Raw genomic sequence first — 72,089 nt, forward strand, 5'->3', positions numbered from 1 at the left:
TATCTTCAGTTTTCTTACTTGTTTGAGCAATGAGTATGTCTGAAAGCTGATAATGCCTTTCATACATTTAACATCTTCTAAAGCTAACGTATAAGCTTTGAACACACTGTAAAAATAGCCTCAAGGAGTCCCATTTCACAGTAGAATCTGACTGGTTTTACTTAATTCTTGGTTTCATCCACTACTTTGATTCTTGCCTAATATATACATAGCTCCTTCGTCTGTAATGTATTATATCACATATTACAGCTTTCTTTAAATGTTTCCTTGGAATGACAGTGCAAAATTAAGATGTTAATTGAAAAAATGTTCGATGTCTGAGTGCTTAATATCTCTAAAAATCACATCTTCAGTTTTCTTTAGGGAAAATTTATGGATTGAATTTAAAATAGATGCAGATAACAAGAAACCTATAAACATAGTTTAGCCAAGCTCAGTTCTATCACTCGGAAAAAAGTGGTGATTTCCCATCTATGAGATGACCTCAGTGTTAATGATGATAACTACAGAGACCTCATTTATGGAAAAAAAGTCAGATCTTATCACAGAGCATAAAACAAAGATCTTTGTTTCAAGTGCCCTTTCATAAAAATAAAAAATTTACACTGCTTAACTTGCATTTTAATGAAAAAGTCTATTATTTCACATGTTTCATTTTTGGTGTTCTGCAATAAACCTTTTCCATGAGATAAACTCATGACTGGTGTCAATGTCTGCCCATATCTGTCTTAATACCTGTAAGAATTCCAGTCTCCTACTCCAGCCATCACATGACCCAAAAAAACTCTAAATGTTTAATATCTACAGTGAACACATATAATTTCTGCCAGTGTTTGGGAGTTTAAGACCTACTGTGACATTTACAAAAAATACAGGAATAAAAAGTAGTGGGGGTATCAGCAGTTTTCGTTTTTTAAACTCTTTGAAATCCTTCATGATGGAAAGTGAAACAGAGCTTAAAACAATTGTACAAAGCTCCAATAGCTTTTCTCCAAATCGGTTATGTTCTACAAGATTTAAACTAAGTTGACGTGTATTTACCAAAAATTTTAGCTTGCGTTAGATTTTTCTGCTGTTTAGCATTAGTCTGAATCAATTTATACAGAATCTATACCTGTTAGACAAAAACCCAGGTTTTTTTCTTGTCTTACTTTAGATCGGGAAAAAATCTTACTTAGTTTCAAACTTTATTCCGCTCCTGTTAGGTGGAAATAATCACACAACTTATTTCACCCTTTTTCTTCTTATCCTCTGCAGTTTAACAGTGGGGTATGTCAATGTTTATAAATTCCAATGGTTTCTCTAAGCAACTTCCCTCTATTTCAGGTCTCATCTCTGGGAAATGGGAGTGCCTAGGAGAAGACATCACATGCATAGTGGATGGGAAAGATGAGTACAGGGAATCCTGTGCTGCTGACAGCTGCTAAGCTGACACCTTTGTAATATCCAACACGCCTGAGTTTTTACTTACACTTGGATTTGAAACCAGATATGGCTTAGTTGTCTGCTTGCTCAGTTTCCTGAGCATTTGCATCAAAAACTGTGAAAGAGGGTCTGCATACATTAATGATTCAAATTTATTTTGCAGCTACACAGGCCTTGAGCAACAAGCTTCCTGAGGAACAAAAAGCAGGACTTTATATGCGGGGCTGAATAGAAATAGTTATTATTCTCTTCTTGCTTATGCTAGGACCTGCAGAGGACCACTCTGGTCTCTCACTTAAGTTGTATTTGCCTCAGGGGTCTCAGATGGCACCACCAATCAATGTTGACTTATCATGATGATTCAATAAAGTACCGATTACCCCATTGCACTCTTTACACTTATTTTAAATGTTCTCACAAGATTTTGCTACCCGAACAGCAATTGTTTTTCATTTGCACATATTGTTCACACCAATCAGTGTCCCTGTTTTTAAAGAACATAAATATTCAGCCTACAGTTTGAGTTTATCTTCTATTTATTGATTTTAATTTTTCCACTATTATGATGTCATTTAGGTGCAAATCAGATAGGTACATGCTTTTCATTTCTTTAAAATGCAGTTACAGTTTCTGACAATTATTGATAATGAAGAGAATTTTGTACAATGATAATGAAATACATTGGTAAAGACGATCTTTGCTGGAATTATTTTTTAAGATGTGATTAATCTGATTAGGGACATATGAATCTATTCTTACTTCTTCTTTTATAAAACAGAAATAACTTTCCTAGAATTTCACAGCTGTGTAAAATATTAATTTGTTATCTCATTGCTGCCCAAGGAACTTAAACATGCTGAAAAGAACAGTCTGAGGAACACTTTAATGATGTGAGTCTAATGAATGACACTGCTTTTTTCCTAGACGTTACTTTTATATTATGAGTAGAAGATGATAAAAGTGTTGTTTACGTCAAAAGCATGGGAAAAAGACCAAAGTAGTCAGTCTTTGTTCTTTTAACTCAAACATTCCTAATGTTTAATATGTTCCATGTGACTTTGAATAAAACTGAGAAATGTTCAAAGGAATTTCTTCATGACTAGAGGTATGTGTATTTTCTTATCTCGTACAAATAAAGTAGCTCTATCTTTACTAAAATTTCTAACACAATATAGGAATTCGTTACAGAAAACTGGGTCTCTTCCTCATCGAGGAAGTCTCTTGCAGTTCAAGCATTCCCAGACAAAGGCTTGTTCCATCCCCTATAGAGATACCTACACAGAAGATAGTAGCTCCCAGAGTACTAACTGAACAATGGTAACACTGAAGACCCATCCTAAAAGCCTGCCACCTGCCTGCTCTTTGAAAACTTTTGCACAACTTTCTCCATGAGTAAGTGGCTGTCACCCTTCAGCATTCAAGACAGAGTCTTTTTGGGCATCCCAACTCATAGTTTAGTCCCATCACAAATTATTACCAGTCACAAATTATTAAACAGTGTTTGCTGTTTAGTAACACCTGGGAAAGCTTCAAAAATCCTCTAAAATGACTAACCTGGTTTGGAATTCATGAGTTGAAATACCAGTATACTTTCTGACTTTAGACTTTTCCCTCTATCTGATATGAGGTAGTACAAATTGCAGACTTATGTATTACATATGACTATTTCCTTCTGTGTATTTAATGAATTTTTAAATTTAAATTGTATTATCAGATATTATCATAGCAGTAAATGACTTTGTAGAGAAAGAAAATTAAAAGATTGTCACCTATTGCTATTATTCTTCACTGTGTTCTTCAAAGAATACTTTCCAGGACCTTGTAAAGCAGATTTCACAGAATCTTAGAATGAATTAAGCTGGAAGGAACATCTGCAGTCTTCCAGTCCAAACCCTCTGCTCAAGCAGAGTCACGTGGAACTACTTGCCCAGTACCATGTCCAGGCAGCTTTTGAATGCCTTCAAAGATGGAGGGCCCACAATGTTTCTGGGCAAGCTGGTCTAATGCTCAGTCACCCTCACTGTAACACAGTGATGTTCAGAGGGAACCTCCTGTGTTTCAGTTCATGCCCATTGCCTCTTATCAGGTCACAGGGCACCACTGAAAACACTGGCTCTGTCTTCTTTACACCCTCTCTTCCCTTCCCATGCTATGTATGTACATTCATAAGATCCCCCTGCGCCTTCTCTTCTCTAGGCTGAACAGTCGCAGCTCTCTCGGTCTTTCCTTACAGAAGAAATGCTCCAGTCCATTCATCATTTTCATGGCTCTTCACTGGACTCTCACCACTACATCCATGTCTACCTTATATTGAGGAGCCCAGAAATGGACACAGTACTCCAGGTGTGGCCGCATCAGTGCTGAATAAAGTGGAAGGATCACATCCCTCTACCTGCTCGCAATACTTGGTCTCATGCATCCTAGGATCCCACTAGCTTTCTTGACAGCCGGGGCACATTGCTGGCTCTTATTCAGCTTGGCAGTCACTAGGACCCCTAGATCCTTTTCTGCCAAGCTCTTTTCCAGCTGGGTTGTCATATTTACTAGAAAACCTCATTTAATCATTGGTTTGCCAATGATAGTCCAAATTATCACATTGAGGTTCTCATATGAATCTTGCATAAACCACCATGCTGCATGTTAATAAACGGACCAAATATTTTACCCTTTGCAAAAATGCTAAGACTACATCTAGGTTTGAAGCTTCCCAAAGTATATCACAACTGTAGCATAATTTTACTAAAAGTAAGATATGAATTGATCTTCATGAATAATTGCTTCTATTGCAGAGAATCGTTATATCAGATGTCTCTTTGTACGATCATTGTAGGGTTTAATTGAAATTCAAGAATATTTGCACACACAAAAGGACGTCAAATGTACAGTATAAATAAATGTCAGCAGGGTTTGTTGAATAAAACTATTAGAAGCTCAGTGTTCAATTCATGTCAGCTAACTTCAGTCTTTTACACACAAATTAGCTGTGTGTGGCTCTGATTGCAGGAAATGGTGGGAAATAGGTGTTGTTAGAATACGATTCATCTGATCTGTTTTATACATTTATTTTAGAATGAGATACATTGCATTCTGAAAGTACCTGTTTCTTTCTGTTGGCTGTAAAATCAGCCCACAGTTCAGACGCTGACATCCACAGCTAGACATTATAAATCCTAGCCCTGGTGCCTGGTCTGTATTGGCCATCATGTTGAGCTTTAGCAGGTATTTCTGTTCTTTTATGTATAGTGTATCATTCTCTTTCAATTCAACCCTTAAAAGCAAAAATGGTCTGAAGAAATAGGTAATCTTAGCAAAACACACAAAATCAAAACACTTGGATCCTTTCAAACAGAAAAGTGCCCTTCTTTCTGACCTATAATACAGTTTCTAAAATTCAAGCATGCTAGTAGCTCTCAATTGTCAGAGCCTTCGTGCAGAAATTGCTGATCAGTGACACACAGCTACAATTGCCTTTTAGTACCAGCTGAGCTTCCAGACTCAGGCTGAAATACAGCTATGAGAGTACCTTCCAATTTGAAGGGATCAGGGCATTAAAGCAGAGGTGCTCTGGATGAAATCTGTACCACTTCAGCAATCCTATTTCTAGGATATCTCACTGAAGAAGTCTTCATCAAGTGAAGGAGAAAGCCATCCATACATCTGACTTCTTTCCCTTCTCTCCCCTCCCCCCACTCCCTAGACACTGAAGAAGTCTTCATCAAGTGAAGGAGAAAGCCATCCATACATCTGACTTCTTTCCCTTCTCTCCCCTCCCCCCACTCCCTAGACACTCCATGACATGTTTTCGGACAGGTGCATAACAGGCCCTTTCTCTGTCACATTGATTAAATTGTCTCTGACACCATCTCTAAATTCCTGTTCTTTCAATGAGTACCTTTTCTGAAAGATTATACAAAACATGGTTATCAATCCTCTTTTCCTCTCTCCAGTAACAGTAAAAAAACACATATAGAACTTACGTTTATCTAGTTCCACTTTTTCTGACTAGGTTTATCTGTAAAGGCAGATGTAAAAATAATGCTTTCAGTGAAATATTGTGAAAAAGCCTTGCCGAAGTCCATCCAATCATCCAGTCTTAAAATTTATTGAGCTAATAATCTAAATTCTTTACAATATTCCTGCATGTGAGCAGTCTATTGTATGGACTCTTGCTGTCAAAATAACGTCATCACATTTAGAGCACTCCGTGACCACAGAATTCCAAGATCACTCACTCATTTGGAAATGTCCTGATGATCATAACTCCAAAGCACATCACTTTTTATTTCTGAAAAGTTGTAGCTTTTCTTTTTACTGAGTGTCATATTTTGCCATAACAAGCAGTAATTGTAAATACAAGCAAACTTGAGTGCCATATTTAATTTTAAAAGAAATTGATTTTTTCAAAATTTTGAAGTCATGATTAATTTACAGCCTTTTTGACAAGTCTGCCTTCCCCATGAGAATAGCCGTTCTTAGGTATGTGAGGAACACACAGAGATGGGGCAAGAATTGTTAGGTATTTTTAAATGATATGTTTTCTTTCTCTTTATAGAATTGACAAATACAGTGTTTAAATACATTAAATACATTGTCCATGTATGGCTTTATTCTGGAGAACAGTATGTGAACAGTTTGTTCAGTATGAGAAAAAAATCTAGCTTTTCTCAGACTCAGTGAACAGTTTTCCATTTCTTGCAAAATCATTATAGATTTAATATATCTGCAGTAGATGGTTAGTGATAGACTTCAGTCTTCATTAAACTCTAATTCAGTTTTTGCATTACTGAACAGCTTTTCAAATACTGGAATCACATCACTAAATCTGACATATGTTCTCAATCATTCAGGCATTTTTAAACTGAATATTACTTTTTCTCTACTTGATGTAGACATCCAGTGGTACACTCCATTGTAAATATTGTGTTTCTTTATTAGTAGGGCATAATGAAATATATATATCTAAATTAACTTAGTAGTTACTACTACTTATTCTGGGGACAACAGTGAATAATACTGAATTCAGGTTGAGAACTAAACGCTCTTGTATTGCACGTGGCCACATTCTGTGTTGTTTGCAACCTCTGCTTTACAATTTAACATTTCATAGGGTGATGGTTATGGAGATTTTTTTTTTTCTCTTTAATATGATCATACGAAGTTTTCAGATTGGAGTGATATTCAAGCGCTACATGGTCCTTGCTAATTTCATGTCAACATTTTTTCATCCTTTGCATTGATTTCTCTGTCCTGTCAAACAAAAGCTGATTTTCTTCCTTTGAAAGAGTCTTCCCTGCCTATTTCCTTCCCTACTGACCATGTTTTATTCACTGCTGGGAATGACCATGTCACCTATTTTTATCTGCCCACAGGGTCAGACATAATTTTCATTTATTTTAATGCATTCTGCTTTTCCGTAGGCAGTCATTCAGACTTGGCAGGATCACCTATACCCACACATAATATTTCTTCATTTATTTTCTTCAAATTTTCCTAGCTGCAGTGTCCAATAAAAAGACTGGTAATAGCTAGTCCTCTATTCTGCTGAAGTTATGCTCTTTAGCATGACTAGTATTGTCCTGTGTAAGTGTCTATTCTGTTTCTATACATCTACAGTTTCCTATCTTCTGTCAGGTTTGATTTTGTTCTGTGTTTTTTACAATATTTGACACCATTGGTTCCTAGGCAAGACTTCTAAACACAATAATAATAAAATTAATTGATCAATTTATCAATGAGCCCAGTGCCATCCACAGCCTGCCTTAAAACCATAGTATGAAATGTGATTGATGCACTTGCAGTCTTATGGGAGGAAGCAGTATAGATTAAACAGTGAACCAAGAAAGGAACTTTCATATGAAAAATAAAAGACACACTACCTCCAAAATGCTGTAATACATTCTAAAAACCCTAGAAAATGTGAAAAAAAAAATGCAGCTCCAGAAAGGAATTATATTCTGGTCTTTTCCTAGTAGAAAAATCTTCTTTGTTTACTAGCTCAGATTTTTGGGGAGGCCGTGTAACATTTCTTGCATTTCACAATATTTTCTTTAGAGATTACGTTGTTGTTTTCCCTGCATTCAAGTCTATGCCTAGATGAACAGGAAATGTTCTTTATATACACTGAAAAGTTGTGTGAAATGCATGTAAGTAGCTCAATTCATTGAAACAGGATGTTGCTGGTGCTAGGAACTTCGCAAGATTCAACTACAAATAGATATTATTATTAAAAACAAGACTGAAAATTCTGTGAGGTGTTGCTTCTGCTTGAGATTCCAGCAGGCTGGAAGTGTGTTGATGGTGAAATAGCATGCAAAAGGAAAAAAAAATAGGATGATTAGGTTGGTCAACTTCATATCAATCTCAGGAAAAACAAGTACAGAAATTACAGTTAAAAGACGGTGGAATAGAATTATTGGAAGTCCATGTCAATATGATACTCATAAAAGAGGATTTATTTTGTTCCAAAATCTATCAGAAGCATATCAATAAGTTCATTTAAAAAATGCAGATAGATATAAGCAACAAACTATGGGTAAATGTCCTCTCATTTATATCTGACACAAAACCAGTGACAGAAAGATTATTACGTAAAGAAGTCAACTTGCTCTCAAAAACTGAAAATGCATTTACAGTAATCACCCTTCTTAGGAATATTATTCTTAAATCACCCTTCTTAGGAATATTGTTCAGCAAATAGCTCAACATTGTCTAAAGTTATACATGTCTGCCCTCATTAGACACAGATTTGCCCTACATGCTTATTTGATCCTCTTGAGTTCTTTGCTCAGTCATTTTCTTCACAGTTACCACAGAGCCTTCTAGTCACCAGATAATATTACGAACTTTTAAATTATATCAGTGACACATCAGTAAATCTTCCTGCATATTGGAGCCATTAGTGCTCACAGCATTTAGAAGTCGTCTGTGATCCTTGCGTAAAATACACATATATAGTTTTGACCATTAGTAGTGGAATCAGATTTCCTAGTTGATATTTTCTGCAAAGTGAGACCCCCTAGGGTTTAGCTTTAATGTGTCCTGTCTCATTTTTTAAATCTAACTCAGCTAAGGGTTTCTGAGCAACTGGTGACAGTGTCACCATCAAAAATGTTTTATCTTGTGGTGTTTTATTAACTGCCCATAGAATGGGAAGTGAGTCAGCATTTCCTTCGAGTTTGCTCAGGAAGATTTTCTTTAGAAATACAACAAAAGCAGAGCCCTAAAAACACCTATACAATGCTAAGAAATGGACTAACTGTGTAGAGCAGCTAAAACTGTATTCCGAGCTTGTTAGATTTTCATGTATAGATCGGCTACTATGCTGCAGTGGCTAACAGGTTTCTATAAAAGCAACAAGTTTATTCAGGCTAACAAAGTAGTTCATAATATTCAGCAGGGGATAATATGAATATCCTCTACAGTTATCAGGTACATCAGGGTTTTAGATCTGATCTATGACTTGGATGCTATCAAGTATTAGTGAGAATTTTCAAAGTAGTTCATAATATTCAGCAGGGGATAATATGAATATCCTCTACAGTTATCAGGTACATCAGGGTTTTAGATCTGATCTATGACTTGGATGCTATCAAGTATTAGTGAGAATTTTCAGGACTGCTCAGTAATGAAATTCCCAAGGGCTTTCGTTAGAGGTACGGGATTTAGTACTCCTTAACATCAATTCTCAACACATCTCAAATGCAGTCACAACTGGAATGAAACACTGCCCCATTTTCAGAATGCATGGCTCAGTTAGCAGCATCATAAAACAGTCTGCATCTTAAAATGTAGGGAACTTTCCTATTTGACTGAAAGTACTGAGGCACGTTGAATGGGTATAATACAGTTGTTCAGACTAGTGTTGATGAAGGACTTCATCATTTTGTTGCAAAAAAATGTCACTAGAACTTTGATATTCATAAATAATAAAAATGAACTTAAATTTCAAAATGGATCTGCAGATATCTCTTCCAGCAAGTAAAAACTTAGCACTGTGCAGAGGCAAAAGGTAGTGTTAAAGGACAGACTGCCACTGTTCTATCACTGACATTATTACCCACAGCAGCCTCCCCTGCTTTTCCTCATACTTTCTGAGAAAGTTGTGAGACCTGATCTTAGGCAACTGTAAAAATGCAAAATAATATTTTGTATGGTGATATATGGTTTTTAAAAGCAATGAAAAGCACCTCTTTTTCTTCTAATCACGAAGCATTTAACTTGCATCTTTCACTATTTATTTCCAATGTACCAACATCAACTTTTAACTCAGCAACTGCAAACTCTTCCAAAGCTATTGGCGTGATAAAAAATATCACAAAGTTTACTTAAAACCAGAAGATCTTCACCCATTTAACCCATAAAAGTTGAGAGATTTTCATCAAAGCTATCTTATAAAACTTGGCAGGGGTGATTAAACATTCTGTTTCTTACAGCAAGCCATTTGTGGTTGCATATCAGGAATCTCCGTCAGTCATGATGGACCTGGTCTACAGTCCAGCAAAGTCAAAAGAAAGACTGCTATTAATTTTGGTGGGCTCTGAGAAAAGTATTGAACCTGAAGACAGTAGCCATTAGTTAGTTATGCCTTTTCTATCAACAGTTAAGTGGCTTTCCTTGCACTGAGCTTCTGCACCTACTTTGCCAATATGTCATTAATTACTCTTTAAAGATAATTTATAAAGCAATAATGTATTAGTTTGGTATAAGAATTCTCTGCAGAGTTTTGTTATTGGTGAAACTTAAAATATTGATCATTATTATCCTGTGCACTATTTGCATCGCACAGGAGACTGGGTGGCTATCAATGGAATAACACATATTTTACAAAAAATTAATCTTCTGCCAGTACTTTTTGCATTTTCAAGGCCTGGAACAAAATGCTACATGACAGTAAGTAAAGTCCAGCAGCTCTTTCACCTCATAACGTTAGAAGATTGCTTTTCAAGCAAACAACAAAAAAACTTTTCAGCAAAGAGGAAGACAGAGTTTCAGTTTCCTGAAGCACGGAGGACTTAATTCTTAATAAATATAAATCACTGTAGCTTCCTGGACATCAATGGCCTCATCCTAAACAATATGGTTTGTTGCAGCTGTGACAGTTTACTCCAAACAATGATCTGGCCTCTTGTGCCTTCAATTTCATGGTGCTTTATAACGGATAAAATGTTTTAGACAAACACTATCTTCATCCTTGAAGATGTCTCGATCTGAAAGGGCAGGAAAGAGGATAATATAGATCAACAGAGACAGCTAGCTTGTTTGGAATTTGATTAACTTTAGATTTTTTTGGATTACGGCTTTTTTCATTGTTGACTTTTAAATCAGTAACAAAACTCCCTTTGCTTCACTAGCTCACGATATTGCCCCAAAGATACCTACAATAAAAACAAAGCATACAATGTTAGCCCTCTTAATAAGCAGCTCCTCAGAGTGTGGACAGAGAAGAAATTTCCTGAACACTGCGTTGGGGTAGAGTGACAGGTGCATGGCATTGCTGGTGACAGACATCTTAATTTATGTAAACTCAATTTCTGTGTTCAGACACCTCCTGAGGCCTCAGCAGCAGCCATTCTGGGTTCAATGACCATAAGAAAGCATGTTAGACAATTTCCTGTATTAAAGTCCAGAGCTTTACTTTGCCCAGCTGCCATTGCCATGTGCCAATCAAAATAGTATCTTCACTGTAAATGCTCACAAGACAAAGCTAGCTTTAATATGGAGTTTGTCCCTAGGTCTATAGCATACCTTAGTTCCTTCATCTTAGGCTGCTAAAAAAGTCAGATTTCATCAACAGTCACTTAAAAGTAAAATTCATGACTCCAAGCTCATTGTATGTATTGCTCTGTAAATTCAGCAGAAACAAAAAACAAACCTTATTTTCTACTTTCTGGAAGTTCTATCCAATCTTATGCCTTTGTCAGTCAACTGTTTCTCTGAAATACTGCTCTCAAATCTTACATATATCTTCGAGAGGCAATGCGGATATGTATTATTTTGGAGCTATTTCAAACTCTTAGACAAGTGCTACTTATTTTCATTTTACTCCTATCTGCAACACTCTTCCAGGTCCCACTCATTTCTCTGTAGGCAGTCATTTGTCACTTCTATTGCATCATTCTGAAACTGCAGATCTCTTTCTAGGCACTAGACTGTGTTTGGTGAAAGTAATAAAGACTCCAATCACTTACAGAAGTTTCCCTGCTGAAGGTGAACTCTCGAACTACAGACATAGACTAAATTTTCTGCACTTTGTTTTGCAGAAGCCACTGCAGGGCAATTTCATCTTTTAGACATACTTAAGCTCCTTGATATCATCCCAGAAGAAGAAATATGAGAGAATACAGAGAACGTGTTCAGAAATTATTACCATTGTTATGACATGCATTTAAGTATTGTGGCTAAAACTTTTGTTTAGTTGAATGGAACAGTACTTAACACATTTTATGAAGAGGATAAAACTACTTACTCTGCTTTTAACTCTTTATAGCCTATGTGAGAGTAATTATGAAAATTTAGTAATTTAAGAAAAGCAATATCAATTAGTCTAAAATATGATTTGACTTTTTTTTCTTAATCAGGTTATCCAAAACTTTGAAGAAAAATCTTGTCTTTTGCCTTATATGTTTTTCCTATATATGAATTCATAGTTGTTCCAGCTTTCAAGAAAATTAATATAAATTTTCTCCCAATGAGAACAGAATTAGCCTTATTAGAAAAAAAAAGCAGTAGATAGCTGAGAAAAACTTTATTCAGTCTGCTGGATGAAGATGATAATATTATTGCCTATAAGACAGATGACTGGTTAACGCTATTTTAATTATCATTAATCCAGATTTCTATCTTACAGTACAACATAGTACAATACCTACAAGATTTCCTAGAAAAATCAATAATATTGCTCTACATATGAGATGTATCTTCATAAATATGGGACTTTCAAACTCTAAAACAACAAATGGAAGACACAGGGAGGAGACTAAATAATTTAAGGAGTGTGTAGAAACCTCATATATAATCCAAACTATGCAAAAAAGTATTTTTATTTCTATTCTTTCAGAATGGCATTACCAAATACATAAGGTTGCACAAAGTGGAGTTTCGTGCTGACCAGTGGTTTGACTTTCAATTATCTAAAAAGAAGGGAGAGAATATGGACTATGACAATACATAATTGAACTAAGTGGGAATCACTGCTATTTAATGTAACAGTAAGTGTTATTTTTATGGTATTCTATTTGGCAAATAAGCCTATCAAAGGTTAACCTACGCAAATGAGCCAAGTGACAGAATCACAGAATCACAGAATAGCAGGGGTTGGAAAGGACCTCTGGGGATCATGTAATCCAATCACCTTGCCAAAGCAGGGTCACCTACAGCAGGTTGCACTGGACCATGTCCAGGCCAGTTCTGGATTTCTCCAGAGAGAGAGACTCCACAACCCCTCTAGGCAGCCCGTTCCAGTGCTCTGTCACCCCAAAGCTCTTCCTCATGTTCAGGTGGAACTTCCTATGCTTCAGTTTGTGGCTGTTTGCCTCTTGTCCTGTCGCTGGGCACCACTGAAAAGAGTTTGGCCCCATCCTCCTGACACCCACCCTTAAGATATTTATAAGCATTTACAAGATCCCTCTCTCAGTCTTGTCTTCTCCAGGCTAAACAAGCCCAGCTCCCTCAGCCTTTCCTCGTAGGAGAGATGCTCCACTCTCCTAATCATCTTCATATCCCTCTGCTGGACTCTCCCCAGTAGTTCCTTCTCTAGCTTGAACTGGGGAGCCCAGAACTGGACGCAGTACTCCAGATGGAGCCTCAGTAGGGCAGAGTAGAGTCTTCATCGTAAATTGCCAAGCTGCCTCAGGCTCACTGTATTTCTGTCTGCTACTAAAACTAATGGAGCTATGATGATTTGCATTATTGAGACTGTCTTTACCACTACAGCAAACTGGTTACTTAACAGACCATAGGGTCTAAATGTTCATAGGTGCACTTACCAATTCTTGTTGGAACCAACTTTCTAAAGACTGAAATTTGTGCAGCTAGGAGAAATGAGCATTTTATATGCTCCTCATGATTACATACTTTTACGGTTTGGGTGGTAAATATCAGTAAGACCACCTTGTATCAGTTTCACTGCTTGTATTAATCAGAGTAAAATATTTCCAGCAATGAAATTCCAATTGGATTTTGTGTCCAGTTACAAAGACAATTTTATCTGCTTTGCCTCAGTTAATGTCAGTGCTTGTTGCCCTGTCTTTTAGTAATTTTTTTATAAATTCATACTCTTCGGCATCCACGTGTTCTGTTAATGAAACTCCAGCATTCTTTCCTGAAATCTGGATGATTGGTGTAATCTCTGCAGATGTCTACTGATGCCTTGAGACATTAGTTTTGACTGTTCATTGCTAATTGTATGCTAGGAAAGCAATAACATGATGGGCTGTTCTTTTTTTTTTTCCCCGCTGTTTTTCAGGAAAAAAATTATTAGGTGAATTTTGCTGTCCTTTACATTAGTGTTGCTTTTTGCTGTTAGGATGCACCACCTAAAATTAGAAGAAATAGCCTAAACCTCAAAATGTGATGTGCTTATTCAAATGTGCAGAACTCAACAAGCCCATGGCAACTGAAGAGGGGCAAAGAAATGGTTTACCTGAATAGACAGCCTTGTTCCACTATATATTCTCTGAGTTTTGTTGATAAGAATCTGTTTCCTGGCACTAACCTTTAATGACTCTTTAAGTTACTGTTTCACAGGAATGAAAATATGTGAAGCAATATCGTTACAATCATATGTCTTCTCATGTGTTCAGGAATAGAGCTTGTGAATGAATACTGTGTTCTCTTATTCTAAACAAACAGATGTGTGTATTCCAGCTCCAGACTTTCTGCCTACTTGAAAAAGATATTAAAAAACCTTTATCAGTAGGCTGCTGTAGGAAAGATGAGCATTCCATCTGAGCAATATCTTCTGTTCTAGATACAGCGTTTATTTCAGAAAGTGACCTTGGTTACCTGGCCATGTGTGGTATTCATTGCTGTTGTTCAGCCCTGCCTAGTTTGTTGGTCTCAGATACTTATGACAAGAGATGCTGACCTGATCCAGGATGAAAGCATTTGAATGCAAACAACAGCAAATTCTTCAGAAGTCTATGTACATTTTACAGTAAAATCTATGAACCTAAGTGATTGGCAGAGAGAGGGGGTGAGGATGTTACAAATTGTACTGCACTTGACGAAATGATGATTGGAGACTCCCGAGAAGAGAGAGATTGAAAGATTATAATAACTGATAGTAGGAGAAGAATTTCTTGTCTGCCCTGAAAACTCAACTTTCACAACTGGTGTAGTATCCAAACAGTCTGGAAAGGGGAGCAAGCTCTGCCAGAGGTGTTTTCAGAACCCATTGCACCTAAGCACTGAGCACAGGTAGAAGAAATGGGAGGTGACAGTGGTTGGAGATTCCCTCCTGCAGGGAATGGGGCACCTATCTGCTGACGTGGCATTTGTCACAGGTGATTTGTTGATTGCCAGGTGCTCAGATCTGGGATGTTGCAGAGATGCTGCCAAGGTTTGTCTGAGTTTCAGACTAATACCCCTTGATGGACATCCACATGGGTGGCAATGGTGCTGTCAAGGGACAGTTGGACTAAATGAAAAGGTACTGCAAAAATCTGGAGGCAAATCTGACTTCCAGAGGTGAGATTTGACAGCTACCAGTGGGAGCCTGAGTAGTATTCACATACATCCTACAAAAGAAAAGGAAAGGCTTGAGTAGAAAAGAGCACAACTTATAAATTAATCACGGGCTGAAGGGCTGGTGTTACAGCAGCACTTTGGCTTTTATGGTTGTGAGTTCCTCTCTGAGGAATTAAGAGCACTGTCAACAGATGAGGTCTGCTTGACAAAATGGAGTAAGAGCATCTTTGTCAATTGGCATGCCAGCCTAGCAAGAAGGATTTTAAACTAGGTACCAGGAAGGCTGATGATAGCTGTTTGCAACTAATTCAAGAAGCAGAGATCATAGGTGATATTCACAGATGGTCGGAGGAAGGCGGTTTTTGTAAAGGATAAAACAGGCTGAATGGAGACTCACTTCAAATGCCTGCACACAGATGAACACAACCTTGGAAACAAGCAAGAGAAGTTAAAGATCTGCATGTGGTCACAGAGCTATGGTACCACTAAAATCACTGAGACACTATACATTCGTCGAGTTGTCTGATGGTGGGATACAATATGTCCAGAAAAGACAGGCAGGGATGACAAAGAGGAGTTGGTTGCCCTGTATGTGAAAGAAGAGTTCAAATGTATACATTTTAATGGGATGGATTACAGGCTATGTGGAAGCTTTTGACTCAGGCCCAGGGCAATAACGGTGACATCATGGGAGAGTGTATCCACCCAAACAGGGTGAAGAAGGTGGCAAAGCCTTCTTCAGACCACTAGAGGAAGTCTCCAAGTCAAAAATCCTCGTTGCCATGGGGCACTTTAACCTCCCTAATATCTGACAGCAAGGCAGCATGGTCAAGAATATTTCTGTTCAAGATTTCTGAGTATCAGTAGAATATCAGCAATACAGGTGCTTGACAGGCCATCCAGGGCTGGCACACAACTGGATCTGTTATTCACTAGTAAGGAAGAACCGGTTATGGATGTGATAACCAATGGTTGTAGTTACCATAAAACTGTGGAGTCTGAGGTCCTTAGAAGAGAGATGAATGACAGCAGCAGAATACATACCCTGGATTTGAGAAAGGCAGACTTTGGATTATTCACAAAACTACTATGGCAAGTCCCACTGAAGGCAGCATTGAAGGACAAAGAAAATCTGGCAGGTCTTGAGGATAGCTTCATTTAGTCACAAAAGCCATCCCTCTTCATGGAAAAAGGAACAGGCACAGCCAAAGAGCAACATGGCAAAACAGGAAACTCACAACAGCTGTGATGGAAAGGAATGTGAATGGGAGGTGGAAACAGGGACTGGCAACAAAAGAGGAATATAGAAGAAACACTGCCTAGACATTCCAGGATGGTGTTAGGAAAACCAAACCTCAGCAAAGCTGAAAGCTTGTAAGTGACATCCGTAGCAAGAGTAAGAGCTTCTACTCTCACACTAGCAATAAAAGACTGAAAAAGGAAAATGTGTTCATGCTCTGGTGGGTAAAAGACAGGGGACCCTGGAACCTGCACTGCTTGACATTTCTGCCAGTGACCCAGAGGAGAGGACAGAGGGCAAGTATGTCAGATCTACAGCTGAGATCAAAGAGTGGGCAGTCACCACACTGGAGAGCCTGGCTGCAGTCCAGTGGGACCTGGACAGGGGGAGGAAGGGGCTGACAGCACCCCATGAAATTCAGCAAGGATGAGGCCAAGCCCTGCCCTGGGAAGGCTGAGCCTTGCAAGGATGCGGGCTGGGGCCAGCGGGGCCAGGGAGCAGGTCTTAGGTATGGCCATGGACTGTCCTCTCCACCCAGCGCTCGTCAGATCCCAGCATTAGCATAAGTTCAGAGGTGGCCACGAAGATGGTGGGACTGCAGTCTTTGCCCTACAGGAAAAGGCTGTGGGACTGGAGCTGTTTAAGCCAGGAGAAAGGACGACTTTGAGGGTATCCAACAGCAGCCTGCCAATGTAGGCTTTCAAAAACAGAGGATGGGTCTGGCCTAGATGAAGGAACTAAATACAGCCACCTCGAGGACTCCCAGCAGTGGACCTGCAGCATGGAGAGGTTATGTCTTCTCTATCCTTCGAGTTTTCCAAGATCCAGCTGAATACAGACCTGAGCAACCTGTTCTGAATTCAGTGTCAACCCTGCTTTGAGGTTGGACTAATGAGACCACGTCCCTTCCAGACTGAGCAATCCTCTTGTTCTGTGATTTTTCTCCCTTGGACCTTTGCACCTAAGGTCTAGATAGCTACTTCCGGTTCTTTTGTAGTTCTTTAAAACATTCCTGTTCAAATCCCTGCTAATATTAAATTAAACAGTAGGGAATGGGGGAGTGAAGTTAAATTTTATGTATTGAAACATTTTCTTGATTACTTGTAACGTCTCTGTATAAATGGATGTCACTAGTACAAAAGCTAACAGGATATTAGAAGAGCAAGAAAAACAAGCAAGGGTTTGTAAGAAATACAGATGAGGACAAGACCTGAATAGGCAATTTAATCACAAAAGGAGAACAGAAGTAGAGATGAAGGCCTAGTTTTAATCATGCTTGGTACTGTGCTTTATAAACCGCTAACAAAATTGGCTGAGGCTGTAGGCAATACAGAACAAGTGCACTGAGTGCATGTGGCTATCTGAGCACTGCACTTGCATGTGATATTACACTGACATTGACCTGAGGTGAGTCGTACCCTATCCAAAAGTGGAACTAGGTCTGCAGGATTGAGTGGGGGCACCAAAGAGTGGCCAGAAAGGCCTAGGAGTGTTATTGACTGAAAGAGGAAAGACATTATTCAGGGCTCCTGTAGAGACAAGCAGTAATAAATTACCAAAGGCTGCAAGATAGGTGCTTGCAACAGAGAGAAAAAACTCTAGAGCATAAAAATGGAGCTGTTCAAATAGAAAATGAAGGGTGATGTAGTAGAAAGAATCAAAGAGAAAGGGTAGATCTTGAAGAAGACTGGAAAAACAATACTTTTAAAGTGTGTAGGCTAGCATTAAGGCAGAAAGAAAAAAAAAGACAGGCCTCTGATCCAAAAAAACATGATCATAGGATCCAGTACCACTACTGCATGCTGACAGCTTCTTCCTAGTGATGTGGATACATGTAACTAGGAAGTCCTTTGTTTTGGGCTGGCACACATTCATCACTGGACGCTCACCAACATGAAGCGTGAGAAAACTTGGCTTGTCCTGTGAGCAGTCGAACTTCGTTTTTCCATGTTGGTTCATACACATCAAGAGATATTTCTTCAAAAGTATCAAATGAAAAAGTAGAAACTGAGGGAAAAAAAGGAAATAAGCTTTAAAATACTTGGGTTGTCATACTCAGGACCTTGACATTTACTCAAAAATGCATTCAAGTCATTTGGAAATGTACAGTTAGTGCTTTTACCACGTATCTGTACCATCAGTCTCTGTGTGCTTATCAAAAAGCCCTGCTGCTTTGGAAACTCAAAAGTCGGGTTCTTTACTGGTATATTTTTTCAATGTTTCCAAAACAATCTTATTGATTTTGAGGATGTGAGATATTGTTAATTGGTTCCAAAGTTGCCTAGTTTATTTTACATAAAATACTAGATTTCTTTAACTTACTGATATAAAGTGGAATAGTATTATAGTTAAAACTGTAAAATCTATTCAAATGTATTTATTTCTGAAATTTTTTGCCTTTCTTCCCAAAACTGAAATTTGTGTAATTGTTTACTTTTTCAGAAGAATGTTTTTCAAAGAAACAATCTTATCAGAAATCACATTAAAGTTAATGATCCAAGTGGTTGCAGCCATGCCACCTCCTGTAAAAGATACTGCTGGGCTTGCTGTGAAAATGGCACCATAATCAAGATATTTAATATAATCTGTGGCTTAAAATATGGTACTTTTTCAACAGACATGCACATCTGTTTGGGGATTGTTAAAATCCATATCATTAAATTCACTGCTTTAACTAATGTGTTACATGTGATCTCACATACTCTTTATCAATTTCCGTTATCAAACCATGCAACACTACAATGTGATGACACATATAAATAGGTAAACATTGCTACTGAAGGATGCCCAAGCACAGCTCAAGCACACAGCTCAAGAGCAAGCACAGCGCAGAGTCCCAGGTTCTGCCCCGGACCAGCACAGAGCAGCCATCAGGCTTAAAGCACAGTGACACCCTCACAACAATGAAGACACGAGGCTGGAATGTGAAGGTTTCAGGGAGGAGGAAAGGCTGGCTGCTCCCCACGGGAAGGGAGCCAGGAGACAAGGGTGAATTCCAGCCAGCCTGGGCAGACACACGGCTGCTGAGCAGCTGCAATACAGCTCAGGCAGGGGCAGCAGGGACAGCCTCCACTAAAAAGCAGCTCCCCAAGGAAGAAGGGCAGCCCAGGTTTCTGGCTTCTCATCAGTGATAGAGCTGACCTTCAACTTATCCTACTGGGCAAATTAACGCATGCCACTGAGATCCTTAATTCATCCCACTGAGACCCCCATGAGGGGGTAGGTACCCAGGGTGCTGACAGAACGTGGGATCCTACTCATTTTTTTCACAAACATTTCAGAGGTTCTGCCAGCTTTACTGGAGGATCTGGTCTGCTATTTTTGCCTTCTAACATCTTTAGGAGAAGCTCTAAAACTTCAGTTGAACTTTTTTCTTTTAGGAGCGGAGAGGATGAGGAATGGTTAAAATGACTTTGTTTCTTTAACTTTGAATCTGAAAGCCTCACTTAGTCAGAAAAAAAGAAAAAATGTTATTTCATATTTTCCACTATATACATCACAGGTCATGACACATCTCAAGAAATACTAACATTTTCAAGCTGAAGTAAAGGTCTTGCAGGACTATATGATCCAGCAGCATATTCTAGCATACTTATAGAATCATAGAATCATAGAAAGTTTTGGGTCGGAAGGGACCTCTAGAGGTCATTTAGTCCAATCCCCCTGCAGCAAGCAGGGACACCACTAACTAGATCAGGTTGCTCAGAACCCTGTCCAACCTGGTCTTGAATGTTTCCAGGGATGGGGCCTCCACTACCTCTCTGGGCAACCCGGTCCAGTGTTTCACCACCCTCATTGTAAATAATTTCTTCCTTATATCTAGCCTAAACCTACCCTGTTTTAGTTTAAAACCATTACCCCTCGTCCTGTCATTGCTGTCTCTACTAAAAAGATTGTCCCCATCTTTCCTATAGGCTCCCTTTAAGTACTTAAAGGCTGCAATCAGGTCTCCCCGCAGCCTTCTCTTCTCCAGGCTGAACAAGCCCAGCTCTCTCAGCCTGTCCTCATAGGAGAGGTGCTCCAGCCCTCGGATCATTTTCGTAGCCCTCCTTTGGACCCGCTCCAACAGTTCCATGTCCTTCTTGTGCTGAGGGCTCCAGAGCTGAACGCAGTACTCCAGGTGAGGTCTCACCAGAGCAGAGTAGAGGGGCAGAATCACCTCTCTTGACCTGCTGGCCACGCTTCTCTTGATGCAGCCCAGGACACGGTTGGCCCTCTGGGCTGCCAGCGCACATTGCCGGCTCATGTCCAGCCTTTCGTCTATCAGTACCCCCAAGTCCCTCTCAGCAGGGCTACTCTCCACTCTTTCATCCCCCAGTCTGTATTGATACCGGGGATTACCCCAATCCAGGTGTAGGACCTTGCACTTGGCCTTGTTGAACCTCATGAGGTTCACACAAGCCCACCTCTCCAGCTTGTCCAGGTCCCTCTGGATGGCATCCTGTCCTTCTGGTGTATCAACCATACCACTCAGCTTGGTGTCACCTGCAAACTTGCTGAGGGTACACTCGATGTCGCTGTCCATGTCATTGATAAATATATAGAACAGCACCGGTCCCAGTCCGGACCCCTGAGGGACTCAACTCGTCACTGGTCTTCATTCAGACATTGAGCCGTTGACCACTACCCTTTGGCTGCGACCATCCAACCAATTCCTTATCCACTGAACATTCCACCCATCAAATCCATGGCTCTCCAATTTAGAGAGAAGGATGTTGTGAGGGACCGTGTCAAAGGCTTTACAAAAATCCAGATAGATGATGTCCATTGGTTTTCCCTTGTCCACTCTTGTTGTTACACCACCATAGAAAAAGCCACTAGGTTGGTCAGGCAGGATTTGCCCTTGGTGAAGCCATGCTGGCTGTCTCAAATCACCTCCCTGGCCTCCATGTGCCTCAGCATATCTTCTAGGAGGATCTGTTCCATGATCTTCCCAGGCACAGAGGTGAGGCTGACAGATCGGTAGTTACCAGGGTCTTCTTTTCTACCCTTTTTGAAAAGGGGCACAATGTTTCCCTTTATCCAGTCACTGGGGACTTCCCCTGACTGCCATGACTTTTCAAATATCATGGAGAGTGGCTTGGCAACTACATCAGCCAGTTCCCCCAGGACTCTGGGATGCATCTCATCAGGTCCCATGGACTTCTGTACGTTTAGGTTCCTCAGGAGGTCCCGAACCTGATCTTCACTTACAGCTGGAGGGATTTTACCCTCCTGGTCTCCTTCATGCCATCCATTGACTCAGGAGGGGCTTGGATTCTAAATCCTCAGAAGGTTAAGACTGTGATGATCAAGGTTACCACAGTTGTACCTTCATTTCAGACACTCATTTGCCCACTGCCAAATTCATCCACTTGACCACTCTAATAGTCAGTTCAGAAACTTGCAGCATGGTTTCATCACACCAGGGGTAACACAGAAAAAACAGTAATAACACTAAACTACTTCCCATGCAACGCACGTGAGTTTGCCAAAATCCAATTTTTCTAGGGGTCTATATATCTTGAGACTGGGGAATAAAAATATTAGTGAACTATGGTAGCTCTCAAAGTACATCATAATTTAAAGAATTTCTAAATCTTGGTCACTCATTAAATATCATAGGGTAGCTCCCAGAGAACTGATGGTTGACCGTACAGCTAACAGCATGAGGTAAGACAGAACCAGCACATCAGCTCTCATCACCACCCAAGCACAAATAGAACTGACTATATTTTCATAACATTGACCAGTATGTTAGGCTATAGGCCACAGCTAAACCTCATGTGGCTGCGTAGACACCTGTTCTCAACATCAATAACTAATGTTTAGATAGGCAAAATTGTGCAAACTATATGCAAATGTCTAGCATATAAAATAACTCTCTTTGTAGGGCTTTTAGTCCACACAGGCAAGCAGTGAGCTGACTCACACACCAACTTTTTCCTCATTACCTTGCTTATGTAGACAAGCCCTTTCTGAACAGAACCACAGAAACACAGATGTTAAGAATTTGGATAATCTCCAAGGTCAAATCTTTCCAGGCACAGTAGGGGAGCAGGAGTTTCTAAAGACAAGTATATCAAAATAAAGACTGTAAAAGGGATTGCATACCACCAAACTGTTCAGCAAGATTTCCAGCAGGAAACCCAAGCGAACATCTTGGGGTGAAGAAGGGAAATGATCCTCAGCTGTTCATCTCTAGCAGTCTGCTGAACAAAATTCATAAGTGCTGGCTACACAGAAGGCTTACATACAAGAAGTTTTATGATGCCAGGCAATCACAGTCAGTATACCTATTTGCTCTTTTTTGCTGGGGCTTTGTCTAAGGAGCAGGATTTATCCCTTCTAAGCTTATTATGAATTTGCTGTATTTGCTAAACATTCGCAGCTAAAACCTGTATGCTTTTTTTGATCTGCGAGTACATTTCAGATAAGATCTCAAGAGTCTTTTTATTAGCTCTGGTTTACCTTCTGATGTGATAACAGTGAATTTGTGTTGCATGTGTCCCAATATACATGTTCAAAGAGAAAAAGTATAAGCTTGGAAAAAAGCAGGGTACAGGGTAAGCTAGTAAAGAAGAGAAAATAGGCTCAAATGGAGAATAAAACAAAAGCCAGAAAAGGAAAGAGTTTCATTTAAGGATTATCAGATACTCCTGTCTGCAAATGGAGAATGAATTAAAGATATGGAGAAGGGTTCTAAAAGCCTTGGTCCTACACTGAAGCAAGCTGTAACATGTTTAGTTATACAAGCCACAGATGGCAAGATTCACCGCTGTGGTCCGTGGCAGGTTGGCAAGAATAGATGTACAAAAAAACTATTTCTGTGGCCTGCCAGCATTGAGTGCACTCTCACATTTTGACCTGCATATAGAGAAACAGAAGAAGGAGTAAGTAATCCATTTTCTGCTCGATGACAGCTACACTGTGGTTGAACCTTTTCTCAGAGAACTTGTTAATGCGTTGTCTTGATGCCACTTAAGATGTTTCTTAGCCAAATATCTTCACTCCACTGAAAGCCATCCTGACTAATAGATCAGAAACACAGTAAGAGCTTGAGTAAGGCCAGTTTTCCTCAGTGGAAACTGTCCTTGCAGAGAATAGAGAAGCACATTGTTCATTTCAGAGAGTGTTTTTCTTTCTTTCTTTCGTTACCCTTCATAGCACCTGCTCAGAAGCTAGCATTTCAGGATACTCCAGTATGATCATCGTCTTTTTATTTGATTATCGAAATAAAAAGTTAAACTGAGAGTTGTAAGTTTAAGGTTAAAGTGTTTTATCTTCTAAATAACATATCTTTGTCACTCACTTCAACCTGATCTTAAAGATGTCATTTGAAACTTTTTTTCTGAAACGTCTGTTAAATGTGAATTTTTATAGAGTTCTTTGTCTGTTTTCAAGTGAGCCTTTCTTTGCAAGTAATAAAAAAAAAAAAACGCCGCAGTTATTCTGTTTTGAATTCAAGTATTTGTCTCTGACCTTTGCTGAAACTTGTAAAATCACAAGGAGATAAGCATGAAAGAAATCATGTGCTGTTCAAGTACTTAAAGTCCAGGGAAACGCACTGAAGTAGAAAGGGGATTAATAGAGGAAGGAGGGTGAGGCCAATCTGTACTGTGTTGGTAGAAGAAGGATTAGTAAGCAGACTGAACCAAGAGAGAAATTAGCAGTGCTTATTTCAGGTTAGACACAGCCATAGGACTTGCAGAGACAGAACAGGATCTCAGCAGAGGAGAGGTACCAGTAAGACAGAGCAGCTACGATGCATGAAGCATTGTAGCTTCACTTTCTGGTGGAGCTGCCATTACAGAACAGCAAGGGAACACAGAGAGGAACTGCTGAGTACAGAACAAGATACAGTAGCTAAATGCAGGAAAGAAAGGCATGAACAGGGTTGGGGGGGGGGTGTCAAAAAAAAGTTCAAAAAACTGGTGCCTTAGATGGGTTTTAGCATTTTGTGGTAGTGAATTAAATCTGTCTGGCAGATGAACAATGTGAATGAACATTTGGGAAGCACTTAGGAGCTGATAAGCAAATATAGCTATAGGTAGTTACTATCTTTTTTGCAGATAACAAGAGCAGAGAAGAACATTAGTGTCTGAGGTCAGAGTTGCTCACTTTTCCAGTTAAGAGTATTGCAGTGCAGGGTTTGGAGGCACTTTCTGGGGTGGAAGAGGCAGCCTGGAGGTTTGTATCACTTGCTTTTGTTCTCTCTCTGTCTCTCTGCAGAGGGAGCTGGGTGTCCCATCACAGGAGAGGAGAAGTCAGCGTGTGTGGACCACTGGCTCTCGGAAGTAGCCGGCTCTGCTGGATCCGCTGTCATGCAGCTCCCGATGCTGCTGCTCCTTTCCCTGCTGCTGTTCCTCAGCATGCTTGGCCAAGCTGGAGCTCAGTTCCCTCGCCAGTGCGCTACTGTCGAGTCCCTGAGAAGCGGCATGTGTTGCCCAGACTATTTCCCTGTGTTTGGGCCAGGTACCGACCGGTGTGGCGTGTCTACGGGGAGGGGCCGGTGTGTACAGGTGACTGTCGATTCGCGACCTCATGGCCCACAGTACATCCATGACGGGCGGGATGACCGTGAGCAATGGCCCATACGCTTCTTCAACCAAACCTGCCGGTGCAATGGTAACTTCTCTGGTTACAACTGTGGGTCATGTCGCCCTGGCTGGAGTGGACCTACCTGTAGTCAACAAATCAATATAGGTAAGAACATCAGAAATATGACATGAAAATTGCCTGTTGGCAGTGTTTGCATCTAAATGTACTTCTCATATTTCTTTTCTTTAAAATTAAAATGCCCCTTATGTTTATTTAGCAAATGTATATTGCCATAGGGTTTATTAAGGCAGCTGCTAGATGAGTTGCTCGGCTTGTGTGCCAAGCACCTACATTTACTACCCAATAAAAGCAAGAAACAACCTGTAGCCAGTGCAGGATTAGGACCAAGTTCCTTAAAGAACAGAATATCTAAATTGAAGAAATTATATTCTTTGGAATTATTTAAGAGTAAAACAATGTATTTAGACATGTACGTGTGTTTGTGAGTATGTCTGGAAACAATACATACCTAGATATAATGTTTAATACCTTGTGACTACTTTAACTGTGACAGTAGCTCTTTTGATTCAAAATCCCTTACTGCATTTCTAAACTATGTACCTGGTCTTGTAAATTTTTACTTACCTAGTTGCTCTCCATGTCTTTAAAAGTCTTAACTCATGACTATGACCTGTTCAGATGAATCAGAACAGGAACTGGTGGGCCTTTCTGAGACTTCTCTGGTTTCAGTTTAGTCCAGAAGATCAGTAAACAGACGTCTAAAATTTTTTGAAATGGTTATGAAATACTTGAGGGACTGGAAAAATGCTGAATATTGTAGGTAAATTGAAAAAGACAAGCAGGCTCAGGGACAGATCCTTGCTCTCAAATCAAAACCATCTGAATGAACAGGATTTCAGTCTTCACTAATGAAAGTTTAAAGGTGTTACTGAAATCCTTTAAAATCCATAATCCTCCAGACCAGTAATGGGTTTGTTGACATTAGAAAAAACAGGTCTCCAGCACAAATGTGCACTGGCTCTTGTAGAAACAGAAATCAGCACTGCCATTATTTTCACCAGATAGGAAATGCTCCATGAATATGTGTGCATGTTCCAGCAAGGGTTAACAAAGGACCACTGGCCAATTCAAAATCTTAAAAATAAGATTCCTTGGAAACAACTTACTGAAGCCTATGGGAAAGACCTTAGGATTTTATTCATCATTTGAGCTCCAAGAAGCAAACTAGAAAGCAGAGAGTATGACTCGTAAATTGGATCTGATAAACCAGGTTGCACCCTCTGATGCTCTGGTCTGTTCTCATTAACAATGATGATAACTCTGAAAAATAATCAAGAAATAAATGTTAACACACACCAACTTAGCAAATTAAATCTGAAGCTAGGCAAAAAGCAGACTTAGCTGATTTTTTAGGGTATACAAGAGTTTTTTCTTTTCTCGCTTATTAAATCCTTTACTACTCCGTAAAACGCTAAGCAAATCAGATTTATCATGCATGACAACATGAGTTTAAATAAGGGAAACTAGCTTCTTATTACGCTTAAAGTTTCTACATGGAGGTCACCTGTTTTGTCCGTCCATAGAGCTTGCCCCAGCTGCTCAGACTTTAGAAATAATTATGGGATTATCGTTGGCATATCCATAGAAAATAGCTGTAAAATGCATTTTGGTGCCTTCATGTCTTCTAAATTTATGCCTAACTTTAAACATAGTCCCAATTTTTTGTTGTGGTTCAGTTACATATTTTGAAAAATTAAAAAGTTAAGATGTCTATGTAAATCAAAATTAGCTCAAAATTTTTAGTGCGCTACTTAAAATCGACAACAAAAAACTCTTCAATGACCAGGGCTAGCATATCAGTTCAGTTCTGCTAAACAGAAAAGCATGTTTCAGCATACAGAGTCCTTGAATGAAATTCATGCTTCATGAAAAGTGTTTCCATAAACTTCAATGAAGCCAAAACATCCCCCACTGAATAAACTTTATATAGTGAAATGTAATTAATTTTTATTCTTTATATTGATTCACGCTGAAGACCCATTTCTTCTCATATCAACATAGTCTATTACTCATTTGGACAATTACGGATTTTACAGTATTTTTTATAATGAAAATCAGGGCATGTTGAAGAACCGCTGTGAGGACTTCTTCCTGTGTCTTAGTCTAATCTTGGCCTGAAATCTTCTCAGTCCAGGTGAAAAAGTACTGGACTGGGACTGAAGTGATATGGACTCTGTTCCTCTGGCTGATACACTGGTATTTCAACAGGTCAATTTTCTTCCTTGTTTAACTCTCTATATGTGAACAATGATATTTTCAAATGGTTTTGAGATATACTACTAAAAAGGACTAATATACAGCTGTTGTTAATTATATTAGGTAATGACTTTAAAGAGAGCTGTTGTAAAATTCACAATTCACTGGTGAACCTGCCATTTTTCCAACAAAAGTTCAAACATAAACGATGTACTTCTTCCCTAAATTGTTAGAGCAGTAGAGCTTCTGTTTATTATAAATTACTATAGAGTATTCTTTTCTTGTAAATTATTACCACAGGAAATCATAAGTATATTGAATGAAGTTCTGAAAGATTTGTGTGACAAAGAACTGTCTTTGTCATTTCTCCAAAGGGATGGAAGGATAGCCTGTAATAACACTTCTAAGAGCACTAAAACCAAGTTTTGGGGCTTTACTTTTATTCAGCTCAACATTTCTGGTCATAAATAACAGTTTTTTATTTATAGTCAGTACTCTCTGAATTGCGAAATAAAGAATGGATGAATGTTGCAAGAAAAAGGGTCTTCTCTGGAATTACTAGGAGCAAAATAAATTGGTCCTGTGAGATCTGACTTGACTGTCTTTTACTTTGGAAACTTACTCCTCTGTATCCTTACAGTCAGGAGGAATCTTCTGGATCTGAGCACAGAAGAAAGGAGGCGCTTTGTGAATGCCTTACACCAAGCAAAAGTGACAATCCATCCTGATATTGTTATTGCCACACGAAGACGTGAGGAAATATTTGGACCAGATGGAAACACACCACAATTTGAGAATATCTCCATTTATAACTACTTTGTGTGGTCTCATTATTATTCTGTCAGGAAGACTTTCCTTGGTGCAGGGCAGCAGAGTTTTGGAGGAGTTGATTTCTCTCATGAAGGACCAGCTTTTGTCACGTGGCATAGGTACCATCTACTGCAGCTTGAAAGGGACATGCAGGTAAAGTTCACTTTAATATTGAGCCATGTGTTCATGCTAAGTTTTGTACAGTTAAAGAAGTTCTCACCTTATTCCAAAAGGGAAAAATGATAGCAGCTCTTTCTATGCGTTGAAATAATTCTGCTTCAATTTCAGTAACTCCTTAAGTATACTAAACTTAATTGAGTGTATTCAGGTTTTAGACTGTCATTGTCATGGAGATGCTAAAAATAATATTTCCATCAGAGTAACAGAAGACATAAAAGTTACATCAAAATCTCCTGTAAAAATATATCATAGAAGGCATTTTATTGGACAAAGAAAAGTTATTACCAGTGTTAATTTTAATATCAGGCCCCTGATTCTTGACTAATTTAGACTAATCTAAGCAGCACAAATTCTAAACAAAATTATTACAGAGACAGCTTGAGGATTCAGAATCACATTTTATTTGTATTATTAGTGTAACTGGTTAGAGAAATTAATGCTTTGTTATACTTTGTTCCATAAATCAGTAATTCTCTGGTTTTCCTTTCCTTGTGTGGACCTGTCCATAAAAGGAATATGTTATTTTATGTACCATCATACTTCTTAAAGAACAGAGAATTAGGTTTTCAAGGTCAGGGTTAAATAGTCTTTGAAATCACTTCAAGTGTTTCCACTCGCTTCAATATCTCTGCCCCAGGCTGAAGCACGAACTCCCTTCAATAACTCACACTTGACATCAGTGGCATTTCATTATGTGGAAGCCCTGAGGAGTTCTAGCTCTTGGTGATTTAATACACGTTCTTATTTATGTTAGTAAACTTTATCATTAGTTAAGCTAATTTGGCTGGCCAACACTTCTTGGTTTATAAATACTGGAAGCCAGGACACACTCCAGAACTGTTCAACTGCAACTCATACCAGAATAAAAGAATGACAGTTTGAAGGGCCAGTATCCCTGTTCCTTACTTTTCTATCTGTTCAGTCGTTCCACAGCTGGCTTAGTTCTTCTGTATGCTACAAATGCTGCTGTTGTTGACAGGCTACTAAAAATATCTGGAAAATTGGGGTATCAGTATTAAGTCCTGTTTCTTACTACTCGCGACCTGGTTTCACAGAAGGGATAATGTCTTATTAATGAGGGAGATCCGTAATACAATTCAACAGTCCAGCTATCTTTTCTGTTGAACAAAGGCATCAATGTGAAAAACTGCTGAAAGATTTTACATGGATTTTTCCATAGCTTTCCTCTCCTCCATGAGGCAGGACTCTGACTCTTACTAAGACATATTAAACTGTTTTTTAACACCCTTCCAGCAGTAAACTTTATAGCTATCTGGGGCACATAAGTATTAACACCATATTTATGTGGTTTAGAATATGCTGCAGGACCCCACTTTCGGACTGCCCTACTGGAACTTTGCAACAGGACAAAACACCTGTGATATCTGCTCAGATGACTTAATGGGAGCTAGAAGCAATTTTGATGTCTCTCTTATCAGCCAGAACTCAATCTTCTCTCAGTGGAGAGTGTTATGTGAAAATATAGAAGACTATGAAACTTTGGGAACCATCTGTAACAGTAAGTATGACTGCTGGCAGATATTTGGAGAGAAAATCCTTTTAATAATAAATAAATAGAATACTTTATATTGCAATGGCTTTTACCAGCCAAAAAGTGCTAAAGTGATTTTTTATTATTCTTGATCCAAGTTTCATCAGTCTTCTGAGACAGTATATACTTACCATCTGTCTTGCACTGAGGCACCGAGCAGCTCAAAATCTGAGCAGGAGCTGGTAGCAGAGGAAGAGCTAAATGCTTTGACTTCCCTTCTTATGCAGTATCTATTCATCTCCTGTGCCATAAATAATTAAATCTGGCAGTGTCATTTCTTAACTGAAGATGAAGTTTTCTTCTGACTACTCCCCTTATCACTTTCATGGCATTCTGATCCAAAAAGAACATCTAATAAATCCCCATGTTAACTATGTGGGGCATGTTTTGAATATGAAGAATATTGAATCCTAACGCTTCTACCTCAGCTACAAGAGTTCAACAATACCATTAAGTTTCTTCTACATTCATCACATTCAAGTCACAACTGAGCATCTTTTTGGAAATAGGAGGAAAAAATAGGGGAAAATCACAATATTTGATTAGTCACATAATCAGCTTCTAATAAGAAGCTAGTCCCTTTCCCAGATAATCTAGCAGAACACCTCAAAAATTTTGTCCTAGGTCTCATTAGGAAATCACATTGAAAAACCACAGAAAATTTTCCCAAAGCACTAACAGAACCACAGATTTCATTAAGAGGCTTCTAGATGCTTTATAAAACCCTGGTGCAAAGGACATAGCACACAGGACCCTGTGAAGATTCAGATTCTTTGCCTGACATGAGGAACTGACCTATTCATTCAGTTTGAGTGTCATTTGCAAGGGATCTTTCTTTCCCATGGTTCAGTCATTAGAAGGATGCATTCTGTGGCCTGCTGTTTTGCACCAGTATTGTTTTCTCTTTTCTCTCCCCCTCCCCAGGCACTGAGGGTGGTCCCATTCGAAGAAATCCTGCCGGAAATGTTGCACGGCCTATGGTACAGCGTCTTCCAGAGCCTGAAGATGTTGCTCAGTGTTTGGAAGTTGGTGTATTTGACACTCCTCCTTTCTATTCCAATTCAACAGACAGTTTTCGTAACACAGTAGAAGGTAAACATGGCAAATAGCAGGACCTGGAACAACTCCAAATAAGTCAAGGGAGAAGGCTTCCCATTTTTCCTGTTGGAAGTACGAGTTTGGAGACAATCTGCTGGACACCAAGAACACATTGTTCTTAGCATTAAGTATTAGCTTACCATTAGGTGGAAATAAGCTCTGGGTAAATTATTTTATAACTTACATCTGTTCTTTAAATGTGTAAAAGCTTCAGAAGTCTGTCACTGGCATACTAAGTAAAAACCAGCTGAGATCAGGTCCTTGTAACCTAGTAATAGGTTGCCATTGCTGAAACAGACAGCCCTTGCCTGTACATTGATGCTTCTGCATCCTAAAACAAGACAAACAGGTGCTCATCACACTTATTCTATTATCTGAATTAAAACAAACAAAAGAAAACAAAAGAAATTGTGAGGCTTGGCAGTACTTAGTGAAATGGTATTGAAGTAGTAATGGAGGTCTGGGTACAGGATTTACTGCTGGACACGTTGGTCTTTCTCTCTGGGCCATGTAACTCTGTTCTCTAAGATCTACACATTTAAAATTAAATTTTCAGTCACTGGCACCTGAACACACATACACCAACAGAGAAACAAGCCTGAAGTTTGATGTGTGCTGTTCAGCCAGTATCCTCCCAATCGCTTCTGCACTTTAATAATCCAGAGTTTTTAACAGGAAAGACTAGTATTCATGAGAAAAGACAACCAAGTGACAGTTCAGATCCCTACCAGACCTCCCGTAGATACTATGGCTCTTTTGAAGAGGTGTAACTCCTATGGCAGGGAGGATATGCTCCATTTTCTTACTCTTGGAGAACAAAACCAAGATTTGCACAAGCCTTTTAAGCATACATGAAAGTTTTGGATGCTTGCCATGTTTGACAAATGGGCTATCAACATCTAGATATCTAAACAAGACTTAGCCAATTAACTACACGAAACCCTCTCTGGAAAGTTTGGCCAGAGCATGAAAACAGAAGTTTTCATTATGCTTCAGATCCTAACACCCGACATGAGAGTTACGAGGTGTTGGACAATAACAGAGTTACATAGCTTATTTCCACTGAAAATCCAGAGAATGTGAAGCTTTCTGAGATGTGTTCGCAGTAAGTATGGAAATTATGTGTGGAAACATAACAGCTGGCTCATTAGGATAGATGGCAACATATACACACTTAAATCAGCAGTTAGAAAACACATGCAACTATTTCAGTTATGCTGAAAAATATGTAGGTCCCAAATATATACCTTTATTTTTATGCTATGATGTGGGTTATTTTGGACATTTTTGTGTTACATCCCAGCAGCTTTGCACTCCATATTCTCAGCATTCTTTCGTAAATGTTATTTTAATTTGAAAATTATGCATGCTAGGGACATTTCTTAAATGTCAGTAGGTAGAGAATTAACTACTCATTCATGTTATGCAAGACAACACAACAACATGACAGCCTTTCAGAGATAAAAGTATCCAGCTGGGACTGCAGCTTCCAAACAAAATCTTCATGGTGATTTTTTTGCATTCTTTGTTTGCCTATTCAGGGTACAGCGATCCTTCAGGGAGATACAACCCAGCAGTCCGAAGTCTTCACAACTTGGCTCATCTATTTTTGAATGGTACAGGAGGGCAAACTCATTTATCACCAAATGATCCCATTTTTGTCCTGCTGCACACATTTACAGATGCTGTTTTTGATGAGTGGCTGAGAAGGTATTCTGCAGGTAAGATGTACTCATGGACAGAGGCAGGATGGGTGGATGTCAGTCTTTTTCATCACAGGAGCTCAGCTGCTTCTTGTGGGACAGCAAGATGACCCTAAGCTTAGAAGAGAGCGCTGGAATTTTAACAGTTACTATAGTTAACAAAGACAGACTAATAACAAGCAGCAAGATGCCCCTAAGCTTAGGAGAGAGCACTGGAATTTTAACAGTTATTATAGTTAACAAAGACAGACTAATAACAAGCAAGCTCCCTTCCTCACCCCATAACATCCATTTTCAAATTACTGTCTGTGAAGGGACTTGGTCAGAGATACCAGGCACAATTCAAGAAAACAAAATGTGCAAATACATTGTCTTCGTAGAGCAAAGACAGTGTAACCATGGAAGGTCCAAATACTTCATGGACTTTCCTTTGTTGTGTGGAGCAAATATCTATGTTTCTTCTTGTCAAACAAGATCAGATGCCATGCACCCTCTCACGATTCATTTTGACCACCTTTGTGATTTATTATCAGCATTCCATAATCATTTCGATATCCTTTCAAGGGATGGTCACTGTTACTGCCCTTGCTTCTTTAACTCTGAAAAGAAGAGGGCAAATCAGTAAGGGATGCAATGAAGGAGAGGGTGGAAGGAAGGACAGAAGGAAGGAACAGCAAGGAAGGAAGAAAAAAAGAAATAAAGAAGGAAGTGTATTGGCATCAGTGAACTGGGGGGACAATTCTGTGTAACCCTAACGTCTGTGCATTAGTCTGCACAAAGCAGCAACTGTATTCCTCTTAGAACAATCCAACCCTCTATTTCTCTTCTAGAGAGGAAAGCTGCTGTTGCACAACTGAGACTTTTTCGTGCAGCTTCCACAACTTGCCTCATGTATTTTTCCCACGTCAACTATCAGAGAGCAATTGTATCCTCTTGTTGTACTTACATGACCTATCACAAGCTTTTGCATCATATTACCAAGATAGATTTTATTTTTCTTTTTTTTTTGCTTCAGCTGATTTTCTCCTGATTTATCATAATATTGCAAAATAAATCCATTGGAGTTCATATCAGCTGCCCTGCTGAACTGCATGGGAGAGCTCTTCATCCCTGTTGAAATCAGCCAAAGCCAGATTGTAGCAAAAAGGTTTCCCAAGTCCTCCACATATACATATTTCTCCTTTTCCATGTGAGAAGAAACAAAAAGCCCAACACAGCCAGAAAGTTTCACAATTTACTGGTGGTTTCTGTTTAAAAACAGAGATATCATTAGTGGTCTTGCTATTGGACAGTGCAGAGCCTTCCATTCTGGATCTGTCACACTCAAAAGCCAAAACTTCTAGATTAACTTAAGTTAGGAACGAAAACATTGAGATACTCAAAACCCTGAGTCACTGTTGGAAAAAAATGAAGTAGTGCAAATTATTTTGATTTCATTTACGGAAGTGTGGTTTGACTTTCAAATTTAGATATCTCAACATATCCACTGGAGAATGCCCCTATTGGACATAACCGACAGTACAACATGGTGCCTTTCTGGCCTCCAGTTACCAATAATGAAATGTTCGTTACGGCACCAGAAAACCTGGGATACAGCTATGAAGTCGAGTGGCCAGGTAAACGGTCCTTTTTTCTCATTATGTCTTTCTGCCTCTAAGGTTACACATTACATAAACACGTTGTTTCAAATTTCACAATCAATATTTGATGTAAAGGTCTATTTCTCTTTTTTTGCCTGGCTTTTTAAGTCAGTTGTGTTTGGTATTTGGTACAGCTAAATAGCTACTGATTACAGATTGCTCCTGCATGAAGCTCCCGCTATTCACTTGAAGTTCTCACTTGTACATAATATTTGCAGGAGGTCCTTACTTCTGTTTCACATGCCTTCATTAAACTACCACAGTGAATGTAAATCCCTCACAAACCAGACAGAATAAGAAAGGTTTTTAGGCAGACAGAAGATTGGTTTTAGAGTGTAACAAGAGAGACTGAAATTTTCTGACATTCTGGAACAAATATTATCAACCACTATTTAAACTAGTTCTACTTAATGACCCATTGAATAATGACAGCTACTGAGCTTTCGTCTGTCCCTCTGATGTTTATCCATATACTAGACATTTACTTTTAGTAATTTTCCCATTTTCTTTCCTTCCTGTAGGTCGGGCTCTCCATGTCACAGAGATGATAACTATTGCAATAGTGACTGCACTGATTCTTGTTGCAATTATCTTCACTACTGCTGCGTGTATCGTACGTGCTAAGAAAAATAAGGATGAGTTGCATCAGCCTCTTCTTACCGATCAGTATCAGCACTACTCGGATGATTACGATGGCATACCTACACCGAGCCAGTCTGTTGTTTGAAGAGATGGCATTTTTTTGCATCTGACTGAAACATATTACGCTGTAATTTGTAAATGATGGTCATCCATCTGCTTTAAAATAAAGAGCATAAACTGTCAGTGTTCCGGTTTCGGCTGCCGCCGGCAACAAAAGCGCCATGCGGCCGCCCCTCCCCTCGCCGGCGTGCGGAGGAGAATGGAAAGAAAGAGGCAGAAACTGGTGGGTCGGGATAAGGGCAGTTTAACAGAACAGCAAACAGAGGGAAAACAGGAACAACAACGATACAGATAAGGAGAAAACACAACAACGAACCGCAGGAACCAGACAGCACCGGCGCCGCGTCCCCCCAAGCCCCGAGTGCGTTCCCGCCGCGCCGCCCCCCCCACCGGAACCCAGCGTGACGTCACATGGTATGGAATACCGGGCTCTGTTTGGCCAGGTGGGGTCAGCCCCCACCCCCCGGCTGTGCCCCTTCCTGGATTCCGGTGAAAATTAACCCTGTCCTGGCCAAACCCAGGATATTATCCACCCCTTATTCCATACCATCTACGTCATGCCCAGGTCCCCCATTGTCCAGTTGATCACCACCACTTCTCCTGTCTCCAGATATCATTCCCTTAGTCTATGGATCATCACTCTAAAGTGTCCCTTGAGTTCATTTAATACATGACTTCAGGCTCCATCTGTCGTTACGGTCTTCCGTGGCAGGGGAGGTGATGTGTGGTGATGGGCGGTCACTTGCTGCATCCGGAGCTCACGGCTGATGTATCTGGTGCGGCCCGTGCCCACAGTCTGCAGGAGATGTTGATCTTGATGAAGCTGCTGGATGCCAGTTGTTGAAAACCAGGTCCAGTTCCATCATTGCTGTGCTCTGCTAGGTTTTCATCGAAAAAGTCCATCCTTCTTTAATCTGGAGAATTCTTACTATGCTACTACTGGTACAAAATATAACAATTATAACAGTGATAACAGACAGTGACAGGGTTATTTAACAACTAACTTTATACAATTTATTTATGGACTATTCTCGCCCAAAATTAAATCCCCATGAGGTACACATCGGACTTCCCCATCCTTCCGCATTACCCACCAGGTACACCCAGGTCCTTGAGCAAAAGCAATCCCGCGGACGGGCTTGCCTTTGCCCGAGGCAGGACTAACCCAAACCGTCTTCCCTAACATGTTCCGCATGTGCACTACAGGGACTTTATCCCCTTCTACGGGGCGCTGAGGTTTTGACTGGGCAGGACCAGCCCTGTTGGTGGACCCTCTGGTGTTAACCAACCAGGTGGCCTTTGCTAAATGGGTATCCCAATTTTTGAAAGTCCCACCCCCCATTGCCCTCAAAGTGGTTTTTAGCAGCCCATTGTAACGTTCGATCTTTCCCGAGGCTGGTGCATGGTAGGGTATATGATACACCCACTCGATACCATGCTCTTTGGCCCAGGTGTCTATGAGGCTGTTGCGAAAGTGAGTCCCGTTGTCCGACTTGATTCTTTCGGGAGTGCCATGTCGCCACAGGACTTGTTTTTCCAGGCCCAGGATGGTATTCCGGGCAGTGGCATGGGGCACAGGGTAGGTTTCCAACCATCCGGTGCTGGCCTCCACCATTGTGAGCACATAGCGCTTGCCTTGGCGGGTTTGTGGCAGTGTGATATAGTCAATCTGCCAAGCCTCCCCATATTTATATTTTAGCCATCGTCCTCCATACCACTGAGGCTTTACCCGCTTGGCTTGCTTGATTGCAGCGCATGTCTCACATTCATGGATAACCTGTGCAATAGTGTCCATGGTCAAGTCCACCCCTCGGTCACGAGCCCATCGGTATGTCGCGTCTCTTCCTTGGTGGCCCGAGGTGTCATGGGCCCACCGAGCTACAAACAGTTCACCCTTATGTTGCCAGTCCAGATCCACCTGAGCCACTTCAATCTTAGCAGCCTGATCTACCTGGTGGTTGTTTTGATGTTCTTCAGTGGCCCGGCTCTTAGGGACGTGGGCGTCCACGTGACGGACTTTTACAACCAACTGCTCCAGACGGGCAGCAATATCTTGCCACAATGGGGCAGCCCAGATAGGTTTGCCTCTGCGCTGCCAGTTGTTCTTCTTCCATTGCTGCAGCCATCCCCACAAGGCATTGGCCACCATCCAAGAGTCGGTGTAAAGATAGAGCACTGGCCACTTCTCTCGACTGGCAATGTCTAAAGCCAGCTGGATGGCTTTCACCTCTGCAAACTGGCTGGACTCACCTTCTCCCTCGGCAGTTTCTGTGACTTGTCGTGTAGGGCTCCATACAGCAGCCTTCCACCTCCGCTGCTTCCCCACAATGCGACAGGACCCATCCGTGAACAGGGCATACTGATTCTCATCTTCTGGCAGCTGGTTATACAGTGGGGCCTCTTCAGCACGTGTCACCTCCTCCTCTGGCGATGCTCCAAAATCTTTGCCTTCTGGCCAGTCCATGATTACCTCCAGAATTCCTGGGCGACTGGGGTTTCCCATTCGGGCGCGCTGGGTGATCAGAGCGACCCACTTACTCCACGTAGCATCGGTGGCATGATGCGTAGAGGGGACTCTTTCTTTGAACATCCAGCCCAGGACCGGCAATCGTGGTGCTAGGAGGAGCTGTGCTTCAGTGCCGACCACTTCTGAAGCAGCTCGAACGCCTTCATATGCTGCCAGAATCTCTTTTTCAGTGGGAGTATAGCGGGCCTCGGATCCTTTGTATCCCCGGCTCCAGAACCCCAGGGGTCGACCTCGAGTCTCCCCTGGTGCTTTCTGCCGGAGACTCCAGGTTGGGCCATTCTCCCCGGCTGCGGTGTAGAGCACGTTTTTAACATCTTGCCCTGACCGGACTGGACCAAGGGCTACGGCATGAACTATCTCCCGTTTAATTTGTTCAAATGCCTGTTGTTGCTCAGGGCCCCATTCAAAATCATTCTTCTTCCGGGTCACGTGGTACAGAGGACTTACAATCTGGCTGTAATTTGGAATGTGCATCCTCCAAAAACCCACAACACCCAGGAAGGCCTGTGCTTCCTTTTTGCTGGTTGGTGGAGACATAGCTGCTATTTTGTTGATGACATCCATTGGGATTTGACGGCGCCCATCCTGCCATTTTATTCCCAAAAACTGGATCTCTTGCGCAGGTCCCTTGACTTTACTTCGCTTAATGGCGAAACCGGCTTTCAGAAGGATCTGAACTATTTTCTCCCCTTTCTCAAAAACCTCCTCCGCTGTGTCGCCCCATATAATGATGTCGTCAATGTACTGCAGATATTCTGGGGCTTCACCCTTTTCCAGTGCAGTCTGGATTAGTCCATGGCAAATGGTGGGACTGTGTTTCCACCCCTGGGGCAGTCGATTCCAGGTGTACTGGATGCCCCTCCAGGTGAAAGCAAACTGTGGCCTGCACTCTGCTGCCAAAGGGATGGAGAAGAATGCATTAGCGATGTCAATTGTAGCGTACCACTTGGCTGCCTTTGACTCCAGCTGATATTGAAGTTCTAGCATGTCTGGCACGACAGCACTCAGCGGTGGTGTGACTTCATTCAGGCCACGGTAGTCTATTGTCAGTCTCCACTCTCCAGTAGATTTTCTTACTGGCCATATGGGACTGTTAAAGGGTGAGCGAGTTTTGGTGATCACTCCTTGACTCTCCAGCTGGCGGATCAGCTGATGAATGGGGAGAAGGGAGTCTCGGTTGGTATGATACTGTCGCCGGTGCACCGTTGTGGCCGCGATGGGTACCTGTTGTTCTTCAACCCTCAGCAACCCCACAACGGAAGGATCCTCCGAGAGACCAGGCAAAATGGACAGCTGTTTAATTTCTTCCGTCTCCACAGCAGCTATGCCAAAAGCCCAACGATACCCCTTTGGGTCCTTGAAATAGCCTCTCCTAAGATAGTCTATCCCAAGGATGCACGGAGCCTCGGGGCCAGTTACAATGGGGTGCTTCTGCCAGTCCTGCCCAGTGAGGCTTACTTCAGCCTCCAGTAGACTCAGCTCTTGGGACCCCCCTGTCACTCCCGAAATGCAAATGGACTCTGACCCTTTGAACTCTGATGGCATTAAAGTACACTGTGCACCAGTGTCCACTAGAGCTTGATACTCTCGTGGATCTGACGTGCCAGGCCACCGAATCCACACCGTCCAATAGACACGGTTGTCCCTTTCCTCCACCTGGCTGGAGGCAGGGCCCCTCTAATCCTCGTCAGAGAATTTGCTGCTCACCTGCTGTAAAAATGACTTGGAGGTCCCCTCCAGAGGATCGGAATCAAGGTCAAACTGTCTACCTGGTCTGGAGAGCTGGCTTCTGGAAACTGGAGCGGCACTTTTCCTAACAGAAACCCCTTTGGTGATTGTTTTACCTCGCAACTCACGGACTCGTTCCTCTAGACTTGAGGTGGGTTTTCCATCCCACTTCCTCATGTCCTCTCCGTGGTCACGCAGGTAAAACCACAGGGTGCCCCGTGGTGTGTAGCCTCTCTACTGTCTCTCCTGAGCAGAGAAACGCTTGCCCCTAATAGCTGAGATGCGGGCCCGCACAGGTGGGGAGTAGGACATATCCTCTTTGAATTGCTGGAACTGTCGGGCCAGTTTATTCACAGCTGAGACAAGGGAGGAAGAGAGACTTTCCTCGTATTGGCGGAGTCTGACAGCCACCTCATCCACTGTTGGTGCGTCTTTACCTTTCCAGTTTACAACTGCCAGTGAGTTAGCATGTGAGGAGGGTGCGCTCCGCACAAACTTCCTCCACATGGATTGTGAGCACTTAAGTTCATCTGGGTCTGTGGGTACCTGCTCATCGTCTGTGTCACAGTAAACCAGCTCCCGCACAGCTAATTCCCTCAAGTACTGAATACCCCTTTCCATATTGGTCCACTTGCCAGGATAGCATACAAAATCGTCACTGAAGGGGTACCTCTCCCTCACGCCTGACAGAAGTCTCCTCCAGAGGCTGAGGATTTGTTCTTTTTTCCCAATGGCGTTGTCAATGCCCCCATCCCTGGCCAGGGATCCCAGCTGCTTGGCTTCCTTGCCCTCTAACTCCAAGCTGCTGGCCCCGTTATCCCAGCACCGCAGCAGCCAGGTGGCAATGTGCTCGCCTGGGTGGCGGCTGAAATCTTTCCGCATGTCTCGCAGCTCGCCCAGGGACAGGGACCGGGTGATGATCTCTGTCTCTATCTCCCATGATGACCCTGGCTCATCATCATCCCTCCCGGAGCGATCTGCTCTCTTTGCATCTTTCTTTAGTTTTACGGGGGCGACTGCTACCTGCACAGGTTGGTCATTGGGCTCAGTCACTGTGCCTGTGGCTGGAGCTGGGGCTGGAGCAGCTGCTGTGTCCGCTGGGGAAACCGAGGCAGACCCTGCATCTGTGGCTGCAGCAGCCGTGGTGCCGGTCGGGGGGGCTGGGACTGCCTGCTGGGCTGGAGGGGCTGCAGGGCCGACTGGGGGGGCAGCGCCAGCTGCAGTGCCTGCTGCTTCGTTTCCCCCCCTTTCCCCCTTAAGGCACTGAACAGTGTTGAACAGGGCTCGGTAGGCGTGGGCCAGACCCCAGCACGTTGCGGTGATCTGTGTCTCTCTGGAGTTCCCAGGGTGGCAGCACACTTTTTGCAGATACTTTACTAGTTTGTCCGGATCCTGTACTTCCTCAGGGGTGAGTTTAAAAAACACCGGAGGTGCCCACTGCCCTAGGTACTTGCCCATGCTGTCCCACACACCCAGCCACTCACAGCTATCCGGCCCCGGGGCAGGTCTCTGCACCATGTTCTTAACGACTTGCTTAACCCTAAACAAAAGCTGAAACCCATTCAGGAGGCAGAACAAAAGGAGAGTGCTGGCCTGAGCATCCCACGGGTACTCGAAATTCTCAAAAGCAGTTAGGACCAGCCTGAGGAAGAGAGGGGGGGTGAAAGAGTGGGGGAAGGTATCCCCTTCGGTTTTCCCCACAGATTGGGTTTGATTACTAACAAATTCTAAGACATAGGGTCTGAGGTACGGAAATGACCGCAGTGCCGCATGCAAACACAAGCCTAATTTCATGCACATTGACGTCATCATGTCATAAGTCGATATCGTACAGTACAGTAAAATCATAATCCTGATCCTTTTCCCCGTGACGATGAATAGCACCACAGGGAACAAGTACAGCAAGTACGGATTCAAAAACCACAACCATCTGATGAAAGACAGAAACATTTTTATCGGCGACTATTTAGGTAACACAGAATGCCTACAACAAAATTTAACAAAATCTATGAAAGCACTTTTAACACCCGCTGCTCAGCCCTGCCGTTATCCCCGCTCCACGTCTGGGCGCCAATTTAATGTTTTGGTTTCGGCTGCCGCCGGCAACAAAAGCGCCACGCGGCCGCCCCTCCCCCCGCCGGCGTGCGGAGGAGAATGAAAAGAAAGAGGCAGAAACTGATGGGTCGGGATAAGGGCAGTTTAACAGAACAGCAAACAGAGGGAAAACAGGAACAACAATGATACAAATAAGGAGAAAACACAACAACGAACCGCAGGAACCAGACAGCACCGGCGCCACATCCCCCCAAGCCCCGAGTGCGTTCCCGCCGCGCCCCCCCCCCCCCCCCCGGAACCCAGCGTGACGTCACATGGTATGGAATACCGGGCTCTGTTTGGCCAGGTGGGGTCAGCCCCCACCCCCCGGCTGTGCCCCTTCCTGGATTCCGGTGAAAATTAACCCTGTCCTGGCCAAACCCAGGACAGTCAGCTGTCTTGGTATGTTTGTTTCAGGCTTCACCTCCTCTTTCATCACAACTAGACATCAATAAGTCACCTCTGCAATGCTAATTCTGTGTTGATTTTAATAGAATTCCAGAGTTCTTCAGGGCTCATCTGCAAGACTTTTTCATGTAACTTCTGTAAAATCTGGTGAAATTTACTTAATTTGACAACAGCCAATGACATCTGACTTCACCTAGCCCTTATACCCAGAATTCTTTTACGAGGTACTGTGCAGCCCCAGGCCGGGTGGGTGATTGTTGCAAACATACGTCTTGAGAAACGGATAAAGATGCTCAAATTAAGCAAACTTCTAAACTGGGCGCTGTGCTTTGGGAACTTCCTAATCTTGATAAGAGAGTGTGGAAGAGGAGCAAAACCCTGTGGAGGCAGGGTGTCGACTTGCAAAATCCAGCTATGTCACATAGGCAAGGATGTTAAGCACTTGCCTTTGGGGGGGGGGGGGGCTGTGAGACCACCAAGACCTCCCCTCCACCCTTGCCCACTGACTGATTTTCTAGAACTTTCAGGAAGATATGTGACAGGCATCCAAAGAGTGTAAAAGGAAAGGCGTCTAGCCCTTTGCTGTGCGCTCCCACCACCAGAGAACTCTGACCACCGGGCGCATGCCCACCACCAGAGGAAACCAACCACCAGCTCAGCGGCCACTGCTGGATCCAAGGGTGGTGACATCTTTTCTCTTATTTCTTCTCTTGCTTTCCCCTCTTTCTTCATCTCTGATTTTTTTGGCACATAAGGGTAATGTTACAAGTTTGTCAATCTATCATGTTCTGCAGTTTTGTGAAATCAGACATTGTGTTGTTGAAACCTTTGCCAAGTCAATACCCACTTCCAACCCCACTGCACTAAAAGTAATGTTATGAAGTTCCAAAGCTATCATTTTTGTAATTCCACTGCCTTCCAAGTAAGGCTTTGGTTTTACTGAAGCCTCTTGGTCGTTGTTATGACTCTCAGTACTGCACAGAGAATTAAAATGTTCACCTTCCCCTTTACCCTCTGAGTGGGACAGGACAGGTACTTATGCAAAAACATCAAGTCTAGAATGGGACGGAAGCAGAATTCAGAATACAACTAGACACCTTGGCTAGTCTAGTGGAAATGTGTTTCAAAATAGCCAGTGTGCCAGTCAGTGAGCTACAAGGGAATTCTGAGGGGAACAGTGTATTTGAAATCCAACTGTATTCACAGAATGCAGTTTTGATTTTATTGCTGCTTTTAGGTGGATCTGTGAAAAAAGTTTCACCACTGAGAAGCCAATCCAGCATACAGACACTTCAGCTGTATGTTCAAACACAGCTGCCTTAAGGGGACATCCATTTGAAAAGACAGCTGGCAGCTGCCTTTCTTTTATCTTTATTTTGATTTTTCACTTTATCGCTCCCTTTCTCTCTCTCTCACTATCCCCATGGCAGGGCATTCACCCTAGCAATGAGAGACCTTGCTTCGGTTCTCTCCTGTGGGAATTTAAACCCACATCTTTTGTACTTTGAGAGAAGGCCCTAGGCATCAGACTGTAGAAAATAGACTTGGAAAAATAGCCATACATAACGACTGTTGAATTTATTCAACAGGAGCCAGTAGAAGAGCAACAAACTAACACCTGTCTTTACAGCCTGAGGTAGGGCTTGAGGAATCTGGCTTCAAGACTCACCTCCTCTCTCTCATCATAACTCAGATAATCATATATTATCTGATTGTCTTCCTATGATGGCTTATTGCATCCAAATTAGCAGGCATTAGCTGACATAGAGATGTTCCTGAGTTCAGACTACTGAATCCCACAACACATACTCACCCTCTAATAGTCAGACTGTGAAGTCAAGCTGTCTCTTGTCTCTCTTTCTGTCTGATCCCAGCTTTAAGAGAGATGGCAAGTAATTCGGATGGAGCTCCTTCAGTATGAGGCAGCTCTCCTAGACATTATGTTCTCAGGCAAAAGCAAGGATCTCGCCTTTTACACGCTGTCTTAACCTCAATGGTTTCAGTGACTACCCAGTGTACTCAAAGCACATTTTCTTAGTTGCAAGGAGAAACATAATTTATACATTAAGAACGATGTAAATAGGAAGACATGTACACTTGGCTAGGCGAGAGGAAGATGGGTTATCATCTTAACCCATCTTACCAAGCATGGGCCATGGAGAACAACAAAAACTTACACACATAACTGTCACACCCACAGCACAAAAGTAAATTAGACAAAGGTATTTTGGATTGCGCTTTGGGTTTCACTTCAGTCTAGCCAATCAGTATTTCAAGTACACAAGCAGCAGCTTTGATTTCAACTTAAACGTCTGTTTCTGCCATTCTTGCTTGCACTGAGCAGTAACTTAACGAGTCACTCATTTCAGTGACCTCAGTGGATTAAAGCAGGGTGATCCAATGTACTTTGGATTGTGGTCAAGAGACCTGGATTTTATTCTTAGCTCTGTTACTGACCTGCTGAATGTTCTTAGCTAGTGTATTCTTACCTCTGGGACTCATTTGCCTCATTTATAAAATGAAGATAATAGAGCTTCCCTTGCAAAGTGATTTCACTTCAGTGAATGAAGAGAAGCATACAGCAGCTTGATAGCAGCAGGAAAACAGCACGGCAAAATCAGATCTTGTGAAGAGAACATTAGCCATTAAAGCCATTCAATCCTTTAAGCAAAAGCATACTCTGATGTTTTGAGCAGACTATGAGTCTTGTGGGTCAGAGGATTAGGAGACCTGCCTGCTAGTACAGCGGCCACACATAAATGAAAGAAGCAATGAAGATTTTTATAACAGACTTAAAATAAAAGGAACAGCAAGCACAGGAGTTAAAGGGGGAAGGGAAGTGGAGAACTGGTGTGTGTGACCCATTCTTGATAAAAGTCTTACAAGTCCTGCTTTCTTTGGTCACTATTTGCAGTACTCCGAACTGGGTGTGGAGAAAAAGTTCCTGCCATTCATCGAAGCTGGTGTTTTTTCCTGAGCTAATATCTGATGGGGAAAAACTGTTCCAGGTTTGAAACCTGAAATGGCCTGCATATGAGAAAATTAAGAAAAATAAATGAACACCAGAAAATTGAGCTTATGCAAACTATAGGCTTTCACTTGTTATATGGAGGCAAGAACAGGTGGCACAAGTCGCTGGGAGAAGAGAGGAAGTGAAAAGCTGGAAAAAAAAGTACTAACTGAGAAGTCCTAGATGCCACAGTTACGAAGTATGTGATGTCACTTCTCCTCGTGACTTTTTCTCCCTGTTCTTCTCACAAAGGATTATTTTATAAGGGTTCCATAAGGCAGCTGTAAAGCATATCTGGAAATTATGAGAAAATAGAGCTAAGTTCATGTTGAACTCATGACCATGCCAAAAGGAACTGTGACATAGCTAGCAAAGGGTTGGCACCATTAAGGAAAAACTGAAAGGAGACTCGGATTTAGAGATGAGCAGAGATCTCCATAGTCTTGTCAGACAGAAACTCTCACACAAATTAGAACAGTGTACTTTGTGTAAAATTTGGAGATTGCTGAATAAATATTGATAATGACGCTAAGGGAACTAAAATAGTGAGACCCTTTTTCCACAAATAGTTATTGGCCTAGTGAAATGTTATATTGTTATTGTTTTGACTTACATTGCAGTGACTGTATCACCAAAAAAAAAAGAGGAAAAAAGTGATTTTTAGGCCTCTTTGGTTTCTCCTACAACTGGGGATGTTAATGATTTTTTATGCTTATTTGCCTTCTTCATTCTCTAACAGTACCAAAGATTGGCTTTTGAAATTAATTTCTGTTAGAAAAAGTAAATTAGTAGACTGTAACTAGTGGATTCAAATAATGAAACCATCATTCAGATTCTCCCCAGACAATATTAAACGAATAGAGGTTCTGTGAATATGCATGAGAGAAAAGCAACTGAGGCCAGGAATTGTGGATATTAAAAAGAAAGCTGCCAAAGCTGCATTTGACCTTGGTAACGAAATATTGTAAAAGTTCTTTGATCATATAAATGAAAACGCAGTACATGCAAAGTCAAGATTACCATGATCCAGATACATTTTTCTGTGTCAGTAGTAGTCAACCTCCATTTTCAGCAAGATGAACTGTGCTGATGTACAGAAAGAGTTAAAGGTTTATGGAATGAGAGACAGAAATTGCTTTACAAGACAGAAAATAAACAATACATCTGCATCAAGATAGCAGGTAATTTCCATCCAAGAACCTCAAAATTACATATGAAACAGTAAGTCCATCTGTAAAGTGTTTGAGCAGTTTTATCAGGTCAGCAGTATTTTACGGGGAAAGGAAAGTAAAAATGTTCTGTGAAACTACAAGCTTATTAATTTAGACTCAATAGCATGACTGTCTCCAAAACAAACTGTGAAAAACACAACTGGAATCAAATGCCGCACAGGTTTATCAATGTTAGAACACTTTAGCTAGCTTAATAGCTGTCTTTGATAAGATAATTCAAAGATTTTATTAGGAAATATATTGACACTGAAGCCTTTGATAAAGTGCCATGTGCTTAAAGCCTTAAAGATTAGGAATTGGAATAGGCTATGCAAACTGGGAAGAGCGTTAACTAGAGGAGAGATGATAATATAGTATTGAAAAAAGTACCAGGGCTATAGGGCTGGTTCCTATAACCCTCTACTAGCAGAATTTCGAAGACTGAATCAGCCTTATTTCATTCTTTCAAGAGAGGTGTTGATGCACATGACCACACTGCATGGATAGTCATCACCCCTTGGACAGTACTGGAAGAGAACACACAGAGCAAGAAAGATAACCTACAGAAATACCTTGTGAACTTTCAGATTTGAAGAAAGGTGAGAGGAAGTGAAATGGCACAGTAATGATATCTTCCCTCTTCTCCTACATTTCAGTAACATGAATTTCTATTCCCACATGCAAAATTGTCCAGTAAAGGATAAAAAGCATTGTAAACAAGCTCATAACAGAAAACTGTATGCCACCATGTGAAGTTAGTGTGAAAACAGCAAAGGCAGTTGGTCATAGGATGTAGTATAGTTTGTTCAATAAATGTACCATATATCCTGGAAGTTCAAAAGAATCTGTACGTTGGCTGCCTACAGTAAAGGCAGCATCTGGAGAAAAAAATCCCTTACAAACTGGTATTCCTACGCAAAAGAAAAGATTTTCAAAGGCAGAGTGAAGAATTTCGTGGAAGCTGGTGGGCAATCCAGCTGTATAATTAACTTCCTTTTAATGGTGAATTGTAAAATCATAACTTGCATGAAAACCTGCTTTGGACACAAAGCTGAGCAATTTTTGTAACTTAGATAAACATTTCTAACCCTAGCAGTTTCACCTCTCCTGCACATGCAGGGGCTAAGCAACACTGGCTAATAATGCCTTTAAGTTGACATAGAATTTGAATGACTCCCAAAATGAGATTTATTGCTGAAGTATGTCCAATTTGTCATCTTAATATCTTCTATTGTCCAAAAAATGTCTCCCAGCTAAACATTTCACTACCAAAAGAACAATTTGGCAATGAAGCCTGATTAAAACTGAGTCATTCACTTTCAAAATATTAACTTTGAGCAAAATGTATGGATCTCCTTTCTTAAAACTGAATTTTAACCTGAAATCTCATTTAACCTCCACTTTAGAACAAAAGTGCTGGCTTTAGATGCTTTGTTCAGGTGCTGGTTTATGGAAAAGGGAAACAGCTTTCACAATATGCGCTTCTTGCTGCTTATTGGAGGGAATTAAAATAGCACAGTTCCGACTAAAATAAACCTTGGATTGATTTCTGTGTAGATTTTTAAATACGCATAGTGTGCACTGCTTTTGTCATCCTGCCAATCCCACCCTTCATGCCCAGGGGTATCTAAGGTAAGTCACAGCCAACTCCAGTTACGTGCATCTCTTTTCCCCCTTGACACCTCAAGTGCTGGGGGCAAAGAAGGGGGCAAAGAAGGGGGTCTAAACAGTAATTTTACAGTAAGTTAGGTTTGCAGGCACACAGAAACTGACTTTTAAGACCTTTGGCAATCAGCCAGGCACAGATTTGGATTTTATAACTAGCAAGAGCTCTGCAAGGGATGGGACTGGTATCTTGCTGAAGTCAGTGCCCCTGTTCAGTACAGCAGGGATCCATAGTCCTTTGCTTGAAGTAAAGGAAGCTGAGAAGATAGACAGCAGCAATGATGTGGAATTAAACATCCTCAGTTTGAGGCTGAGCTGGTGCTGGGATGGTTGCCTAAGAGGATTTTAAGATGTCCACACAAACTTTCTGTTTACTACTGGTGTGAAGTTTTGTTTTGCTTCAGTTCAGAAAGGTTGAGAGAAAACTACTGATATAGATAAAAGGCCTTGTGCTGAAGAAAATTTTTCCAAAGAAAAAAATCTCAAAGGAGAAGACAGGAGGGGGAGAAAATATTTGTTTAAAAGTTGAAAGTTGTGTTGTAGCTCAAATGGTCTCAGGCTATTAAGTTTGAAGTTCGCAGTAAAAACAATCTTTCTAGACTACCAGATAATATACCAGAAAAAAAAGTAGATCCAAACAATATCACTGCACCTAAAGCCTCCAAGCGGAATTTTGTCTCTTTCTAACATAGTCTACAAATCAATATATAGCAGCGATTCTCGGTATGAGCAGCACAGTTAAAGACAAAGAATGAAATTAAACTAAATAGCATCGAGTGATTGAGTTACTGTGTCATGCACGAATCAAAAAGTGAAGATGCTGGTTTCAGCCAGACATTGGATGACAGGGATCCTCTGCAGTTCTCATTTATTAATTTGTATGGCAAAAAAAGGTCACCCGTGCTAATGCCTGCGGAGAAATTGCATTTCAGTGTAAAGCAAGAGTCTCGTGTTTACAATAAGGGGGAATTTCCACTTCACGCCTCCTTAGGGGCCGCACTCTTCCCCTCGGCACGGCTTCAGGATCGCTCCCAGCAGCATTCCCTGGCGCTGCGCCCGCACCCAGGGTTCGCCGCCGGCCGCCAGGGGGCGCCCCGCCCTGGCACGGGGCAGAGACTCCCCGTCCCCCCCCCCCTTCCCCCGTCACCGCGAACTCCGGGCGCAGATTTCTATAAAGGTGGGCTCGTTTGTGCCCCTCCGCTTCCCGCTCCATGGGAGGCCTGGCTGCTTTTTCATTTCGACGCCACTTAAATTGTCGCAAGCTCCTATTTTAAAAGCAAATCCTTAGCAGAAAAGGTACCTGCCGAGCTGTCTGGTGCCTGCAGTTCCTGGTTCACAAGGGCAAGTAAATGCTGTCCACTGGCAGTCATTCTCTTCTTCTTCAACGCGGGCAAAGCAGTCATTAGTTTGTTGTCCTTTTTTATCCCTGCATCTACAAGTGAGAAGAAAATGAGGTCCTGCTAAAGACCGATACTATTTGATATTAGCAATTTATGATCTGAAATCGTCCTTTTTAGCAGTGCTAATTTTTTTTTCCTCTGGCAGTCTTGGAAGATAAATCAGCAGCTGTAGCAGCAGGGCCTGTAACAAGAGCATCACTTCTTCAGCTGAATAAGAATTCAGAGAAGTGATGCTGGTAACAGCCAAGCTGGCATAAAAGTGGCCAGACAGAACTGTTTCAGCTGGACACCATCACTCGGCGGCAGCCCCTGGCCTGGACTTTCACCTCAGCTTGGTTTGGTGCTGGCGGTAACCTACAGCAACTCCATTGCTCTGGAGCACATCTGTTCCCCGAGGTTCTCTGCAGACCACCATGCAGCTCGTGTCACTGTGCCTTTCCCCTGCGGTGTTCCCTGGAAGGGTAAGCAGAAGAGATTGCCATCTCAGCACGAGACCTGTTCACCCAGTCTTGCAAAACCTGGATGGTAATTATTGATCAATTATAATTTGGAAACTGGCTAAAATTAGGCCATGGACTACTGCAAAGAGGCTGAAGCAGTGATTCGCTGATGGGTTTCAGTTTTTGAGTAAATTTTCCACATGTTCTGTCATCATTCGGAGGCTTATTATAATTACCTTTAATGGGCCCTTTAAAATCTCTTTCCTAGCAGTGGAAATTTGGGGTCAGAGAGGCGAGTACTTCACATTTCAGCTTCATCACAGACATCAAGTGCTCTTTCTGCCCAAAATTACCTCAAAACTGTTTCTGATCTAGAGGCAAATAGCCATAAATATTAACTACAGCTCTTACCCTTCAGATGTTAGTGAAGTGGCAGGAATAATGAAGTCTGTCCTCTTAGCTACAGAAGATGAGATGAAGTAAAATGAGGCACAATGAAGAATAACGACATGGAAAGCAAAGTTCAAATGTTGTTTTTGGTAATGAACCAATAATGGATAGGTGGCACGAATGCTGTGAAGCTGGGCATCTCAGGGTCATGTCAATTATCGTCTTCAGGGGTTGTATTTTACACCCTGTGTAGCCAGAACCTCATCTCTGACATTTGCTTGAGTCATGTGAGGCTGCGGGAGCTCCCCAGGCCTGACTGGTTGGTGTCCAGTAGTTCACCCCCTTTTACCGTGAAAAGATCCCTCTTGTTCTGCCTCCTCTCTCAGCCCTGATTCAGATGCAGCCCAACAGTGCCGAGGCTAATTGGTCAGATCACACGAAAAGGGAGAGTTTGCTATTCCAATATGTCATCAGCCAGCAGGTTGGAAACCTGCAAAGAGTTACCGGTGATGACAGTATTGGAGAGCTGGACAGATCAGGAGACCTCCATAAACAAGAACAGGGGACAGACAAAGACAGTGGTTATTGCTGGTTCATACAGTGGGAAAGTTATCTTTGTGCATAATGTCTGTTCACTATCTGAGTTCTCAAAGGACTTCTGATGGCCGGCATCACGCCTTCTGAAAGCAGGACCTCTGCATGTGGACAAACTTCATATATTTGAGGGGAAACTTTGCTTTCTGGAAAAATACTTTCATCCAATGTTTAACTTGAAAAATTCCATCCAAAGTAGGATAACTGACTGCTTTGCTGACACCAAAAAAAAAAAAAAAAAAAAAGAAGAAAAAAATAAAATTAAGAAAGATTCAGGGATGGGAAGGCATAAAGGGAGATGAGAGCTAAAATGTAACTGAGTTTCACTTGCTTTGATCAAGTTTTGGGAAGATGTTTAAAAAAGGAGTAACAAGTATTCCATCGTGGAAATATTTGCCTGTATTTAAACAGCTGTACTTTCCCTCCTGCACGGGTCTTTCTGTAGCTCTTAATCTATCACTCTAGTACAGCTTCCTTTTCAGGACAGCAAACAATCTTGTTTATTGTTTGACATCCATGTATTTTGTGGAAATAAATAACATGCTATGCCTCCTCATAACTTTCTCAAAAGCTCCAAATCCGAACCGAAACAGCCTCTTCTAATCGCCCCTTTCTGCGGGCAGTAGCCTCTAAAATCCCAGGAGGAAAACAGCACAGCGCTGGATGTTCACAGGTCTTCCCTAGGAGCTGGACACAGCAGCCAGCGCAGCTCTCGTTTCCAGGGCTACTTTCAGGGTCCGGGCTTGGGACTCCCCAGCCGCCCAGCAGCTCTGCAGGCTGAGTGGCTGCAGTGTGGCTGGGGGTCCCCACTGCCAGGGCCATGAGTCCCCGGTGCTGGTACCTGGTCCCGGCATGCCACGAGACGTCAGTATTCCAGAGCGCTGCTGCAGTAGGGCATCACGCAGGGTCCCGGCGATGGGCTGTGCTGCCTGCACCTGGCCTCCTCAGCTTTGCAACCCTCCAACCCTTTCTGCGGCTTTTAACAAGCAGATTAACTTCAGCTCCTGTGTTCAGGCACTTCCAGGCACAGCTTCTGGTTTCTCAATTAGCTTCTCCACCCCAGAAAAGCAAATGGAGTCCAGTAGATCTCAAATGAAATTGCTTTGTTGTCCCAGGTATGTGCAGTCTAGAAGAGAAGAGGGAAATTTTGGTCCACTGCCACCAGGTGTTAGTGATGTTGAATTTTCACTTGAAGCTACCTAGGGGATACACTGCTTATAGTCCCTGAGAGATGGGTTCATTACAGATGATCTGTGTAGACACGACTCATTTGATGCCTGAGGAATGAAACCAAGGCACCAGGGAAAGAGCGAGATCATGACTGCATTTTGACTCCATCTTTTCTTGCTCCATAGGGATAAGGGTCTGAAAGGATATCTATGACACCATAAAACTAATGAGGGTATTTCCTTCCGGACTTGTACTTACTTCAGTGAAAAGAGTTTACAGACGAAAGACTGTATTCTAGAAACAAAACAGATTTTCAGAATAACACTTTACGGGCTCAAAAGCCAAATGCTTCCATGACTATTTACTTCACAACACCATGTATTTTTAAGTGAAAAGATACTTCAATAAAGATTCAGTTTCTTCAATTAATTTATCATTGTATACGGCAAATGCCATTACTGTCTAAGTCAAAAGACTTTCTGTGTCTCTAAACGGCACATAAAGCCAGCCTGTATAACCTCCGCATCTCTCTATCCCAGGTTATTCATTGGCATAGACCATACTTCTGTATCTCTTTTCATGAAGCAAATTCCGAAAAAAGGAGAAAGAGAATCGAAATCCTTAACCATATTCTGGGGTTAGAATTTGGGCTGACAGATTCTTCAACTATGGCTAGGCATGGTGTTGTTCCATCTAAAATCAATGCTTTCAGACATTGCTAGATACAGGTTATCAGAGAAACAAGCGTAAAATAAAGCAGATCAGCTAGGGGAAAGGTTGGTGCCAGGAGATCCTCCAAGAAGTTAGGATTCATACAGACAAGAAAAGTAGGCTTGAGATGTCTGACTGAATTTAAGAATTCACAGACCCATGCAGAGCCACCTGGCAAAATTTATGTCTGTGGTGGCAACAGTCAGCTGGCTGCCATTAACCTTAGTCTGAAATCAAACCTAAATGTGATCACCTGATCTTTAGGCTTAGCCACCTCCGCAGACTGCAATCTGTCTCTTCTTCCCAGGCAGGCAGAGTTTAATTAGGATCAGGAAACACCAGGACAGGTGATTTAGGCTACAGTCCTTGCTAGGTAACTGCTGTGACCAGTGGCTATTGATCTTCTTACTTGCCTAACTAAGGGAATCATAGAATCATAGGTTGGAAAAGACCTCTAAGATCATCAAGTCCAACCATCCACCCAACATCACCATGCCTACTAAACAATATCCCGAACTGCCACACCTACACATTGTTTGAACACCTCCAGGGATGGGGACTCAACCAACCCCTTGGGCAGCCTATTCCAATGCCTGACCACTCTTTCAGTAAAGAAATTTTTCCTAATATTCAATCTAAACCTCCCCTGACACAACCTGAGGCCATTGCCTCTCATCCTATTTCTAGTTACTCTTCTCTAAAATAAACAGCCCCAGCTTCCTTAGCCACTCCTCATAAGACTTGTGCTCTAGACCCCTCACCAGCCTCACCGCACTTCACTGGACATGCTCCAGTAACTTGATGTCCTTCTTGTAGCGAGGGGCCCAAAACTGAACACAGTACTCAAGGTGCAGCCTCACCAGTGCTGAGCGCAGGGGCACGACCACCTCCCTACTGCTGCTGGCCACATTGTTCCTGATACAAGCCAGGATGCCGTTGGCCTTCTTGGCCACCTGGGCACACTGCTGGCTCATGTTCACTTGACTGTCAGCCAACACCCCAAGATCCTTTTCCACTGGGCAGATTTGCAGCCACTCCTCCCCAAGCCTGTAGCGTTGCATGGGGTTGTTCTGACCCAAGTGCAGGACCCAGCAACTGGCCTTGTTGGACTCATACAGTCAGCCTCGGCTCATTGATCCAGTCTGTCCAGATCCCTCTGCAGAGCCTTCCTACCCTCAAGCAGAACACTCCCGCCCAGCTTGGTGTCATCTGCAGACTTACTGAGGGAGCACTCAATCCCTCTCATCCAGCCTATCGATAAAGATGTTAAACAAGACCGGTAAAGATGTTAACCAAGACTGGGAAGCTATGGATTAACCAGTTCAAGCCAGTGGGAGGGGATCAGCTGGACTTAGAAAGTTAGGCTTTGTAGAGGCTGCCCAGCTAAGTTTAATGCTCACAGTGACTGGTGTTAACTACAGAATTCTAGGTATAGGCCATGCAAGCACAGCCAGTGCTGTAACTAGAGTCTTTACTCAGACTTGAGTACCTGTGTATAGCATTACAACTGATTTGGATAGCTTCCTCCCGGTCTTACCTCAATGTATAGAAAGCTGATGGGATAAAGCAATGACAGTATTGTATTTAATATTCATGGTGGCAGGGAATACAAGCAGTAAGAATTGCTTTTTTGAAGAGTTTTCAAGACTAGGTCTGTGCTTACTGAAGCTGATGGAGAAGGGTAGGTGGCTAAGGTCATCAAAAGGCATTTAAATATAGGTCACTGTGGTCCTGGCTGGGATTGATGAGTATATGTTAAGGTGGATGACTTTAAGGGATGCTTTGTACGAAAGTGTGTGCTAGAGTATAGATAACATCTGGAACAGGTTTGCTAATCTGGATGAACGTTGTCTGTCTAAAGACAAAATATTAAATCAATTAATATTAAAAGAAATAAATCAAATTATAAAAGCCCTAGGGATTGCCAGGAGTCACTGGTTTTTATCAGATTAGGGCTCAAACCAGCAAGGACTGATCTGCTGGTTTGACAAACAGAATTTGCATTAGCAGAGTTTGGTTTAGCAGCTGAAAACATTCCACAGGGTAAATCTACATTTTGGGTGTGTTCGGGTTCAGAGCAAATGATGCTGCTAAACCCATGTACAAAATGGCAAACAGAATGGCTGAGAGTGGTTTAGGGCTGACCACTGGGGCTAGGGATCAATCAAGGACCCAGGTTGAAGCAGATGACCAGGCAAAATTAGGTTGATGGGTTTGCTGGGAGAGACCTACAGACTAACTTGGTTGAACTTGCCAATTGGATGGTGGCATAGAGCCACTGTGCTGAGGCTGAAATGAGATTGGAGGTCTGCTGCATGCTTACTACAGTGGGAATAGATTTCCACTTCACATGAAAACAAAGAGCATCACTAACAGAGAAGGATATTTTGGTTGACCTTAATGGACACTGGTGTTTGCTATTCATTTGTTTATACTTAACAAGGGTATAAACTGAAAATGTTCAGCTGAAAATTGCATGCAACCACGTTGGGAATGTGCTAGAGTTTCAGTGTCCTTTACCTCTCTAGGCAGGAAATCAATGAGCCTGGGAATTTTTTTACCCCTTGATCCCTACCCATATATGTTAGTGAAGTTACTGTTAAAAGCTGACAACAGGAAGACTATTGATTCTGCTGTGTTTGTTCCATGTTAAATATTTTCCCAGTAGATCTGGGAGGGATGGAAAGCAATTCGCCACTTAAAATAATGAGCTATTTCCTCTCCTTCCAGCACTTAAAATAATTGTCTTGGGGAAGGGTGAAGAGTCATTCCTGGCCATAATTGAATGGGTTCTCTTCATTTCATTCCTTTCAAAGATATTGAAGTCGTCTGTACTAAATGGCTCTTCTACACCTGGCAGCTTTGATAACACTGTTCACTTTCCATAATAAATAGGATCAGCCTTCAGCACTACTTTCATTGACATTTATCTTGTGACACTATATTTTCTATCAGTGCAAGGCTAAACACAGACCTTACCATGTTTGTGACATATCTTGAGTCTGTCCACATAGCTGCTATAGTAGTGAATAAATGTCTGCCCCCTTTATCTGATAAGCAAAGACTAGCTGACATGAAGTGGTGTCATGGAAAACAGGGGACTGTCCTTAATAAATGTCAAAAGCGAATGTTCCAACAGCAAGATAAAAAGTAGGACAGCAATCATGACCTCTTCTGCATGCACTTCCTGACCTCCCATGCTCTTTCACTGGGGAGAGATCCTGCCTGAGGAGGATAAGAAGCCTCATGCTTTGAAAAATGAGTGTGGTATCTTTGCTAGGATAGCCCAGAAGATTTGTACCAGGTCTACGTTTGGGTTGCTAACATCTCCCTGGGAGACTCTGTTTATTTGCAAAACTCAGAAATGGTAGAAGAGCTAGTAATATGCTCTCATCAAGAGTAGTGCTGTCCTAGTTCAGAAGACAGAACGCTTCTGCAATCATCTCAGAATTCCTGAGGAATGAATATTTGTCTTCGCAGCAAGCCACATCACAGAATCACAGAATCACAGAATGGTAGGGGTTGGAAGGGACCTCTGTGGGTCATCTAGTCCAACCCTCCTGCTGAAGCAGGGTCACCTACAGCAGGCTGCACCGGACCTTGTCCAGCCGGCTCTTGAATATCTCCAGAGAAGGAGACTCCACAACCTCCCTGGGCAGCCTGTTCCAGTGCTCCATCACCCTCAGAGGGAAGAAGTTCTTCCTCATGTTCAGACGGAACTTCCTGTGCCTCAGTTTGTGCCCAAAATCAGTTAATACACATTATGAAATCCTGTGAATCCAAGAAACTATTTTAGCTTACTTACCAACACAAATCTACTTAATTCCTGAAGTTAAATTATATAAAATCAGAATTCAGAGAATTTAACCAAAAAAGAATTTGACCTTCAAAACAGTTTTTTGCTTATGGTCAAGAATACATGAATTCTTTTTGTGAAATTAAACATGGAACAAAACAAACTCTCAAACTTTTCAGATATTATCTAGGAGCCATGGCCCTGCAAGCGCAATCAAAGGTTCTGAGGATGTAAGATCAATGATGAATGTAGAAACCTATTGAACCACACTGCATGGAGGCACTCCAGAGGAAGTGTTGAGTGGCAGAAGGAAGTAGTGTTGTAAATTATCAGCAGTTTCCTGGGGTAGAGGCAGAAGTACAGAGAATCAAGGGGACAATACCTAAACTATGGAGCGCAGATTTTCCATGGATCTTTGCATGATGGGAAACAATCCTACAAGTATTTAGACAGTCATAATGTGTGTCTCAGTGTCAAGTTACATTCCCATGGTTTCTCTGTCCTAGGAGTTTTACCACTTGGACCTTGCTGTGGTTTAAGCCCAGATGGCAGCTAAGCACCAGACAGCTGCTCGCTCACACCCCTCACAATGGGATGGGGGAGAGAATTGGGAAAGTAAAAGTAAGAAAATTCATGGATTGAGATAAAGACGTTTAATAGACAAAGCAAAAGTCATGCACACAAGCAAAGCAAAGCAAGGAATTCATTCAATACTTCCCATCGGCAGGCAGGTGTTCAGTCATCTACAGGAAAGCAGGGCTCCATCACACTAATGCTTACAGACAGATGCCATCACGTCTCCCTCTGCTGCTTCTTCCCCCAGCTTTATATTGCTGAGCGTGACATCTTATGGTATGGAATATCTCTTTGGTCAGTTGGGGTCAGCTGTGCCAGCTGTCTCGCCTCCCCACTTCGTGTGCACTTCCATCTTCCTTGCTGGTGGGGTGGTGTGAGAAGCAGAGAATACCTTGACTATGCAAGCGCTGCTCAGCAATAACGAAAACATCTCTGTGTTACCAACACTGTTTCCAGCACAAATCCAAAATATAGCCCCATACCAGCTACTATGAAGAAAATTAAGTCTACCCCAGCCAAAATCATCACAGACCTCAATAATTTGTTCATATAAAAAGAATTGAAGAATACCCTCCCTAGAGACTGAGTTCATGGAGGATGGGAATCATATGCTTAGCTCCTGTTGAGACTGTGTAAGCTCTGGTGATGTAGTTATGTCCTTTCTAAATATGACTCTTTTTCTAGAGTTATTTTTGCCTTGAGTAGTTGGCCAGCTTCTACTGTTAGGAAAACAGCTAACCTGAATCTCTTTAGTTTGAAGTCTAGAAATGAACATAATGCTGGTGATAAATTTATCGTTAAGAACAACATGCCGATCTTCCACTTCTTAACATGACAAATGCATGGAATACCTTACATCTATTCTGCTGGAACAACAAAAATAGGAACGAGCAGTTTGTTCCCCATGCTTTTGCTGAAACTGAAAATATGCATCTTCACATTACTCAGTTTCATGTGATACAAAAGTTTCAGCATCCTGAACATCTTCATGGTGCCAGAGAGTAGTAAAACATCACAACTGGCTTACAAAACCACAAAGTCCTCTCTGTCCAGACACGCTGAACAAAAAGAAATTTGAATGGCTTTGCAAGTCATGTGTTCCATATGAATCAGTCTAATAGAAAGAATCTTACACTACTCTTTGTTTATTGGTTAGATTGGCACAACTGTATGTACTGTTATTGTGGCTCTTCTTCGCATTAACGATCTCGCTTCCCATGCTTTCTCTTTTCATCCCTTGCTCCAGGCAGGATTTAACTATTTTGGTACAATTTTCCAAGTAAACACACTTCATTTCAATATAATATGAAAAGATGCTTCCATTGAGGTTTCTCAGGTGGAAAATAGGGTGTGGTTTCTACAGCTTACCCAGTAAGTTGGACCTAACTGGCCTGTGCTTGAACCTAACACTATTTAGCTCCTTTGGCATTTCTCAACAGTACTAGAATGGCTGTGCTCCCAGGATTAGTTTACTGACCATATGAGCTCCTCTTAGCAATTCTTAAAGTCCTGAGTAGCTTCACATTGTCTGCAGTCCAGTTCTGTACCTAGCGGTAGTGATAGCCCTTTCTTAAATACAGCTTTTCTTCACCTCTGTCCAACTTTTATTCTTACTTCTTTCCAGGGTTAAACCACAAATCCTAAAGCCACAGAATGTTTTTTATTTCTATAAATCTATTACAATCTCTAAACCATTTCACAGTACTCAAACAATGAGATCACCAGATGTCTGGCTATTTCCAACAGCAAAGCTGAAACCTGGAACAATAAAGGCACCACTAAAAAAGAGGAGGCAAGCTGCAAGGGATAATATAATGAGTCTTCTGGGCTGGCCAAGGAGAGTCAGTCACGGCACTGACACGCCATTTTTGGCCTGCTGAGCACAATCCACCTGCAGCAAACTTAGGCAAGTTTATTTAGCTTGACATCTAGTAAAATGGTAGATTTTCATGGCAGCTACTGAAATAAGATAAGGGAAGTTTTGAGGGTTTTTTTTCTCCTTGTTTAACAGAGGAGAGGTAGGAGAGATGTGAAAACTCAGACAAGAGGTATAAAAAACAAGCCACTTTTCACCTGGCAGAAGAAAATGGGGTAAGGACTAGGAAAAAAAAATCAAACAGCAAACTAACAAGTCCATTTTTTATGTTTGAACACATGCGTTAATTTTTTCTCTCGGAAACAGTTGCTTCTCTTCTATCACCTCTTTGCTTTCCAAGTAAAATGTGCGTAATATACTCACAAAGCTTCTAGATCTAACTGTTGTTCAAAAGGGTACCTCACCTATGCTCAGCTGGCTTTTTCCACTCTGAACTCCTAAACCCCTCAATGATTTATTGCTCCCTCATGTAACATGCTCCCTCAATGAGCAGAGGGGCTTTGCTCTATCCTCTTGAAATCACTCAGAGCAAGAAGGGACATACACCATTAAACTAATCACTGGCTGCTGGGACAGGCCCTGATGTTTGCTTTCTGCAAGTCAAAATGTGGAGTCAGGGGCCAGATCTGAAGACCACTGAGCCCACCACGCTGACCTTCACATAGTAAGGGAAAGAAACATGTACTGTATGCTGCAAAAGTCAAAAAAGAACTCAAATCTGGAAGTTAGGTGTAGATTAAGGTCTGGGAAAGACTGAGTGAAAGGGAAGGAGGCAGGTGGAAGATGAGGGGCAAAAGCGTTATCAGATCAAAAGTGAAGGAGATTCAAAGAAAAACGAGTGCTGGACACTGATCTGTAAAGGAGCTGGGTTTAAGCACAGAGAGATGGAAAATGAATGGCTTCCTGGTCTTACATGACAGTTCTTAACGGTTGGGAGATACAATGGGGAATACTGGGCAGTAAGTGGAAGAAGAAGATGAAGAAGAAATAGGATATTGTTGGACTTGGACTGGCACTTGACTGGCAGAAGGGAAATTAAACATTTATCAGTGTCCTCAGGACTAACAGAGCAAGAAGACTAAGACTGAAATGAGAAAGCTGAGAAGGCGGCAGGAACCGAAAGATGTGGGTGAGAGAAATGATGTTGAATCAAGAAGCAATTGAATGGGAAAGGTAACATGTGGGTGAAGATAAAGCCTGTGATCACATAACTAAAGGTAATATTGAGAGTATACAGCAAGACAGTTTGCATTGAGCTGCACAGAGTTATATGTATTCTTGGAACACTTTCCAGACTTTTGAGTACTTAATTTCTGGGATCACTACTGGAGTGAATACATACTGTTTGCAGAAAGAAGTAATTCTGTTAGCAAGGAAAGAGGCAGCAGGGCTAAATCTTAACTGAAAACTCATGCTGCCTAGTGGCTGCCCTTTGATTGCAGTCGTTATACCAGAAAATGTACATTTTCTCCAAAGACTTGAAGCAAGATATAAAGACACCGAATTCCAGTGCTACAGTCCAGGTGGTCTGAAAGTTTTCAGCATATGCTACAAGGCTCTATCATTTCGTCAAGTATGTTAGTCTTGGAGATAGTGAGTAACAGAAGCTTAAAGGATTCATTTGCAAGAGTATGTTTATCCCATGACCTACTTTCCAAAGTCTTTTTACAGAGAAATATATATATATATATCTACCTAGTAGGAACAGATGCAACTGCACTGTAGGCCATGATAATGCAGAAAGTTGATAAAGTAGAACGGAAAATTAAATCAAAGCAACTGTTCTTCAAAATATGTTAAAGTACAGGACTGCACATGGGGAAGATTTGAGTATGGCTGCATTTGAGTATGCGATGTTGCTGACACACCTCTGACAAGAAGTGAATTGTGAAAAAGACTGAGAAGGTGGAAGGGTAGCATGTTCCTAACTGCTTAGGACAAGTTCTCCAATACTTTTTTTGTTTGTTTGTTTGGGGTTTTAGAGTAAGCAGTAAACAAAAAATTGTATGGTTTCTGAGACTACCCTACTCTACCACCAGCCAACTCACCTGTTCTTCTTCTTTGCAAGTTGTTAAGGAAATTTCTGAGAAACCTACTGGATTTTATTGCTTCAGCATATTTTGCTGGAAGGACTGAAAGTTGTACCCATCAAAACCGAACAAAAACTGTTGCTGTATGCAAGAGTAATTCTAGCACTTGGGTGGGATATACTTGGTGCTTTCATAAGGAACCGTCAAGATTATGTGAGGAAAGATCTTGGTGTTCTGGGCCTCACAATGGTGGATGAGTTTTCAGTAGCATGGAAACTCCTTCTCTTTGTGGACAGAGACAGACAAATTAGATTATGTTTGGTATTCCACACCATGTGCCGTCATGCTGGGTTCTGGTTGGGGGAGCTGGGAGGCGGGAAGGAGTCGCGGCCCAGGAGCGTGTGGCAGCAGCGGGCGGTGAGAGCAGCTCTCTGCGTTCTACTGTTTGTGTTGTGTATTCTTATCTGTATCGTTGTTGTTACTGTTCCCTTTGTTTCCTGTTCTGTTAAACTGCCCTTATCCCGACCCACCAGTTTCTGCCTGTTTCTTTCTATTCTCCTCCACACCCCAGCAGGGGGAGGGGCAGCCGCGTGGCCCTTGTGTTGCTGGCTGCAGCCAAACTACGACAAATTTGAAAAGTTTCTAACTGAGAGGCCAAGTCTAATTCACTCTACAGATAGGCACATGATACATGCAGACCTGAAGTGATTTTTCTGAAGGCCTCATAACACCGAAACGCTGAACTCAGGACTCCTGAATGCTAATTCAGTATTAGTTGACTGTTTCTGCTATGCTGATGCATCCAACTTTTGCCCCTGAAGATTTTTTCCCCACTTAAGGAGAAGTGATCCTTAGGTAACATACACCAGTAGAGCCCAGAGTAAAAATTGTCCCCACAGATTTTCTTTATCTAGTGTGTTAGATATCTTTCACCCGATCTTTCCACTGTGGAGGCTGGATGCTATTCTTTCAACTCAATGCACAGGCTGGGCTTTTTAGCAGAATAAAACTACTGGTGCTTGTGTGTATGTCCAACTCTGTCAGCAGTAAAAATGAAAATGGCACCAGCAAAGTGTTGGTGTCTGGAAACGGTGTTGCAATAAAAGAATAACATTCAATTTCACAGCAAAGGAAATCCCCATTCTCAAGCTTTGTGTTATGATGCATCTGTGACATTAGAAGGGAAGACAATCGAAGGATTTAGAAATTCCCCTACGCAACTTTCACATTTCCTCTTGTAAAGTGTCAAAACAGCAAAGGATGAGCATGATTCATAGGATATTGTTATTCTGCTGCTTCCTTATGTGTCAGATCTGACTGCTTCTAGAAGGTTAGTTTGCTTTCTGTTGTAGATGTGATGCAACTGAATGCTTGGGCCTGATGTGAGAGTTTTGGCACAACTCTAGGCAAAACTGAAGGGTTGGTGGACTTTTGTCCCAGCAAAAAAGGCTTCACTCTGGATTGTTGCATTGACTAGAGTTCTCTTGTGTATTTTATTTGTAAAACTCATGCAGATTATGAATTTCACAGCAGCTAAAGGACTCTTCTGTTGGTGCAATGGGAACACAGTTCATTGAAGTAGTTTTTCAACCAGTGGCTCACAAACCTTGAGAGATCTGTGGGCTGTTTCCTAGACAGGCTTGTTTTGCTAAGGAGACTGTAAAAACTACTGTCAATAGATTTAAAGCTATTGTACAGAGACATATCTTTCTGCAGGAAAATGTTATGAAGTTTTCAATTGGGAAAAAAGCTTAAACCACTGGACTTGGAGGCTGCTTAGATGGCTGCATGCTCTTCGGTGTTGCCCAGAATTCTGCACACAATCTCTGGTGTTGCTTACAGCCTTATTTAAATCAATATAGTTACCATCGTAACTCTGAGACAGATGCTTACTGTAGTCCTTAAGGCTTTTATTTAAAGATTGACCCATAGCTGCAGTTCATTGTTCTACTTATTTTTAAAGTAAAGTCTGGGTTGTATAACTGGTATCTACAGTCTTTGACCAGTGGCAGTAATGGCTAATGAAATCATGTATGTATCGTGGGCAAAGCAGGACAGAAAGAATAATAATGCTTTAGATATACTTATATGCTTTCTATGTGCAATGATTAATGCCGCTGAAGTCAGTAGGGTGCATTAGTACAGATTGCTGTGAACACATTGAAAAACTGGGCCTTCTCTGTATGCCTTCCGTTCTTATTCACCTGTGTTCTTCCACAAGTCTGTGAAACAGCAAGTGCAGCAGTCTCACCTCCTCCCTTTAAACAAGACAGAAAATACTAATCTGTGTTCCTGAATGCTGTTCCTGTGCTTTTTCTGCTTTCTTTTCCCAGCCCATGACACGGAGCTCAGAAAAGGGGATTAATCACTTTTAGAAGGCATTTATGAGACAATCTGTCAAAACTGACAGAAATAAAAAGTCCTGCTCCTTTCTCCCCACCATGTTCATGTTCCATTGCCCACAGGCCTTTAGGCACAGGACAATCTGTTGCAGCCTTATTCCGGTGGCTGCTGAGGCAACAGTTTGTTAGTGCAAGGTGCCCTTGATTGCCATTTCAGTTTCACAGTTCTTTTTCTTACAGGTGGATACAGTCTTGAATTTGGGTAAAGCATGTTTTGGGGTGAACTACCTACACATTGCACTGCCCCAGGTGAAAGTTCTGATGTTGGTTGGTATGACACAAACTTTTCCTGCAATGTAAGCACGCATCAGGCTTTATTTTGTTATTGGATTTGGGTAATAGTCACCTTGATGATGATTAGTAATGGCTTCTGTTAGTCTACCTAACCTTACTCATCTGCAGTAGTTCTTCAGTTCTAGAGTATCCTCATTCCTCCTAATGGACCTACTTAAGAAGTTGAACACTACCCTGCCCAAGCAGGAGTCATGCAATGTGACACTGAAGCAGGACCAATGAACATCCAGCTCAAACCACCTCACCCTCCTCTAGGTGTTGGTTTGAATAAACAAATAATGATTGCTTCCTAGAAGCTTCTGACAAAGAATATTGGCATTAGTGAGGTAACTAGTTGAAAGCAGGAAAGGCAGGACTCCTGTCTACCACACCCTGTGTTGTCATGTACCTGGAACTCTTTTAATGCTCCTGCAGCCTTTGAAGACAAGGCAAAGGTCCCACTACTGTAGCCCGTACTTCCAAGGGAAGGTCCACTTACAGCAAGTTTTTGTGTAGGACTTATTTACTTCAGTGAAACTGTGGGATTCCTTCAGGATCCAGATCACTGAAGCTTCATCTCTTACAGTTTATTCATGACAGCCTCCAGCTCCTTGGCATATACAATGCAAAGAATATTTTCTCCTCATTGTATGTGGTATTGTCTTGAACCAACACTTAAGAAGAAGTATACTTTATTATTGGGAACAGTTTCCTCATTTAAAAAAGGCTATTTTATTATACCATGAAAAACAACCCCCACAAAACTGGCCATCCTCCAGGAAATCTTTTTTTTTAAAACCATTACTCATCCACAGTCTGATGTAACATCACTCCAGGTTAAATATCAACCAAACTTTTTGCTGTACTGTAGGAATCTGTCTGACACTGTCAACAGATTAAGGAAATAGAAACTTGTATGGACCTAGGTACCTGCTGGCTACTTTCCAAGATATTCTTCCACCATCATTTTTATAAAGGGGAACTAGTGATAACAACAGCTGAGCACTCGGCTCAGTATAGTTAAGCATTTTATGTTGGCCACAGGTCAAGATCTGTCTGATTGCCCACACAGTTAAGTGGAAACCTTGAGCAGTCTCTGGATTGGGCTAATTTTTCCAACATCATTGAGTCAAATTCATCTTGGACTGCACTCTAGCTCAGGAAGGGCCTGAGTACATGTGGCTTCAGGATCTGGCTTCAGAAAAACTCATAAAGATCATATTACAGCTACTCTTGACCTCTAAGACATCTTAAAGACTTTATTTAATAGAAATTAAAAGAAATGTATTGTAAAGAGATACATTACTATTAAAATCCATGGTATGAATAACCTGAGCTACTGTGTCTCATCTCTTCAGTATAACATCCCTATATACAAATTTGGTTTTGTTTTTCTTTTCCATTTTGAATTCTAGCACTCCTCCATAAGCACAATCTTATATGGAGAGCAAAATAAAGCATAAACAGAAAACAAGCTTCCTCCTTCTCAAGCTGCCCATCATTGTCCTGTTTAACGACTTTTGTCCTCTGATCTTCCATGTGATTAGCCTTAGCAATCACTCAAGATCTAAATCTGCAAAGAAGTACCACAAAAATGAGCATCCTAACTTACAGGCTGAAAAGTAGTTACCTGGTTAAACTACAAGCCTGAAGTTCATGAAATCAAGCTGACAATGTGATCTTTGGAAAATGCAGGTATGTTGCATGATCACACTATGGGTTTGTTTACAGTATTTTCACCCTTCTGGTCAAAGACAGTACCATGTTCCAGGCCTCATAGGTTTACGGCATCAAGAAAAACCACACAGTGGAATAATTTTAGGATCACCAGTTTACTTTCAAAATGTTTAGCATAACTTCCACTCTCCTATTTCTTATGTAAAATCATGGTTTGACCTAAGGCAAGTCTAAAGCAGTGCTCAGCAAAGTCACATCAAGAGACCTTTATTCCTTGGCTTCTCAACACGCAGTAGGAGATGCAGATGTGATGGTGTGACAACAGAGAGCCTATCCAACTAGAGGCTGAACAGCCTCATTTCTTGTCTACACAAGCATCTGCACTTCACTGGACTGAACTATCAAGACTTACGGCTATGGAAAGAATGAAGTAGTGGATAGGAGGATTTAAGAAGGCATTCAAATCACTGAATATGTCTATCTGGACTTAAAAAAAAATGCTAGAAAAGACTGATCCGAATGGTCTTATTTAGAGTTTCAAAGTAATAAATTCAAAAAGCTCTGAATCTCACCCAAAGAGTGGACAGCACAGGGCAGAAAAGAACAGGGTGACACAGGAAACTACAGAGATGCTGTTCTCCACTGTAGGGAGAAAATTTGTGTGGCCAAAGCTTGACTAGAGTTCAAGTTGGCCGGCACTGTGAAGGACAGCAAAAAGGGCTTTTTTAAATATGTTAGCAGCAAAAGCAGGACCAGAGACAACATTCGTCCGTTCCTCGATGAGGTTGGTCACCACGTAAATAGGGATGTAGACAAAGCAGTGATGTTTAATGCCATTTCACCTCTGTCTTAACACAAGTGATGGGTCCTGGAACCCCCAGAGTCCTGTGTTGGAAGACTGCGACTGGAGGAATGAAAAACTCTCAGCCGACTCTGAACTTGCCTCAGGTGGGTGCACATAAATCTATGGGGACCAATGGGATTCATCCCAGGGTATGGAAAGAGCTGGCTGACGTCATCACAGGAGCTCTCTCTGTTATTTTTTAAGAGTCTTGGGAGTCTGAAGAGGTCTCAGTCAACTGGAAGCATGGCAAATGTTGTCCCAGTTTTCAAGAAAGGCAAGAAGGAAGACCCTGATAATTACAGGCCTGTCAGTCTCACTTTAGTGCCTGTTGAAATTATGGAGAAAGTTATTCTGGGAGTTATTGAAAAACACTTGAGAGACAATGCAGTCATTGGTCATAGCCAGCACAGGTTCATGAGGGGAAAGCCCTGTATAACAAACTTAATTTCCTTTTATGACAGCATCACCCATCTAGTTGACCAAGGGAAGGCAGTAGACATGGATTTTTTTTTTTTTATTTTAGCAAAGCTTTTGATATTGTCTCTCACAGTATCCTTCTGGACACAACGTCCGTCATACAGCTAGACAAGTCTTTAATACATTGGTTGAGCAACTGGCTGATGGGTCAGGCTCCAAGAGTTACAGTAAATGGGGTTACATCAGGCTGTTGAGCAGTCACCAATGAGGTTCCCCAGGCTCAATTTTAGGGCCAGTTCTCTTTAACGTTTTTCTAAATGCTCTGGATGCAGTAATCAAATGTACATTAAGTAAGTTTGCCAGTGATACAAAACTAGGAGGAGATGTGGACTCCCTCAAGGGTAGAGGGCCTTACAAAAAGATCTGGATAGACTAGAGAACTGGGCAATCACCAACCATATGAAACTTAACAAAAGCAAGTGCCAGATTCTCCACCTGGGATGGGGTAATCCTGCTTATACGTACAAAGTGGGGGATGAGAGGCTGGAGAGATGTGCCAAGGAAAGGCATCTGGGGGATTGAGTTGACAGCAAATGAAATATGAGTCAACAGTGTGCCCTGGCAGCCAGAAGCATCAACAATGTCCTGGGGTGCATCAAGGACAGCATAGCCGGCCAGGCCAGTCGAGGGAGGTGATTGTCCCACTCTACACTGCCATGGTGCGGCCCCACCTTGAGTACTCTGTGCAGTTTTGGGTGCCTCAATGTAAGAAGGACATCAAACTGTTAGAGTGTGTCCAGAGGAGCGTGACCAAAATGGTCAAAGGCCTCAAGGAGCAGCTGAGGTCACTTGGCTTGTTCAGGTTGGAGAAGAGAAGGCTGATGGGTGACCTCATCGCAGTCTACAACTTCCTCAAGGGTGGCAGCAAAGGGGGAGCTGCCCATCTCCTCTCTATGGTGACCAGAGACAGGACGTAACAAAATGGAATGAAGCTGCATCAGGGAAAGTTCAGATTGGACTTTAGGAAAACGCTCTTCACCGACAGGGTGGTCGGTCACTGGAACTGGCTCCCCAGGGAACTGGTCACAGCACCAAGCCTGTCAGAGTTCAACGAGTGCGTGAACGATGCTCTTAGTCATATGGTTTAGTTCTAATTAGTCCTATGAGCAGCAGGGAGTTGTATTCAATGATCTGTACAGGTCCCTTCCAATTTGAGATACTCCATGATACTAAAATGAAGATAGAGGATCCATCTCACAGGGCGAAAATAAAATTTAGGTACTGTTTGATGTAGTGTTTTTATTTATATAAACAGAAACTTATCTCCCTGAAATGCAGATTAGTCTATCAAATCTGGTAACCCTGAAGATTTAACAGGGTGAATTTTATTTTTATCTTTGTAATTCAAGAGTAAACACATTGAATTTCATGCTGCTATACTGGTGCAAAGCCTGTGGGCGGTGAGAATCAGGTCATCAGACAGTGAAGCCTAAAGCATGAATGCATAGGGTACATTACAGAGTTTACTTTCTGAATATTGCGCATCTGGAACAACAGAAAGAAGTTACTTTCATTTCTTTCAGATTATTTGCAGTAGGGTTAAAGGAACATTTTTATCAATATGAACACTTTTTTTAAACTAACATGAAACTGGATTATTTCTTCTTGCATTTTCATTTTAAAAAGATTGATAATTCAGGTAAGCTGAAATCTTAAAAAAATTCTAATCTTCCAATTCTTCTTCTATGATGTTCTTTTTAAAAAGTCTCTTCAGAACGTAAGTTTAAATACAGTTGAATCATGACCTTTTCTATAAAGTGCTTCTTTAACATAGAACCTTTCTTTTATAGTTCAATATCGTAGCAACAGTAATATAAACTTTTTCTTGACAAGGTGTTCATAGTTCACACAGGAAGAACTTCAGCATGATCCTTGCTATTTTACAGAATGGCACATATCAATATTAAACTGAGGTTATAGAGAAGCTCATTCTCCAAATATCCATAGATTAAAATAGAACTGTAGGACATGTTTGGGGGTAGTGGGAGTAAGAAGGAGGGTTTTAATTTTGCGTGTGTAGCTGCTTTTGACTTTATTTCCTAACAAGAATATTGATTCTTTTGTCTTCTGAATTAAACAGTCCTGGCAAACATGAGAGACAAAAATGTCTTTGCATAGGTCTCAAGCAAAGGATTTCCAGATGGTCTGACACAATAAGGGCCCTGGCCTAAAAGCAATGCACCTATAAGATTATCGGTCATGTCTGTGGAATTTCTGCTTGCACGTACTAAACCCTTGCAAAGTTGTCTGATCAGTAACTCTTATATTTTAAAGTAGTGATGAAATGATTTCACAGAGAACATCCAGTTTGCTGTTAACAATATTTTTGTTTTCCCAAGCTCACCACACCGCTTTTTGTGATTCTGGCTGCTGTCAATGACCTGGCACCCGAACAGAGTGGCTGGCCTCACCCTCTCAACCCCTCTGACATGTGTCAGCTGCAGTTCTGTGGATGGGGCTATTCATACCCCAAGTTTCATGCCTAAAACATTTTTCAGTGCCATGACAGGTGTAGGCAGCAACACCCCGGGCCAAGGAGCAACAGAGTGCTGCTGTCTGCATGGCCAGCACGTGCCTCACTATCAGAGTTACAGCAACCGCCTCAGCTAGCAAACTTTGCTTTTTAAAGTGGAGGAAGGGGGTTCAAAAATAATAATAAGGGGGGGGGGGGGGGATAGTGGAATGCAGCCTGCCTGCAATAAAACCTGTTTGATGAGTGGGAATAACATTCACACTGTACGCACGCTCCTATCCCTCTCAGAAAGTGATCTAGGGTCACAGAGCTCTGCAGACTTTTATTTTATTTTCTCTCTTCCCCCCCCCCTTTTCTTTATTCTTTTCTTTTCTTTTCTTTTCTTTTCTTTTCTTTTCTTTTCTTTTCTTTTCTTTTTTTCTTTCTTTTCTTTTCTTTTCCTTTCTTTTCTCTTTTCTTTTCTTTTCTTTTCTTTTCTTTTCTTTTCTTTTCTTTTCTTTTCTTTTCTTTCCTTTCCTTTCCTTTCCTTTCCTTTTTTCTCTTTTCTTTTCTTTTCTTTTCTTTTCTTTTCTTTTCTTTTTTCTCTTTTCTTTTCTTTTCTTTTCTTTTCTTTTCTTTTCTTTTCTTTTCTTTTCTTTTCTTTTCTTTTCTTTTCCTTTCCTTTTTCTCTTTTTTTCTTTTCTTTTCTTTTCTTTTCTTTTCTTTTCTTTTCTTTTCTTTTCTTTTCTTTTCTTTTCTTTTCTTTTCTTTTCTTTTCTTTTCTTTTCTTTTCTTTCCTTTCCTTTTTTCTCTTTCTTTTCTTTTCTTTTCTTTTCTTTTCTTTTCTTTTCTTTTCTTTTCTTTTCTTTTCTTTTCTTTTCTTTTCTTTTCTTTTCTTTTCTTTTCTTTTCTTTTCTTTTCTTTTCTTTTCTTTTTTCTTTCTCTCCTCTCCTCTCCTCTTCTCTCCTCTTCTTTCTCTCCTGTCCCGCCCTGCCCTCTCCCTCTTCCGCTCCCCTTACCCCGAAGGACCACGCTGTTCCCGAGCCCAGCAGGTGCCGGGCGGGGGGCGCGCTCCCCGCCGTGCGGGGGCGCCCTGCCGCCGCCGCCGCCGTGCCGCGCCTCTTCTCCAGGCATTACGGTAGGAGGGCCGCGCCGCGTCTCTTCCACCTGCCAGCGGGCTTTAAAGTTGCAGCCGGCCGGGGCCCGCGATGACTCGGATCCTGGGGCGGGCGGCAGCTGCCGGGGCGCACCGCGGTCCCGCAGCCGGGGCAGGGCCGGGGCGCGGTCCCCCCGTAGCTTAGGGGGAGCTTTTCCTCTGTCGCCCCCGCTCGCCTGCCTTTGTCTGTCCCCCCGACGGCAAAGGAGGGCCGGGGACAGGACAGGGCGGGGAAGGGGGGAGTGGGGTAACTAGTTCGCCCAGGAACTCCCCATGTGTGCGGCGGGTCACCTGCGCGGCTCGGCCGCCGGCCCCGGCGCTGCCGCGGATTACCGCGCCTCCGCGCCCCTGCAGCGGCCGGGCGGCCGCCGGTAGTACCGGCGCCGCCGCCCGCGGGCCCCTCCGGGGCAAGCCATGGAGCCCGGCGCCCCGCCAGACCTCCGCGACGTCGAGCAAAAGCTGGGGCGCAAAGTGCCCGAGAGCCTGGCGCGGCCGTTGCGCGGGGAGGAGCTCCCAGCCGCTGCGGCCCCCGGCCCCCGCCGCCGCCGCGCCGCCGCCCTGGCCAGGCTGGAGGCGAAACTTCACCTCCTGAGGCAGGAGATGGTGAGTAGCCGGGCCTCCCCCCCCTCCCCGGCCGAGGGGCCGTGCGGCAGCGGTCGGCGGCGTTGGCAGCCCTCCCGCAAGGTGCCGGCCGGGGGCAGCGGGGAGGCCGCACCGCCGACCCGGTGCGGGGGGGAGCGGTGGGGCTGGTCGGCGCGGAGGGCGCTGGCGGTGATTTTTCTGGCGGAGTGGCGGTTCGACGGTGGCTCGCCGCGGCCCTCTGTTCTTCCGTCATCTCGGGAAAAGTCCTGAAAGCTGGCGTGCCGAGGAGCAGCGCAGCGCACTGACCTCTCCCCGTCGTCAGGGCGTCCTCTGCGCGGCACCTGTTTCGCGCTGGTGACCGGTATCTACAGCGGCGCAGGGTGCGCCTGGGCCGGGAATCTGGCCTGGTGTTCAGGGGCTGGATTTATGGACATTGGTCTTCAGCGAGTTACTGAGTTCCAGACAGGCTGTGCAGAAGGTGCCCTGTGGTTCTTGAGCAAACAGCTATTGATAATTTGGCGGAGAGGTTTTTTGCCGGTGACCTGTGATGGGACCGTGCTGTATTTAGTTCAAAACTTCTAACTCGTTTACTGTCTTAATGCAGGTGCTGGTCCTACTTTGTATGTCGCCGTCTCAATAAACTCACTTTTTAGCGATGCCGTAAAACTGGCTTCATATTTTCTTGGCAAACAAAAAAAGCCCACTTTTTGGAAGCAAGTGAGTGAGCAACTAGTGAACACTCAGCAGATACAATTCTGATGATGCACAGAACTTTACATGTGCGGGCATAGCTGGCTTCCATTTTTATTGGGGTATAATTGTTACGTGAGGACCCAAAAGACTCTTCTCTTGGTAGCAGTTCTTTGCGTAGCTCTTGCCACTAAGCTTATTTGAAGACAGTATGGAATTTGATCTTGTTGAGGGTTTTGCTGGCAACCTGTTGAGATGACTTTATGCAGCTGTCTTGGGACTCAGCCATTTACAGCAAACAAAGCAATCTCATAAATATCTCAAGGGTGGGTGTCAGGAGGATAGGGCCAGACTCTTTTCAGTGGTGCCCAGCGACAGGACAAGAGGCAATGGGCACAAACTGAAGCATAGGAAGTTCCGTCTGAACATGAGGAAGAACTTCTTCCCTCTGAGGGTGACGGAGCACTGGAACAGGCTGCCCAGGGAGGTTGTGGAGTCTCCTTCTCTGGAGATATTCAAGAGCCGGCTGGACAAGGTCCGGTGCAGCCTGCTGTAGGTGGCCCTGCTTCGGCAGGGGGGTTGGCCTAGATGACCCACAGAGGTCCCTTCCAACCCCTACCATTCTGTGATTCTATGCAAACAAGTATAATGCCATACCATCAGTCCCTGTGCAATCTTACCTATATGTAAGCAAAAGGTGGGTGGGTTTGTAAGAGGTTTTTAAAGAATAAGCTTGCTAGGAGAAAAGGGAAATCAAAAAAGGATATTCTGAGAGTTAGTTGCCAAGACAATGACCTTAATCTTGAGAGGTAATTTATAAATCACATTTGCTATTGTATGCCTTCATATGGTTTAAGAGATCCTCATAAATCAAACTATCAATCTATTTTAGTGTAACTATGACACACACTGAATTTCAGTTTTAACACGAAGTTCTGCACTGTCAGCATATCTCATATTTATTTTTTGAATTTTAAGCTTGCATAAGGGTTGTAGAGTGACCTGCAGGTAGCTTACAGATGTAAATCTGTTACGGAGGTTGGACGGCACAGGAAACATGTAAGGCAACCAGAGTTC

At 42.1% G+C, this 72,089-nt stretch overlaps 2 protein-coding genes across 3 annotated transcripts in view; both read left to right on the forward strand.

The window, feature by feature from the left end:
• Positions 1 to 24,654: 24,654 nt before the first annotated feature.
• TYRP1 (tyrosinase related protein 1) lies at positions 24,655 to 34,858 on the forward strand. Its single transcript, XM_009934475.2, has 7 exons — positions 24,655 to 25,036; positions 27,789 to 28,111; positions 29,453 to 29,657; positions 30,615 to 30,782; positions 32,330 to 32,509; positions 33,961 to 34,107; positions 34,653 to 34,858. Exons 1-7 carry the CDS (start codon positions 24,655 to 24,657, stop codon positions 34,856 to 34,858), a joined length of 1,611 nt encoding a protein of 536 aa, XP_009932777.1.
• A 35,243-nt stretch (positions 34,859 to 70,101) lies between these two features.
• Positions 70,102 to 72,089, forward strand: part of LURAP1L (leucine rich adaptor protein 1 like) — a 23,119-nt gene continuing 21,131 nt past the window's right edge. For both annotated transcript variants that reach the window (XM_075411022.1, XM_075411024.1), the window contains exon 1: positions 70,102 to 70,343. In XM_075411022.1, coding sequence (XP_075267137.1) covers positions 70,155 to 70,343 — 189 coding nt within the window. In that variant the 5' untranslated portion in view covers positions 70,102 to 70,154. The remainder of the gene's footprint in view (positions 70,344 to 72,089) is intronic.

Source organism: Opisthocomus hoazin, chromosome Z (genome assembly GCF_030867145.1).
Source record: "Opisthocomus hoazin isolate bOpiHoa1 chromosome Z, bOpiHoa1.hap1, whole genome shotgun sequence".
Taxonomy (NCBI): domain Eukaryota; kingdom Metazoa; phylum Chordata; class Aves; order Opisthocomiformes; family Opisthocomidae; genus Opisthocomus; species Opisthocomus hoazin.

Bases quoted from the DNA above. Each gene is read 5' to 3' on its own strand.
- TYRP1 (XM_009934475.2), top strand. From the start codon at position 24,655: ATGCAGCTCCCGATGCTGCTGCTCCTTTCCCTGCTGCTGTTCCTCAGC. The intron at 28,112-29,452 runs GTAAAGTTCACT...TATGTGGTTTAG, and splicing joins AGCTTGAAAGGGACATGCAG to AATATGCTGCAGGACCCCAC. The intron at 34,108-34,652 runs GTAAACGGTCCT...TCCTTCCTGTAG, and splicing joins CTATGAAGTCGAGTGGCCAG to GTCGGGCTCTCCATGTCACA.